The sequence below is a fragment of the Zingiber officinale genome, chromosome 6B (genome assembly GCF_018446385.1).
Source record: "Zingiber officinale cultivar Zhangliang chromosome 6B, Zo_v1.1, whole genome shotgun sequence".
In the NCBI taxonomy this organism is placed as follows: Eukaryota; Viridiplantae; Streptophyta; class Magnoliopsida; order Zingiberales; family Zingiberaceae; genus Zingiber; species Zingiber officinale.
Window position 1 is genome coordinate 80,800,645 of NC_055996.1, and position 72,089 is coordinate 80,872,733.

The 72,089-nt window shown below is 37.7% G+C and overlaps 3 protein-coding genes across 4 annotated transcripts; 2 read left to right on the top strand and 1 right to left on the bottom strand.

The window, feature by feature from the left end:
- Nucleotides 1–3,365: 3,365 nt before the first annotated feature.
- Nucleotides 3,366–8,798, top strand: LOC121991157 (endoribonuclease Dicer homolog 3b-like). Its single transcript, XM_042545176.1, has 13 exons — nucleotides 3,366–3,514; nucleotides 3,963–4,228; nucleotides 4,423–4,697; nucleotides 4,787–5,336; nucleotides 5,506–5,714; nucleotides 5,791–6,000; nucleotides 6,646–7,152; nucleotides 7,247–7,504; nucleotides 7,671–7,820; nucleotides 8,022–8,114; nucleotides 8,175–8,265; nucleotides 8,386–8,506; nucleotides 8,597–8,798. Exons 1-13 carry the CDS (start codon nucleotides 3,366–3,368, stop codon nucleotides 8,796–8,798), a joined length of 3,081 nt encoding a protein of 1,026 aa, XP_042401110.1.
- Nucleotides 8,799–12,036: 3,238 nt separating this feature from the next.
- On the bottom strand, nucleotides 12,037–29,797 carry LOC121992831 (DNA ligase 1-like). Of its 2 annotated transcripts, XM_042547428.1 has the most exons (18): nucleotides 29,124–29,797; nucleotides 28,893–29,009; nucleotides 27,931–28,032; nucleotides 27,744–27,860; nucleotides 22,628–22,858; nucleotides 22,454–22,548; nucleotides 20,808–20,895; nucleotides 19,624–19,755; nucleotides 16,934–17,046; nucleotides 16,260–16,361; nucleotides 15,917–15,978; nucleotides 15,661–15,732; nucleotides 15,504–15,577; nucleotides 15,373–15,429; nucleotides 13,816–13,893; nucleotides 13,605–13,682; nucleotides 13,443–13,513; nucleotides 12,037–12,398 (listed from the first exon to the last, which is right to left on the bottom strand). In XM_042547428.1, exons 1-17 carry the CDS (start codon nucleotides 29,760–29,762, stop codon nucleotides 13,448–13,450), a joined length of 2,223 nt encoding a protein of 740 aa, XP_042403362.1. In that variant the 5' UTR covers nucleotides 29,763–29,797; the 3' UTR covers nucleotides 12,037–12,398; nucleotides 13,443–13,447. The 2 variants fall into 2 exon arrangements, with proteins under 2 accessions (XP_042403362.1, XP_042403363.1); XM_042547429.1 differs by lacking the exons at nucleotides 12,037–12,398; nucleotides 13,443–13,513 and having other exon boundaries at nucleotides 13,607–13,746.
- Nucleotides 29,798–63,157: 33,360 nt separating this feature from the next.
- On the top strand, nucleotides 63,158–66,409 carry LOC121992832 (ABC transporter G family member 11-like). The gene is made up of 10 exons (XM_042547430.1): nucleotides 63,158–63,677; nucleotides 63,830–64,119; nucleotides 64,187–64,358; nucleotides 64,458–64,580; nucleotides 64,667–64,795; nucleotides 64,876–65,070; nucleotides 65,239–65,325; nucleotides 65,411–65,683; nucleotides 65,758–65,865; nucleotides 65,933–66,409. Exons 1-10 carry the CDS (start codon nucleotides 63,258–63,260, stop codon nucleotides 66,272–66,274), a joined length of 2,139 nt encoding a protein of 712 aa, XP_042403364.1. The 5' UTR covers nucleotides 63,158–63,257; the 3' UTR covers nucleotides 66,275–66,409.
- The last annotated feature ends 5,680 nt before the right edge of the window (nucleotides 66,410–72,089 follow it).

Below are 72,089 nucleotides of genomic sequence, written 5' to 3' on the forward strand. Positions count from 1 at the left end.
TATATTATCCAAACATGTTGTTCACAATATATTGTCCAAACATCGAGACTCAAGCTCGACTCCACTTGAGCTTAGTCAAATTAATCAACCTTGACCTAGGGACAATTCCACCAACAATCTCCCAACAATTGTAAGGTGTGATGGAGAGACTGCAAGTCAATTGCACTCTTGGATAAAAGATATCCTAAATGGGCTTTACCTAATTGGTCATACTAGAAAATAGGGACATCATAAGGTACGCGCTTAAAGCTTTCCTTCGAACCTATTGGACTTTTGATCATCAAGTGTCTGGTCAACTGTAATCTACTTAGACTTTTTGTATCTTATTAAATATCTAGTTAAACTTAACCTACTTAACTTTTCGCTCAACTAACTTAAAATATCGATGAAACATCAAAACTCTAACTCGAGTCAATTAAAATTTGGTCAACCCGATCAACCTTGACTAAAGATTCATTGTATCAATCATTTTTCCCTTTTGATATTTGATAATGTAGGTCCCTTGGCGACCAGCTAAAGGGGAGTGAATAGCCCTGCAAAGAAAAATGAACCTTCCTCGAACTTTATAATTTTATTAAACTAACACTTGCATAAAATAAGTTTAAGAAGTAAACTAAGAGTAGAGGCACGAAGGGGTTACTTGGTTACAATCGGGAAAATTGTTAATCCAAGAAAATTGAAAGCTCGGTAAACAGTCTCCTTCAGACGAAGAAGCCTCTTACAACGTTGATGGCTCATAAACAAGTAGTAGAACAAACTAGAAGTGTTTACAAGTGTTGTTTTGAATCATTGGAACCAGAGCTATATTTATAGCCTTGGTTGGGATGCCTGGAAGAGTTTCAAGCGCCTCTAGGAGATAAAACTTTATCCCCATCACAATGCAACGTAACGCGCCACGTCGCGTTTCAGATAAAATTTAGTTCTGGGTGCCCTGACCAGAAAGTCAACTTCCAGTTGACTTTTTAGTCTGGGTCTTCCGCTCCGGTTCCATTCGTATTGGTCCAGGTCTTCCACTCTGTCTCCACTCGCTTGAGTGATCTCGGCCATCCGGAATAGGGCTCATCCGAACCCAACTTCCGGCCTTCGAGCAGTCTTTCGCTCCAGCTTCTTGTCCCTCAGAAACGTCATGCGCCTCCTTCTCTTCCGCTCGCGTACTCTTCCGTAACGCCTCGTCCCTCGAACGCACTGAACCCGTCAGCTCTCTCCCATACCGTCATTCTCGCTAGCTGCATCTTTCGCTCAAATTCCTGTGCTCCTAAGTTTCTGCACACTTAGACACATAGATTAAATACCAACAGGACCTAACCTAACTTGGCTGATCATATCAAAATTATCTTGGGATACTAACAAATAATATATTTAAGTTAGACTAAATCATTGACCCAACATCCTACATCTCATGCCAATGAACATTTCCTAACTTAAACCCTTCACTAAAGTATTGCTTAGTGTATATAGTATCACATATAGCCTAAGTGAAAGATGAAGGATTAAGTCTTCATGAGGTGGGCTAATATGAGATTAACAATACCTACAATAATTGTCATTAAAGAATTAAATGCTAATTAGGTAATTTAATATTTGATATATAAAGGAGGATTTAAGCTAAATGGATGCTTATGGTACCTGGCAAGGATAAACCTTGGTATATAAAGAAAAAGCTTAATTTGATTTATGCATCTTAAACCTTGGAATCTAGTTTTTTTTTCCTCCTCTCTTTCCATTAAAAATAAACTTTGGTTGTTGTCCGATCCCTACATAAGGTCATCCGCTGTGCTCGCAAGAAGTGTATTTAATAAGAAAGAGAATTTTCTTTAAATTATATATATAATATTTTATTAGAAGAAAATATTCATATATCTTATATGTAAGAAAAGGCTTAAATGCAAATGTAACAGGCCAGGTGGCAATAAAATATTACCAGTTTGATGATATTTGATTGCTTAGGTAACTAAAAATTATTTATTGTGAGATTATTTATTCATCGAACATATGGCAATGAATAATTGTTACTAAGAATATAAATTAAAAAATAATACATAATTGCATTGCAATATATATCTAAATTGTCTCTTCTTTTTTTCATTGTATATCTAAATTGTTTTAGTATTATTCAAAATATATTTAAAAAATAGATACAATTTGATGAATCGTTAGTATAAAAGTAATATTTATTTGTATTAAAAAAATTAAGCAGAAAAAAAAAAGCAAAAATTAGTTTTTGTGTTGTTCAGAAAGACTTCGCATTTCTCAAATTAATTTCTCGAATCTATAAATTAAATTTCTTCATTGATTTCTTAAAAGGCTCATCAAGCCCTCGTAGACATGGCCCAACAGTTTCAGATGTAACATGGATTTTTAGAGTATATTGTTGGATTCTTTGTTGGGACATGTACTGACACAGAATTTAATGAAAAAATTTAGACTGAACACTAGTGTGCCGAAGTACTCGTGCATAGAAAAAATTTAGAAGTTTGTTTTCACGAGCAATAGATTCAACATTAGACGATCTTTTAGGGATGACGAAGATAACGGAGTTGACTGTCGATGATTTACTATTGTATTTCTATGATATTTATCATGAAAACTCTGACGATATGTATTTCTATGATTTACTGCCAACCCCCTTCGGCTAACTGCAAATGTAAGAGTTTCTTTCTAACCGCAAATTACATCGATCGAGACTGAGAATTTCTTCTGGCGTCTGGATATTGATCTCCTTTCCTTTAGAAGAAAATAGTCATCCGAAGACGAATTGCAATTCCACAAAGACAAGGCTCGATAGTCCTGGTGCATCATCCAAAGTAATCCCAGTCCAAGGCGTTCGAGGAAAGAACAGACATGAAAACAGCTCGAGATTCGGCGGCGCGGGAGGTGCTGCATGAGCTCGAGAAGCAAGAATTCTGCATCCTCAAATAATATATAAAGCTTAAAGCTAAACTATCATGTAAACTATTCTCTCCTCTTCGGAGGCATAAATCAACGTCATATTTACAAATATTATACAAAAATAATTTAAAATTCAAAATAATATCCAAGGATATAGTCACACAAGAGGGATCAAATTTTTGATCTCGCTATCTACATCGCAACTTTCCTTCAGGCGACGAAACAATGAGCTATAGCTAGGTGTTTCATTGTGGCATTTCCTCTTGGCTCTAGCGATCGATTGCAGCACCATTGTCCTCTCCTGAAGCGGTGGCAACAATAACCGGATGAGAAGAATTGCTATTGCTTGTGTTGGATGGAATAATAGTAGGAAAGCAGCTTGTTATTGTTAGTTGAAATTAAAAGAAGCAGTTGATGTTGATCGAGGCCAACGGGCTCCGGTGACGGCCCTGGCTAGCTCCAGCGGCTGCTGTTCGATGGCTAGAGCTGTTGCTCTTGCTGATTTGTTGGTGTTGCCGAGTTGGAAGAAGGCTTGCTGCAGAGTTTCAGGAGAAAGGCAAGTTGCTGGTTCTGGGAGAAGATATGCTGATGCTGGTGTTGGGAGGGGAAGAGAAAGAAGGGATAGGTGTCGGGTGGCGAAAGCGGCGCTCGGAAGAAGAACGGCGCGTGGAAGAGGGCCGGCGCGTGGAAGCCTGCGTGGCGAGCGGCGGTGGAGACAAAAAACACCATGGGACGAAAGAAAAGAAAGAGAAAAGGATTTTAAGCGATTGATTATTTATATCGATACAGAATGTTAACAAATTTTAAATTTCATAGTTTTTTTAAATTTTTTTACTTTTTGTTCCTTATAAGGAACACTACTTAACATAAGTTACCTTCTAAGCTTGCTTTTACTGGGATAGATAACAATGACAAAAGTGTATGTGCGGGTGATTCATGATTTGTATGCAATTCTGAGAAAATTTCCCTCCACCTCCAACTCCTACCTTTCAGCGCACAAGTAAACCAGCCCGTTGTTGTTAGAACGGATTAATTTCATCTTTTGATCCATTCTTTTTTCTTCTTTTCTTTAGGTTCTTCATCCCGAAATCAATTTTTCAGTTATTCGAGAAAGATGGTTTACACGGGTGTTCTCTGGCATTGCCACCGAATGCTGCATTTCAAAAAATAGTAGGTCCTAGGACCTGCAGTTCGAACTTAGCAAAACACCTTGTGGGTTTAGATGCTTGCAAGAAGAAGCTGCATGAATTAGGAGCGTTGAGTGATCGTCTTCTTCCTTTTCATAAAGATTCTCAGGAGACCAAATTTGCTGGTTCTAATGAATCCACTACTCGAGCAGGTAGGGGTCAGTAGGAGCTCCTCTCGGATCAGTTATCATAACTAGGAGGGTTAGTAAATAATTGTTAATAGAAAACTTGCTAATCATACAAGTTCCCTAAGCACACATGGTTCTTCATAGTTCAGACATCCAATAATCATGCTACTTGTAGCATTCACGAAACTCTACTGATTATTTTCATTGTGTATTTGAAGGGACAACTAAAAGGAAGGAGCTTCATGGGATGGAAAGGGTCCGTGCATTACATGGAACTTGGGCTCATGAACCTGATGGTATCACATTGAATGCGTATAGGATACATTTTGTTTGTGACCAAGGAAAAGAAAGTTACTCAGATTTTGTCATGTTACTCAATTCATCACTTGATGACGACATAGCAAGTGAAGAAATAAAGCTCTACTTGACCCCTAACAAAATTGTCAGCTCAGTTATTTCTCCTTGTGGGAAGATCGACTTAACTGCAGAAGAGGTCCTATAATAAACAATTTTAGTGAAATTAGGAATAATTATTTGTAGTTTTAATTACTACAGTTCTCTTATATCATTAGTTCCTTTCAGATTGAAAAATCCAAATTATTCCAAGAAGTTTTCTTCAATGGAATGTTTGGTAGGCTTTTTACTGGATCAAAGGGATCAGGACTTAAAAGAGAATTCTTATTTGGAGAGCAAAAAATGGCTTGGAGCTCTTCGAAAATGTACCTACTTTTGCCACTGGAACCTTCATCAGGTGTAACAGATACTGGTAGGAGTATAGATTGGATGGTTATTAACGAGTCCATATCTGTCGCTGAGTACTTGAAAAAGATATATTCAGTAGATGATAAATCTGGAAATGCAACCAGATGTTCTCCAGTTGCATGTGAAACAACATGCGTGAATTCCCAGTTCATAAAATTGGCCAACAATGCTCTTCCTGTTAGGTGCCTCAAAGATTCAGTGGTCTTTTCTATTCATGATGGAAGAATCTACTCTGTTCTGGATGTGATAAATGATGTTTCGACAGATGATCCATTTGATCAGATACATGCAACGAAGCACACACAACCATTGTTACTACTGAAACAAAGTCATAACCCAGACAACCTACTTTCAAGATCAAGATTTAAAGGTTTGTATATTTGCAAGTAATATCTATCTTCAGAATGTTTATATGATGTATGCCTCTAGCACACTAAAGAATTATCAGATGTTGGATTCCAAGAAGAATTTGAGTTTTGATTAATTCTTAAATAGTATTTCATTCTGTAGTTATGTAACAACTTAAAATTTTGCTACAGGTGATTGCAGTGGGGAAAAGATAGCAGAGAAAGAACAAGTACATGCCCGCATGCCTCCAGAACTTCTAGTTCACATAAATGTATCAACTGATATCTTGAAGTCATTTTATTTGCTACCATCAATTATGCATCGATTGGAGTCGTTAATGTTGGCCTGTCAGCTTCGAGATGAAATTGCTTTCCACCAAATTCAAATACCGATCTCACTGGTTTGTGTTTTCAGTGTATTTTTTTTTTTTTCCTTTTGCTTGGTCTGCAATATTCTATATTGTCTGTCTTGTTTAGATTTTGGAAGCAATAACCACTGAAAGATGTTGTGAGAGTTTCTCTTTGGAGCGTTTGGAGCCTCTAGGGTACTCATTGCTCAAATATGCATTGAGTTGCTATCTGTTTTTAAAATATCCTACAAAGCATGAAGGCAATCTAACTGCCTGCAGATCACAAACAATTCGTAACTCAACACTTCATAGGTTGGGAACAAGTCGTTCCTTACAGGTATATTGTCTTTCCACCTTTTCTTTTTCAGTTGCTCAAACAAATTTTTTCACAATATCAAATTTCCTCTGGTGGAAAGACAATCATGGAACGCTGACTACAGAACAACGAGTGCTTCTAGATTTACTCTAATGGTCGGTGGGAATTTCCGTGAGATCGCACCGGTCACTTCCAAAATTAATCTGTTCAAAAAATTGAATATTTAAAATTACCAAAAAAATAGTAATTTGATCATCTCATTCCTTTGCGTGGTTTTGATGCACTAATATAGATGTACCATGGCTACACTATGAATAGTGCAGCGATCAAGCTGTTGATACTATGGTCGACCACCTTAAATGTATCTTGCTGCACAACTAAATATAAATACAAGTTGGATAATCTGCCGGACCCCTCTGCACTTCTCAAATTTACTCTAATAACCAATGGAAAACTTCCGTAAGATTGAGTTGATCCTTCAGAATTAATCGGTATGAAAAAAGTAGAAAACAGGAGGTGAGGAAGATCCTCAATTATATATAAAATTTAGTTCAAAAATCTAAATTATTACTTTTGGCAAGAATATGTTGTTGTATAGCTTTGTCTGACCTCAATCTGTAATTCAAAATGATTATCTTCTGATTCTTTTATGATGACAATCTGCAGGGTTACATACGAGATAATGCATTTGATCCGTTACTTTGGCTAGCTCCTGGACAGATCTCCATCCACCCTTTACCGTGCGTTTGTGGGGTGGACACTTACAATGTGCCTATTGAAAGGAAATATACGACTGAAGAGGTATCTGTTGTGGTGGGAGTACCTTGTGATAGAGGTCACAGGTGGATGCGCTCCAAGACAATTGCAGATTGTGTTGAAGCTCTAGTCGGAGCATACTATGCTGGTGGTGGTTTAACTGCAGCACTTTCATTAATAAAGTGGCTGGGAATTGATATCACAATCGACAAGGTGTTAGTTAAAGAAGCCAAGATTAGTGCCTCTCATTCGATCCATCATTTGAAAGTTAACAAAATAGAATTGCTGGAGTCAGAACTAAACTATATCTTTTCTTCCAAGGGACTACTACTAGAAGCCATCACACATCCATCATATCAAGAGTTAAGACTTGACTTTTCATCAAAAAAAGAGTTAGGACTTGGCTACAGTTACCAGGTTCTAGGCTAGAAATAGCTCTTCAATTTATCTTTTAAATTTGGATTTATTTGTTATCGATGTTGCTTTCTAAATATTTGATTGTTCATTTCAGAGACTTGAATTTCTAGGTGACTCAGTGCTGGATTTGCTAATAACAAGGCATTACTTTCTGAGCCACAAGGATGTTGGTCCTGGAGTATTTAGTAATGAAAATTTTGCACAAATTGCTACGAGAAATAATTTTGACAAATATCTTCAGCATGGTTCCAGGATACTATCAGAGAAAATTAAAGAATATGTTACCGCAATTGCAAATCATCAATGCGGTAAAGATAAGCAGATGCCTAATGGTCTTCCCAAGGCTCCGAAGGTTCCTAATGCTTGTGGTCTCTTGTCATCTGTTTCCAGTTTGCGCATAACTTGTTCACTTCTCGACATGTGAACTTCACTGAAAGCTTCAGAGTTCTATGGTTTACAGCTTTCAGTGTTTTTGGTTATATGAAGCTTGTGCTTATGCTTGTTTTTTCTCTGGTCAGGTTCTGGCAGATATTCTTGAGAGTATAGCAGGGGCAATATTAATAGACACCAATTTCAATCTCCATGCTGTTTGCAAGATTTTTGAACCACTGCTTTCCCCAATTATAACTACGTCACAAGCAGCTTTATGCTTGTTGAAGCAACTGAAGGTCAGAGGTTAGCTTTCTGAATATTGCTTCATGTAAACATTTTTCTTCAGTTCATAAAAACTCACCCTAGACAATTTCTTCTGCCGAATAGATTTCTTTCACTAATTTTCATTTGTGATTTCATGTCTAGGGAAAAGAGAATTTGCTGCATATTTATCATAATACTTTGTTTGGAATTTTAAACTGTTCTTTTCGTCACAGGCAGAAGATATCTCTCATGATCAATGTACACCCAAAAGGGACAAAGAGCCATCTATCTCTACTACTACTGACTCCCTTCAGCTAACTGCAAATGTAAGAGTTTCTTTCTAACCGCAAATTACATCGATCACGACTGAGAAATTTTTCTAGCAGTCGAGATCATCTGGACATTGTTGCCCTTTAAAAGGAAATAGCCATCCGAAGACAAATTGCAAATCCACAAAGGCGAAGCTTGATAGTCCTGGTGCATCATCCATTTCCCTCAAATTTTCTTTCGTAAATGCTGTTGCTCTTTATGATCTTTCAGCTAATTCTTCCTAAAGCACTTTCTGAAATGATATCTGTTTTGGCCTCTGTTCTAAAGACCTTCCAATTACTGTTCCAATTCGGACGGAGAAAGGGGGTCCTCGCACTGCTCTTTTCAATCTCTGCAAGATACATAGGTGCCCGAAGCCCCATTTCAAATTAAAAGAAGAAAAATTCAGGTCATTTGGATGAGTCACGACCTTGTATATCATGCTCACATCTGAAAGAAATCCCATTAGCTAATTAGCTCAGTTGCCTTACTCTTGCAGGACTCCAATCATACTCAATGGGGTGCAAACACCCAACTTTAACCTCTTTAGAGCAATTGTGACTCTGCACATTCCTAACTCTAAAGTAATCACAGTCCAAGGCCAGGAAAAAACAAACAAGAAAACAGCTCAAGATTCAGCAGCGCGGGAGGTGCTGCTTGAGCTTGAGAAGCAAGAAATCTGCATCCTCAAGGAGTTATGACCTCGTTGCTGAGAAAATGTGGTGTGCTTGAGCCGAAGCCTTATAATGTAAGTACTATATTTATTATCTCGTAAATTTAGTATCAATACTAACGCACTCCTTTCAAAGTGTGGAGTCGAACTTTAAATATAAATGTTGTATCTAATATTTTGTTAATTAATATCAGTTCTAGTGTAACTCCTTATAAAGCGCGAAGCTAATATTTTATAATATAATTAGTTTCTTACTTTATTAGTTAGAATAATTACTTAGGTGATTTAATTTATCATGGATCTTAAATAAGAAACAAATAAGATAGAAATCAACTATGAATAAAAAGAGCAAACCGCATGAAACAATCAAGAGAATTAATTCTATTTTCTATGACATCTACTTTCATAAATTAAATCTACAAACGTAATTGTAGCGAGACAAACAAAAATAACTCACCTCGATACGAGTTTCCAGATGAATGCTTATTAAATCCCACGAGCATCTTTAAGCTTAATCACAACTCAACCTACAACATACGAAACCAACAATTCCTTAAACAGGTAATACCTCAAGGAAATGTAGGGCACCGAATAGCGCCAGGAGAAATCTGAATTCGATTTGCTGGAAGGAATAAAAAAAGGGTTACCCTTTTGCTTTATGCGTTAGCAGCAACCGCAAGCACAATCTCATGGTTGCAAAGCGACGACAGTAGAGACAATCGGCGGCGGAAGAAACAACCGGCAACGACAGCGACGAAAAGAAACGGAAGGCGGCGAATCGACGATCAGGTAGCGAGGGCAAGGATTAAGATCACGTGTTAGAGAGATGTCGTGAGTGGGAAGCAATGAGATTTGAGGCTTAGGGTTTGAAATAATGAAGAGGAGGACTCGAGGAGGAGGGTATGTAGCTTTTAATCAAACCTTTGTAATTAGTCCATAAATTTTAAACTTTTACAATGCAGTCCTTGAAAATTTACTACTCTGCCAAATTCACCTTCTTCCTCGTCGGCGCCGCCCTTGCGCCGCCTCTCCTACTTCCACCTCTGGATCATCTCCTTATCATATGTCTTTTACAACCGGATCAGGCGTGTCATCGTCCTCCAAAGTCCAACGGACATTTGGTGCAACAATTACCTCTACAACAATGATGACCCCTCCACCTTCTGAAACCACACTCGGAAGGTGATCATAAAGAAGAACGGAGAGCAGTGACCGACTCGGCGCCTCCGGAGAAGGTGGCGGTGGGACGTCGGGGCAATGGAATGAATGTTCGACCGCGCGGAGATGTTGATCAAGATGCATTACGGCTGCCTGATCGCGCAGCGCTAGGAGTCGGAGCAACGCCGGTTCTTGGACTGCCGCCAGCAGCCGCCTTCCTAGGAATTAATTAATTAAACCTCCATTTATTTGCTTGCTATTAATTTGTTATTTATACACACACAATAACAAAGGAACACTTCAAATCCAACAAATATATAAAGCTTTAAGCGAAACTAATCGTGTAAAGAATTCTCTGCTCTTTTGCAGGCATCTACTATATCTGGAAATTTTGCTGTCATGCAGAGCAAATTACACGAGACTTTATCTCTGCCTTTTTGGCATTGTGTTTATATGAATATAATATTAGACACTAATAATTTATTGCTGAAAATTTTTAGAGAATTTAGTTGAATTTAAAAAATTATATAGAATTTAAATTTAATTTGCAATTAAGTTGACCTGAGCAGGTGATCTCAGACTACCCATAAAAATTGATTTTTATCCAAGCGTCCGAACAAAGAGGTTGGTCAGACGAGGCAGACAGACCTGGCAGGAGAGGTCGGTTGGACGAGGCAGACAGGCCTGGCAGGAGAGGCCGGTCGGATAAGGCTGACAGGCCGAGCAAGAGAGGTCGGTTGGGTTGAGCAGACAGGGCTGTCAGAGAGGTCGGCCGAGTCGAACAGACAGACCGGTCGAAGCAGACAGGTCAGTCGGGTCAAGCAGACTGGCCGATCGGGCGAGCTGATCGAGGTCTGCGAGTCGCAGTTTCCTTGAAACAGATTCGCCCACCTCCGGTTGTACTTCGAGGCTTACAAGGGTCATCTGTTTCTCAGGATACAACAACCGACCATGAATCAGACCAAGCATTGGTGGTCACGGCGAGCTAAACAGTATCCGAATGTTACCACGAGCTCTCCGCCAAGCAGGAGTTGCACAACATAGGAGAAGGAAGGAAAACGGAGAGCGTTTGCTTGCTTGCTGTGTGTCCTCTGGCTATGATCGGAGCCTCCTTATATAGGAGCTCGGATCAATGAGCAGAGTTAATGATCTTAATGGTAATTATTAGCCGAACACGACAGAGGAGAAGGAAGGAAAACGGAGAGCGTTTGCTTGCTTGTTATTAGCCGAGCAATGAAACAACCACCGTTTCAACGCATGATTACTCGGCCGATTTTATTCTGTATTAATCTCGAATTTAATGTATCCGTTTCGCAACAGCAAAAACTCTACATGAGCAACACACAAGTCAACTTGGTTCCATACAATCCAAGTCCTAGATTTGCACCCCTACGCATCCACATGCGAAAGAGAACCTCTCCCCATGCATTTGTTCACATTCTCAATATATATGAATCAATATAAATCAACAAAAATATTTTGAAACTTCCAATGTGAGATTAAAATTTCATTCATAATGAAACATCTTTCCTCTTCCATTTCTTCTCCATTCACTTGTTCAACATATAAAACATGTGTAAGCTACGGAATTTACATGTATATACACACTAATATGTGTAAGCATGTTTCCTGATCCATTTTCTCTGGGAGATTTATTACAATAGAACGGATATCAATTCCTACGTATGCTCTCTAGAAAAATTCTTTCCACATATATAAATTAATCTTATAATTTATCTTCTTTTACCTAATATCTTTGCTACTATTTATTGATCCATTGTCTATGCATCATTTGATTGATTGTCAAATAATCACCAAGATTTTCTGCTGGTTAAAATTTCACAAAGCACAAGCCAAAAAAAATGCTAATTAAAAACAAAATTTTCTAAGAGAATCAGTAGACAAACACAACTGAGAGCACCACCAAGACATTCGAATTTACATCACAGTGAAAACTCTTTTTTAAAAAAAAAATACTAGTGCAGAAAATTGTGATGCTTGCACTTAACTCAGACGAGCAAAACTGTAAAACGTAAATCCATAGCAACATCATAGTTCTAGTTGTAGTCATGTGTTCCATTAGGTAAGGCAATAAGAACAACCTGACATTCATATAAATGCCAATGATACTTTTTGATAACTATCACAAAATTGTAAATTTGTTTATACAATCATAAGAATTTAAAAATAAAACTAGATTTGAAGCATAAAAGAACCAGTTTACATAATCCCTAAAAGTTACTACTTGAATTTGAACCATGTGAAGTAACACAGTTACAAAAATTCATCTTGGTTCACAATGTTTGACAATGTTGCCGAGCAGACATAGGTAATTACAAAATTGATACATGAATTAGAACAAGCACACAAGCTCAGTTTCTGATAAATAATAAATGTCAATCTGAAGACAACTTAAGGACTCCGGAATCCAGTTAGGATTGCATAAGGTGAAAACCAGTAAACAAGGATCCTGAAAATGGGCACAAAACCAAAGCATGAGAAGTGCTCAACCACAAACAAGAGTCAGAGTATTATATAGCAGTTTATTGGGTCTTGTTTAATGAGAGAATACAAAATAAGTGCAAGCAAAAAAGGATTAAGCACTGCATTCATATTTCAGTTTGTTCCTTCATTCAACAATGACAAAAATCTGGAATTACAAATCAATGATTGCAGCTAGCAGTCAAAACAAGCAGGCCTGAGAAAACAGGTGCACCAAGTTTATCACATAACAAATAAACTAAAGTAATTTAATTTTGACATTGATTAGTTAAAAAATAAATGGCTAGATAAAAAAGAGCTTTTGGAGTCAAAATGATAAAATGAGAATATATCGTTAATACTTTAATAGGTTAATCAATGGATGGTCACGATGAAGAGGATCTTCCGAAGTCTTGTGTGATCTAAATATGTAATTTATAAGAATTATGGTATGACTCACCATACCTATAGATTAGAGTCTGAGTTGTTAAGAAGTAAAACATACAAAAAGTTTGTATAGTAGAAACACGAAAATGCTTAGATTGATGGGCGAAGTTACTAAAAAAAATAAAATAGAAAACATTATTCTTCAAGAGAATTCCATACTTAGAAATTTAAGTTATTAGAGTGTGCAAGGTGGTAGAGGGAGGACAGATCAAATATATGCCAATGTTAAAAAAAAAAAAAAGGATTTCAATTGATTTGTATATTGATAGCGAGATAGCTTGCATAGGATCAATGGAGGAATAAGATTCATGTAGTTGGCCCTAAATAGTTGGGACAAACATAGCTTGATGACAATGATGATGAAAATTTCCTACAATGAGTCACTTAGGTAAAATGAAGAGCAAGCTTGGCTTCAGTTGCAAGAAATCCTTTAGAATGTGCTTCAGAGCAACAAAAATTTCTAGTCTACTGGTGACCAAGAAATCCCAAATCCTTAAACAGTATATCAACACAGGATAGGGACATTGCAAAAGAAGCATAAATAAATCAACCAATCTAGTAAGATTATGTAAAAAACATAATATACCTAGATCAATCATCATCATCATCTTGATTGTTTGAATGGTTGATCTTCTGTGCACGATACATATCAGCCACCTATAGAATTATGATCCAACAGTTCCAAAGAGATAAGAAAAAACAGCAGATTCCTTTATTAATGACTAGGTATACTAGTAACTGTCTTTACCTGATCAGATGTTGTTGCTTCTTCAGGGGTTTTGTCATCACGCACACGTAGCAGACGAGGAAATCGTAGTGAAATTCCCTTTAGAAAGATGTCACGTGGAAGTTAAAGAGAGTGGTTCCGAATGTAGATTTGCCATCAGGGGCTACAAATTGATGATATAATAACAAATTTATTCAACACACTTCTATATAGATTTCACTGTCAAACTTACTTTATTTGCATCAACAGCACCATTAGCAGCACGATGAACAGGACTGATGCTCAAGTCAGCAGCCTTAACCTCCCAAACCTTGATTGAATCCCACAATTAATAATTAACTTCCAATAATTGGTTTTCAAAAAATGTCAAATTAATTTGTTCAAAAAAATTGATACAGGTGGCAGTCAAGAAACTAAGACAATTCTTTTCTTAATTATTTCATCTATGATAATGTCTTACAATTAATTTTCTACCCATTGCAAAAAACCAGCTTTGAGATCAATCATGCTAATGGCACCAAGTTAACTGATCATAACTAATTTAACAAGTGAAGACAAAACAGTATGCATTTTTAATGGCCAAGTTGCACCAGGATTAGTGAGGAAGTTAGAATGACTTTTCTACCATATTATTAGTCATTTATATGGATTTACTAGAGTGATTTCAAATGGTACAATAGCAAATAGAAGTATTGATACTATATCTGTATTAGAGCTAGTGGAACATATCCATGATAAAATTTGTCCACCTGTTAAACTCCAGTATTTAATATGGAGCCTATTTTCCTAATTAAGTTTTGATTCTTCCGAATCAAGATCACATTGTTTTACCTGGTTAACCCCTCAATATCTTTAGAGAAATAGACTTGATGAGAAGATGAATAACTTAAGTTCACATTATTCTATTCCAAATAGAAAGAATTAACAAAAAGAAGAAGAAATATCTTGAGTAAAAAAAAGTTAAGTGCGAAATTGAAGATTTTAAACCAATTTTTTTTTCATAAGCACAATATATTTGTTACAGTGGCAAGTTTTAGAATGTCTACACTTTGCATTTAGCTAATTCTTAGATGTGACATATCTAAACTATTTTTATAGAAGTTCATTTTATCTAAGATCTTAAAAAAAAAAATCAAATTCTACAGTTATGAATAGAATTAATGTTAAAAAAAAATTCATGATCATAACTGGATACGCATTAGCATTTGTGATGCATATGCACGGATGCACCCCATAATTAATGAATGCAATAAAGGATGCTAGCCTTAATGCTTTGTTTACCTAAAGGAATGGACGATGGATGGACGAAACAAACTTAGGGGCATGGAAAGAGAATAAAGGGAAAGAAATCTCCTCCTCTGCATGCTTGTTTACCTTGATTGAGGAAGGTGGGTACATGTGGTGTAATTTTTGTAATTGAAAAAAAGGTACCTGCGTCATTTTTTTTTTAGTATATGGCGTAATTTTGTGAGTTAAAAAGGGTACATGCATCAAATTTTTTTGATATATGGTTAATTTTGTGAATAAAAAGGGATACATGCGTCATTTTTTTTCCATCCGCTACTTTCCGCCTGATTTTGAGGTGATCGATTTTGGCTTCAAAACTATCCGCTAATGGATTGTGTTTCTCTTCCCTCTTAAAATTTTAATGAAGTAAACGATGAAAACTTTCAGAAATTTTTCCTTAGTTTTACTTTCCGCTCTCCCAAGTAAACAAAGCATAAGTGATGGAAAAGAAAAGGTATTACATCTTACTACTACTACTACAGAATCTCAATAGTATTGTTACCTCTGATGGCTCAAACCATACATCTGGATTCATTGTATCTGAATAGCGATAATATGGCTGGAATTATCTTGGTATTAGATATCTGATAGCCATCAAGTTTTCATGTAAAATAGGTTACTTATATGAATCACCTTGGGCTTTGGAATGATTTTACTGCGAAGACTTGTTGATCTTTCTTCAAGCTGTGATTCAGAGAAACCAGTACCTTGGAAATACCAACAGAAGTTTGATAAAGTATACCAAATATTTAATTTTTCTAAAGCTTTACATCTAGAGTTGCTGGTTTACCTATATTGCAAATGCTTTGATATTCCTCATTATGTTCATCATAGCAAGCAAGAAGGAACGAACCATAAACACCTGCAAAACCATTATGCCATGAAAACAAAAACTGAGGGAATAAGTCATCAAGTTATAGAAAGAGATGAAAGAAACATAAATAAATGTCACAGGAGGGAGAAACAATGCTACACATAGATTACTCAGCTTACAGGCTTATACTTCAAAAATCCACTTTGTTTGATCAAACTTAGTGTGCATTTACCTGTACGCTTTCCCCTACCATGGAATGCAGCAATAGGTACCAAGTCAAGGGAATCACCAATGCTGCAAAATTAAGAGATCCAAATTTAATAATTCTTGCGCAGAGTTCAAAGTAGGATATGTTGATCTAGTCGATCTCAAATATTTTTTGGGCTAATATGATTTGATAATGGCGATGAGATTATTTTTTAGTAGTACATGAAAAGAACAGGTTTGCAATTTTCTATTGCTTTGTCTTCATTAACCCTTTAAAATAGTTTTTATCCCCATACTTCCAATTAGGCAAACAGAAGAATCAACTATGAATTACAAATGTAGGTTAGATGAAAAGAAACTTTCGTCACCTTTCCATGTAGTCTTTCTTCAACTTTAACCAATTATTTGATCGCTTCGAAGGCTCATAGGTAGCATCCTTATCCAGCGTCTTTATAATCAGACCTTCACAACTACACAAGTAAAAATAATTATTAAAATAATGGATACCACGTCTCTGCTGAAACAAGAAAAGTAACATCTTAAAAGCACCAAACTTTTTAGTACCCCATATAAGCCCAAAGAACAATTAATTATGTCAAGTGGCCAAATTATACAGGAAGACCTTAATTCTAATGAAAAAAACATAAGCACCATATTATCAAAATACTTAAATATTTCTGTATGTTACATCGTTATCATCACCATCAATTGTGTTTGTACCATCTATATTTATATACTATGAAAAATAAAAGATATCACTTTGCATTTATATTGAATTTCCATGTGTTCAAGCTCTACAACTTCATCCTCTCCTATAATTCCATGACTCATTTATTTTAAAGAACAAGTTTTTTAAAGCTTCAAAACATACTCAAGTGTGTTGGCTCATGAAAATTATAAGATTATCATGAAAAATAAGGAAGAAATTCCAAATGACGAAATATATATATAGCAGCCATGCCAACAGAATTTTCTGTGTGTATATCCAGGCTCAAGAAATCACTTAATATGAACAGAATTGGTACTGGTTGGTCATATTTACCTGGAATTGACAGCAGTGTCAAGAAATTTCTGAATTTCCTCCAGGTCATTCGATGTTATTGCAGTTGCAAACTGAAATATCCCAGGAACTTCCTCAAAGCAACTATAAAGATACTGCAAAACAGAGCCCGTAATCAAATATGTATACCAACCAACCAAATTAGGATCCTAGTGTGATAGCATAAGACAGTGTGTCATAGATAGTGTGGGTTTAAGATGTAGTAGTAATAATTAGAGTTCAATTTTCTCGATAAACCAATCACTCAGCAATAGCACATTAAACAGGACTACTGGAGAATGTGGACTATGGATTGTCACAAAAATATAGGAACTAGGAAGCATATATCAAATTGGTGTTTAATGTATTTGGCCAAGAGCATAAGTATCTTATGAAGCTCCTGGAGTACTTGATAGTCAGACCTCTCAAGCAATTCACCCCACAGCCAACAGTGAAGAGCCAACTTTGGACTTGTTCATACTTCATACTCTTACAGGCCTAAAATTAAGTACAGGACTGATTCTGGCTTGTCTCCAAAGCATTTGTCAGGATCAGAGATGAAACCACCCTATAAACTTGAAAAGGCATCAAATCTCTTCATTGATCAAGCAGGGGTTCAACTATCATCAGATGAAGACATTTCAGTATTATGTTCCAGATTATTTAGAACATTGGTTATCAAAATACTACAAGAGTTAACACTTTCAAAAGCATGTTAAAACAACTCAAAATTTTCCACAATTTATCTGCAGCTTTTGCTTTATTCATTCTTCAGTGGATCCTTGGGGGTAATTCCCACTGTCATGCAAATAAAACCCTAAGTTGAAGGCATTATTCAAAGAACATACTGTGCAGATTCATTGATTAAATAATACATTGCGCTTTGACAGATTTAGTAAATACTGTGTAACTTATTAGCTTATACAGTTGGTTAGGATCTATTGGATCCAGGGATTAAGATATGAATATCATTTTGTTTGGATAGGCATGGGTGAGACTTACCTTTCCACCCACACACTAAAACCAATACGAAGCCTGCACAGGTGAAGATTACTAGTTTCACAAATGTCGGTCCCTGTGTTGCTCCATAGCATTCATCTATAGAGCTTGTATCAGCAATACATGCATTTGTTTAAGCTCATAGGACCTGTGAAGCCAACATGCAGAATAGGCTCCTCTTACCTTCCTCTTCGTCTTCTTTTTCCTCATCCAAAAGCTGGAATATTGAAAGCAAAGGCTACCAAAAGTGGACAAAAGAGTATGAATGTGATGTCTAACAAAACTAGCAAAATGTGGGTCACAAGCAGAGGCTTCATACAAGGCTATACATGAAGAGAGAAGTGGGACTTGACAAACTGTGCAGATCAGCCACAACTAGAAAGCCCAAAAGTTTGCAAGTGGGAATCCAGATCCATGTTGTCAAAGCCTCCTACTTAATATATTAGAAAATTAATACAATATATTATAATAAGAATATATTATTAGGTAAAATAGTATATAAGATAAGAAACTTAAAATCACTAGCAAGTTGTGCGTGTAATCAAGGTTTAAAATCAAACTGTGCTTGAGTTTTGGTCTTTAATTGAAATTCAATATCATACTGAAGTTCCGATGTATGATACCACAGTGACTAATTGGATGTTAGAGGAAAGAGATGAAGAAGATAACACAACTATATACTTAACCCTTTGTGTTCCTTCTGAAATAGTACTTTTTAATATCTTATATAGACATAAGCTACAAAAAATATACCAATATTATCTCAATTCAAGACGTGTTGTAGCATGCTAAGGGTGTCATCAGCATAACATGATACTTATCGATATACACACTGATACAAAATTTCAAACCATGCTTGTAATAACTATTTAAGGTAGGCTACATAGATTTATCACCTCATTGAGATTATGCATGACTTTCACTAATATAATTAAATAGACTACACAAGATTATAACTAGTACAATTGAATTATATATAGATATATATATAAAGATATTACGCTGCGAGCATTTTTTTAAAGCTTAGGGTTTAGCCATTTAGGGTTTTGGCTTTAGAGTTTAGGGTATAGTATTAAATCTTAAAAAAAATAAAAACAAAAAAATTACATCAAGTGCTCACTGAGTGTCCGGCATAGCATTCCTCTCAATATATATATAATTCAGTATTGAATTCAGAACTAATATAATTTACAACTTGCTTCAACAATATATTAAGTCAAGTCATAATGGAACTGATATATTTGTATTCTTGCAGGTATCATGTCAACAGGGGTGAGGATCCAAAAGTAGATTGGCATGGATTGGCAATATCTTTTCAAGTTCTCTTTCGGTGATAGTGTAATATCAACTCATTTCACAATGGAACAAATATATTCACAATACGCTGTCAAGAGGAGTGACTAGTGAGGCTGATCTAAAATTAGGTCAACATGGTCCAAACCTTTTTTGGGTTGCATTAATATTTAATATTCTGGTCAGAAGCAAACCAAGATTGAAATGGAAATTTCAAACCTTGATTGGATCATATAGTTACTTTCAAAAAAAAATAAAAAAGACTAGCCATCCTTATTAGCATATAATGTGAAATAAAATCATAAATTTTCTGCTAGTGGAAGCTAAGCTAATGTCGATTCCAAAGAAAATACAGATAAAATATTAAGATATAGCAGGACCACCACGTGCAAATAGTATACCTCTCTACGAATTTTCAGCTGATCTTGAAGAAGAGGTTGGCCATCAATATACAGAATGTCAAAGGCATATGTGCAAACTGCTACTTTTATGTCACTTAGGATCACTCCTTTCCGAGCTCGAGTACTCAATATCTAAGAGAAGAAATTAGCAGCTTATTAAAAAAAAATAATCATTGCGAAATACATATTATTATCAATATGCAAATATTGCAAGTTGCATAATGCCAGCATACAAATATTGCCTTTGTAAATGATTTCGTAGTGAAAGAATGAGGAAAGCCATCAACCAATATCAATAAATTCCAGCAGATAAGTCTAAATGCAATGGAAGAGAAAAGGACACAACAGAAAACACATTATTCACAGAGAAAATTAGTACAAACGAAAGATACCTATTGAGAGTGATGCAAGATAAGCATCATCACTTTGATTTAGAAACAAGTACTTAAACAACCCTATGTCTTGAATGTTGATTTGAACACTTTTGCACTCGACCTAGGGACCATGGAACACTTTTGCACTCAGCCTAGGGATCCCATGGTCCATCAAATAATCAACAAATAGCCAGATGGAACTAGTACCAGCTCATCTACCAACTTTCAGCTCAATCTCAAAATTTTAGTCTTCCTCTGCCCCTATACTGCTCTCAACTCTCATCAATTCATCTAACTACAGAATCTCTAAAGAGCCTTTGAACATATCCATATTAAAAGCATAAAATAAAATTCAATAAATACATTGGTTCTCACTGGTAAGTTACACTTTTTTTGTTTGTTTACACACATTGTACTCTCAACACAGCACAATTAAACAACGATTGTGGAAGGACATTATGAAACAGTGTCAGTGAATATATTGTGGTGGACATTTCGTCACCACTGGTTAAGTAACTACGAACCCAACTAGCTTACCACATGACATTAATACCGAATTTGTGCTGTAAACATACGCCCTAGCACTTGAAAACAAAAAAACACAGTTTGGTTTCTAAAACAACAGGTAATGTGGCCTAACATTTAGATATCAAATAGTAAACCATCTTAGAATGGTGAGCAGAGTGAAAATGAAAAAGCAAGAAGGAAAATGAAAAAGGGGAAAAAAAAGATTAATGATTAGAACATAGCGTGGATTAGATGAAGAACGAGGAACTCAATCAAATAAATAAGATTAAAAAAATTACTTGCCTGGAAAGGTAATATCTTTTGTTTCTCACGGTCATATGCAACAATTTCACAGTCTAGCACAAAGGATTTCACATTAGCCTTCTTGAATCTGCAGTTGCATAAACCTTTTTCTTGTCAACCAAAAAATAATCAAATTAAAACAAGTGACAAGCCATGTAAACTCTACAGTGAACATTAGGAAATTTAAGCATATTTTATTCTTCTCTCCAAAAAGACCGTGAATATATACAGCTCTTTTCTGTATATCTCAGTTTAGCTGTTTTAGCTACCATTAGCTTCCTTTAATAAAAAAACAAGCACACTTAAAATTAATCCTGCAGCCTCAAACATTGTTTTGGGCTTCTTAAATTATGCTTTTCGCAATATTCATCTTGATTTGTCTCTAATCTCTCTGGAGGTACTTCCTCGCTTGGATAGAAATTAGTTACCACTCGGAGTGCCATCTTAAAACCTGTTGGAAACTATAGTTTTATTACATTTGAATATTGGTGAAATGCAAGGGGTTATTGGTTTGGCTTTTCCATTGTCTTTGAACCTAGCAAAATAAAAAATTTCCACTTTCAGAGTCCTCTGATAATCAGCGTTACAATGAATTTCAACCAAACAAGGTGAGTTTTCAAATTATAACTGATGCGCCACAAGATAAATCCATGAGCCTTAGTTGGTAATCTCATAGAAGGTCGTGTACCACAATTGGAGATCTTGTGAGAGAAAAGAAAGCATATGAGAATAAAATATCATATTGGTCCTTCAGTGAATCTAGCAATGGGATGGAAGTCCTTTTATAAGCTTGGAAATCTTGAGAGAGAAATGAGAAACTATGAGAATAAATCACATATTGTTCCTACAGTAAATCCAGATATCGGATGGCAGCTTTTTTATAGGCTTTCATAGTAATCCAAACTAATTAAGTTTTGGATAAAACAGTGTGTACTAAAAATAGTAAAGTGGACATAAAAAAACTTGAATTTTTAGCATACTGAAAATCCGCATGCTAGCTTAGAATAGTGGTGATCACAAGAGGGAAGTGTTTGCATTCTGGAATGTCATTGGCAAATGGAGCTGAGCAACTAGCAACAAGAAGGCCACAAAAACAAGGAGTTACGAAATTGAGTGGCTTCAGGATTGAAATGAGGTTATGCTTTATTACCACCAGACGTGGCACGAGATGTCAACGATCTTACAAAGGGTTGCATACATAGTCGACAATCTTGCAAAAGAGTAGAGCATATGACAAAAGAAAATTATATTATTCCTTGAATCTATATAACAACAGCATGGATGCGTCTTTTATAGGATTTCACAAAGTCACACTGTACTAAGTGAAGAAGAAAATAAAATATAACTGTACTTTATATTCCCCCAAATAATTTAAAACCCCTGAATCAATGTAATTTTTATCTGTATCAACAACTCAGACATTCCAACTTGACTAGACAAAGAAGCCCTAGAGTATCAAAAGACTAAACTTGTCCTTTTCAACCACTTACATCCCTTACTCTTACAGAAATCCAGGTGAGTAGTTCAGAGTTAATCTTAGTGCAATTTTTAAAGAGAAAAAAAAATTAGGTTATATAAACATAGTTACCAGTTACCACAATGAATATGCATTTACAAATATGGCTGGCTAAAAAGGCATGAAATACCTTGACACTGAGCTAACAACATCTGGGTACTTCCCAGTATTTCTTTCTGCATTCCGACTATATATCTCAACTGATCCATCCTCCATATAATGTATCTGCAAAAACTAATCATTTCAGGGAAAAGGAAAAAACACAACAAACATGTTGTATATCACAACAAAGGTCATATAGTACCTGGGCACGTTCACCATCATATTTGTATTCACAGGTAAATTCTGTTCCTTGAAATTTATCAAGTATCTCAGACACTGCCTTTGTTGGCTTAGCTAACATAGGCCCCACAGGAACACCTAGAGAAAATTTGCATGCCTCTTGAAGTTTCCACACTCCCACAGAAAGAAGCTCGGGAACAATTTTATCATAGATTGGGAGTACTGAATAGACTTGTTTGACAATTCTCCCAGCCTAAACTTTACAGGTCCAATGAATCAGGGCATAATAACCAATAAAACATAAATCAGCGTAGCTCGAAAGAAAAACTACATAAGTCTTTACCAGCAGTTAGAAAAATTATCAAGCATGATCAACAAAGATTATCATAGTATCTCATAAAAGGCAACAAAGAAAACATGGATATAGCCAATGTGATTGTGGCATCATATAGTGAAAGAAGAAATAAATTAAGATCAAGCAAAAAAAGCTATATTTTCTTGTAACAAATCAAATTCTTCATTTAGCATACTGAAAATCTGTATGCTAGCTTAGAAGAGAATATTAGATCAATTTGTACTATTAAATCCTTGAGAGGTGTTTCCCAAAACATAGACTAACAGGTTCTAGGATCTCAAGGAGCAAATATAACACATTTGCAGTGCATGATACTGAGGTACAGAAACATAAGAGTAGTGAGTTGCCCCTCCATCTCATTAACCCAAGGACCATCAACTCTGAACCATGGACTGAAATGTCGTTTCGTGCCACGTGGCACGGACAGTTTTTACCGTTCCACCACCCGGCACCTTAAGCTTCCCCGTCTCGATGCGTCGCAGGCAGCGCTGGAGGAGTCGTGGGACACCTCCGGCGCCGCCGCAAGCGTCCTGCGATGACTTCGGCGTCGAAGGCATCGCGCTCCCACAATGGTGCCGAAAGCATCGCGCTCCCGCGACGGTGCCAAAAGCATGCGTCGCACTCCCGTGACAGTGCCGAAGGCATCGCGGGGTGCCTTCGGAAGGGTCGTCGGCGCCAGAACATCCCAGCGACGCCTTCGGCGCCCCCAGACCCCCCCCCCCCCCCCCCCACCGCGATCCGCCCCTGCATGATATTTTGACGCAATGGAAAATTAAAATTTTCATTTCATTAATTTAAACCATTCCCATGTGTGATATTTTAAATAGGTTTTTATAAACGCCAATTAAATTATCTCAATAAAATATATAAAAATATATTTAAAATTTAAATTTTTTAAATAAATTTAATTTAATTAATATTCTGAAAATTATTTTTAAATATTTTAAATTTCATTTGAAAATTCTGTAAAAAATCTTTAAAAATTATAAAAAAATCTATAAAAATAAATTTATATTCTGATTATTTTTTTATTATTTTATAGTTTTTTTACTATTTTATTGTTTAATTGATGTTTTTTTTTTACTATTTAAAATTTATATTATTTACCTAAGTAGAATGTTGTAAGAATCAATCTTCCATCACACCACTCTTTTTGATATTAGCAAAGTAGTATATTATGATGTATCAATTTTAATTCAAGATTAATTTTTTCTTTAAAGAAAATTATATTTAATTATTTTTTCTAACCATATTACATTGTCCAATAATTGAGAATTTATACAAAATCAATATACAATTTATTTTTAAATTATACATCATAAATATATTTATCTAATAATTAATATATATAAATAAAAAATACCGAAACCGTATCAGCACGGCACAATACGATACCAAAACCGTATCGTTCCGGTCTGAGACCGAAACCTCCCACGGGTCGAGATTTTAAACCTTGCTCAAACAATGTAGAACGAGGAATGAGGAAGGGAAAACTATATTAGATTTTGCGATAGCATATGATCTTATATTAGCTAATACGTTTTTTAAGAAAAGAGAAGAACACTTAGTCACATTTAAAAGTGGGAATAATAAATCGCAAATTGAATTTCTTATGGTTAGGAATAAGGATAGAAAGATTTGTAAAAATTGCAAAGTCATCCCTGGAGAAAGCTTAACTACCCAACATAGGGTAGTAGTGTTGGATATACGCCTCAAACATAGTATCAATAGAAAGAAAATATATACAATTCCTAGAATTAAGTGGTGGAAGTTAAAGGATGGGAAACAAAATATATTTAAGGAGAAGGTAAAAGTACAAGCATTAGGTGAAATATACGATGACTCTAATACAACATGGGATAAGATGGTATCAAAGTTGAAAATAGTAGCTAAGAGTGTACTCGGTGAGTCAAAGGGACATGCATCACTAAGTAAAGAATCTTGGTGGTGGAATGAGAAAGTACAAGAGAAAGTGAAGGAAAAACGAATAGCTTATAAGGAATTATATATTTGTAAGAACGAGGAAAACTTAAAAAAATATACAATAGCCAGGAAAGAAGCTAAGAAAGTAGTGAGTGAAGCAAAAAAATGAAACTTTTGAACAGTTATATCAAAAATTGGATACAAAAGAAGGGGAAAGAGATATTTATAGAATAGCTAAAGTGAGAGAAAGGAAAACAAGAGATCTTAGCCAAATAAAATGTATTAAAGATGAATGTAATAGGGTATTAGTAAATGATGGAGAAATAAAAGAGCGGTGGAAGAGGTATTTTCATCAACTTTTTAATGAAGGTTTATGTGACTAACTTAACTTAGGTAATTTAATTAGGTCAAATGAGCATAGAAATTTTAATTTTTATCGTAGAATTCAAACTTCAGAAGTAAAACAAACTTTAAATGAGATGCACAATGGAAAAGCCGTTGGACCAGATGATATTCTGATAGAGGTATGGAAGTGCTTAGGGAAACAAGGTATTGAATGGCTTACAAAATTATTTAACATGATATTGAAAACAAAAAGAATGCCTGATTAATGGAGGATAAGTACTCTAGTTCCCTTATATAAGAACAGGGGAGACATACAAAATTGTGCAAACTATAGGGGTATTAAACTAATGAGTCATACTATGAAACTTTGGGAAAAAGTAATAGAAAAAAGATTAAGGTTCATGCCTGGAAGGTCGATAATAGAAGTTATACATCTTCTTAGACAATTAATTGAAAAATATCGGGAGCAAAAACAAGATCTACACATGATATTCATTGACTTAGAAAAAACTTATGATAGAGTCCCAAAGAGAAATTATATGGAGAATTTTAGAAAAGAGAGGTGTTAGCGTAACATATATTGAACTAATTAAGGATATGTATTGTTGGAATAAAAAGATTTCTTCATTTCCAATAAAGATAGGGTTACATCAAGGATCAACCCTAAGTCCCTATCTTTTTACACTAATTATGGACGAACTCACTGCGCACATTCAAGACACAGTACCGTGGTGCATGTTGTTTGCAGATGATATTATTTTGGTAGATGAGACACGTGAAGGAGTAAATGCTAAGCTAGAATCTTGGAGGGAAACACTAGAAGGGAAAGGTTTTAAGCTTAGTAGATTAAAGACAGAATATATGAAATTTAAATTTAGCAATATTAGAAGTAATGAAACAATTATTAAGCTAGGAGAGAACGAGTTGCCCGGAACCAAGAGATTTAAATATTTAGGATCATTTTTACAAAATGATGGAGGGATTGAGAGAGACGTCTTACATAGAATACAAGCAGGATGGGTGAAATGGAGGGGAGCGTCGGGTGTTTTATGTGACCGTAAAGTACCTCTTAAACTTAAAGGTAAGTTCTATAAAATCGCTGTTAGACCTGCTATGTTATATGGAGCTGAATGTTGAACTATGACTCGAGCACATGAGCATAAGATGAGAGTTGCAGAGATGAGGATGTTAAGGTGGATATGTGGACATACGAAGATGGACAAAATAAGGAATGAGAGCATTAGAGAGAAAGTCGGAGTTGCATCTATTGAGGACAAACTTCGAGAGACACGTTTAAGATGGTACGGACATGTACTTAGACGACCAATAAATGCTCCAGTTAGGCGATGTGAAATTATGATAAACATGCATATCAAACGAGGAAGACAAAAAAAGACTTGGTTAGCAACAATAAAACAAGATAAAATTTATTTAAATATAGATGATGATATAATAGGAGATAGAGCTCAATGGCGTAAAAGGATTCATACAGCCGACCCCACCTAGTGGGAAAATGCTTGGTTGTTGTTGTTGTTGTCGTCTAAACAATGTAGAAACTAGAAAAGAAAGAGTCAGTAAGACAAATCCAGGCAGTTAATGAGAGTAACCACATGGCATTCACCTCCACCCAAAACCTATAACACCATAGTTGTGATCCACCACCTAGAGCCCTTCCAACTACCCACATCCCAAGACCAATGACCCAACTTGTCCCCAAGCTCATTGCTGAAAAGCAAGGGTCAGCTTTGAAACTTGTGATGGATGAAGACGACCACCAACCCAAAATCAATAGCCAAATAGGGATGATTGCTCCTTTATAACATCAACCACAGATCATCATCTCTCTTACAATTCAGGACCAAAAAGAGCACACAGCCAAAACTATGGACCAAATTTCCTGCTTGTATACGTTGTTTGGCATTCAAGTGGCAAAGTCATACAATCTATATCAATTAGCATTGTAAAAGAGCATGACATTGAGTTCTAATGTGTTGCAGATATGTTACCAGATTATGAGAATCATTTTTATCATAACATTCAGTTGTCATAGTTGACATGCATGAGTTAGCAACAATGTTATCCTTAAATGTATGATTTATAATAATAATGATCATATATAATGTTTAAATATGAAGAAAACAGTTTCATGATGATCACGATGATGCTTTATGATTTAAGCAAATGATCGATTAGCTTTGAAGTTGCATTTGGTATTTGTGTTAGATTATTAATCTAGCTATTAAAGCTCCAAATTAATGAGCTTGAATTTCTATGGACTTTCTCCAGTTTGTATCCTTTTCTGATGATTTATACAGCCATGTAATATAGTTATAATACATTTTAGGACTTGGTGACAGCATCAGCAACTGATCCATAGTGTTGTGATCAACTAGGGAAAATAGCAGAGTCCAACTCATTAATATTGATAAAAGGAAGCATATTCCAAATAATTTACAAGTTGGATTTTGGAAGAACTTAGAAGGCAAAGATAACTCCAAACATATTAATACCTAACCTCTTCAAAATCAGGTTGAGCTTGTGAATGTTGATTTTGATTTGTTTCAGAGAACACAGAAGCTTGTGCAAGAGCTACTAGGACAGTTTTCTCTGCCAACCCAATTCGCATCTTAGACTGCATTTGATTTCAAGTAACTTTAGAGGCTAGAATTGAAAACTACAAATGGATGAAGCTGAATATTTACCTGGAGAAGACGAACTAAATACTGAGGTTCACAATCAGTTGCTGCAACAAGAAGTCCTTTGATGTGATTCCTTTTCTTGTCTTGGCTATCTTTTCCAGACTCCTGTAAAGATAATAAAAATAGTGGCCTTTAGCACAATTCCTAGTGGTAAAACTAAATGGACCGTTTATTCAGCAACAAGAAAGCTATACAATGACAGCACAAGCACCAGATTTTTTTTCTTTTACCTTTTGAAGGGAACCATGCTATGATAGCGCATAATGAGATATTACACATGTTTCTGCTTTCCAACAATATATTCAAGTATGAATGCACTATCAGATGTTTGTTAGCATTTGAGCAAGAGCCGAGGACCAAAAAATATTGTATTTTCAGGAAAAAAGAAAGGAAAAAGAAGTGGTTCGAGAATCATATGCCAAACTTATGTGCCTGTATAAAAGCCTCAAAAATTTGAAGTGATAAATTCTCATCATATCTTAGAAGGGACTATAAAAAAACATTAGTTATGAATCAGCCAAAAAACAAGCAAGCTGTCTCAGTGTTCATCAGCTCCCAATGCATGTAGCATATGCATAGATATCCAGTTCCATATATGCATGTGCAGTGCAGCACATACAACCCTTCTTCGAACCTTGTTATTTAAAATGAAGCTTCCCCATCTATCTTCATTTAGTCTGATGGAAAACACATAACCCTGCATATCATCTTCCAATTTATCCTCAGATAATATTAAAGTTAACCCCAGTACATATACGGATACACCAAGAAATATCTGGGAAAATTGTTGTTTTTGTCTCAATGAATCAGTATCGGCATAGCATACTTGCTCTAACGACCAAAGATTAAGATTGAAATCAAATTTGTGCCTACCAGAAGATATTTAAAAACTATCTTTTTCAGAATTACCAACAGATATTGGCCTTCGTATACCAGATTATTGAAGGGAAAAGAAAATATCACACCTTTGCAATAGCACGGAATGTGTTGAACACCTTAGATATCGTCAAAGGTTGAGGCTTGAACATCACTTTCTGAGACGATCGGCTAGCTTTGGCCACAAGACCCAAGTCACCCAGTTCCTATCACCGCAACTTGCAACTCAGTTCCAAACAGCAGAACTCCTTAAATAAACAAAAAAAAAAGGAAAAGAAAGGAAAGAAGTCACGAATATGAATTGACATTCTAGTTAAAACCTTGAGTTGTTTCTTCACTTGCTCCTCCTTCCTCCCATAAGCCTCTGCGAGTGCCTTTATGAGAGAAGCGTCGCCGATCCCGAGCTCAATACCCTCATGAGGCGCTGCAATCTTATTAGCTGAAAGGTAAACGGTGGCAAGAAGATCCCCAGGCGTGGTGGCAATGACGGCCCGAAACACGTTGCATAGGATCTCCGTCATGGCGATCCTTCCGGACTCGTTCGAGATCAGCTCGAGGGCACGCGCGAGGAACAAGAAGGGCACGGGCTCGCCGTTCTTCCAGGACGTGGCCTTCTTGGGGTTGAAGTCGGCGCACTTCCTCTTCAACTCCACGGTGAAATTGCTGCCATCGACAGGAGGATCCTCATTGAGGTTTTTCGCATCGTCGCCTAAGATTCTAGGTTTCTTAGAAGGAGTCAGGGTTTGGTCACTGGAGGCAGGGGTAGGGTTCTTGGCCTTGGCGGCGGCGCGGGCGTTGCCCATGAGGACGTCGGTGACGGTGCGGCGGCCGGACATGGCAGTTCGGCAGTGAAGGAGCGGGATTTGTGCGGGTTCTGAGAAAGGGAGAAGCGAGGGAAGAAGACGCGGAAACGGAGAGAGTCCGAGGGGAAGGCGAAACGGGGCGCGCAGCCACTGCATCGAGTGCGAGAACGGTTCGGGGCTGCAAATTTATCGGGACCACTCTTATTTAGCGCCTATAGTTTAAAGGCAAGGGCTAACAAATAAATTCTACAAGATTAAATATACGGTATTTTACTTATATCATTAATACTTTGGTTTAAATTATTGTGTATAATTTTAATTATATTATTATCAAATAATACATAATTAAAATTATAAAAAAAATAAAATATTATATTATTTTTATTTTTATAATTTTACCTTTTTTTTACTTTACATAGTTTTTTTTTATTTTACGTTATTTTTTTATTTGTTTTTACTTTCCACTTTACGTTTAAATTTTTTTTACTTTTTTTTTTTTTTTTCTGTTTATTTTTTTAACTTTATGTGGCTTTACTTTACGTTTATTTCTACTTTTTACTTTACGTTTCGATTTTTTATGACTTTACGTCTCATTTTTTTTTTCTATTTTTTGTTATTTTTTTTCCTTTACGTTTTTTTATTTAGTTTTTATAATTAAAAATTAAATTTTTGCTTTTTAAAAAATTGAGGTATTTTCCCCAAAGTATAAATATAAGGATATTTTTAGTAAAAAAAATATCGTTAATTTGGAATTAAGAAAAGTCTTATTTTTCTGAGGTTTTCTAATTTCAGGTTGTATGCTTCTTTTACTGATATATCAGATATAAATCATTACTTAAAAATCATTAATTATTTAAACCAAATAAGATTTTCATTAATAACCTTGGATAGATAACCCCAACCAAACGTACTCTTAGAGATTTCTCATGTGACATATTTAATTTTCATTATATTCAAATCACCTCCTGTTTCCCTCCCCATATTCGAAATTAGTTGATAGATTTTAAAAAATTTAAATTACTTTGAATCAAAATTAATCTACTCTTATAAAACTCCCTAATATATTTATACTCCCGGATCTAAATTGGATAGCGTAAATTAAGAACGGTAAATTTTTAAACTTACAAAGGATCAATACTACTAATGAATTATCCAGATTCTCTTGATTTAAAAATATCACATTTTTAAATAATATAGAATCATCCACCATAATCACTTCAAATTTTGTTATTGTAGTTATTGTTGTTATAGTATAGATCCATCCACCAGTTTTGAAAACTTACTAGTGGACCTTTATAACTCAAAATCACTTTAAATTAAAATCAATATGCTTCTAAAAGTCTCTTTAATATATTCATGTCATCATATCAGAATTGGATAGCATAAACTAAGAACGGTAATTTTTAAACTTACAAATACTCTATAAAATTTGACATTAGCTCATTATAAGATTTAGGATAATGATACTTACTAACTAATACTACAAATGGTTCATAAAATTCTTTGATTTATAAAAAATATTAAATTTTTGAATGGTGTAGGTCAATAAATTAGTTTTGTTCAAAATTGACTAATGAATTTAAAGAATTATGTATCACTTCAAACTAAAACTAATATATTCCATGAATTCTCTTTAATATATTTATATTTTCATGTCTGAATTTGATAGCATAAATTAAGAATAATAAAATTTTAAATAAGTAGAATAAAAATATAGAGAAATCTCATGATTATTTTATGAAAAAATTATCAAATTTAGGTATGTGAGTATAAATACATTAAAAATGCTTTAGGCAGTGGCGTACATAGCCCCATGGGAACAGTGGAGCCGCCCCTTGAGATTAAAAAAAAACTAGGAGTTGGATGGCCACGAGTAGTTGTCGGAATTCTTGTAGACGTCGTCGATTTACTACAAGCTTTGAGATCACGTACACTTCCATCGTTTAACTATTATTTGTATATATATTGGTATTGCATGTGTTCATTAATTGGGTATTACCTAGTGTTGGAGTCAAATTTCAATGAGTATATAATATTTTATTATATATCTAACTTCTCCCATATAAAAGGATCGATGCACTAGGCTTGCCTTTATCTATCCTAGAACCGATAATATTAGACCACCTAGCATAAATGATATTATCTTTGCTCTAATATATGCATGTATATTTTTTTTTGAAATTAATCGTGATAATTTTATGATAAACGTGCAGCTTGGAAGGAAGACGAGGATAGAGCTAGGATTTCAATTCTTCGCCTGCTCTCTCTCTCGTCTTTTTGATTGGATAAACAATTTTAGTGAATTACAAATTTCTTCGACCAATCAAGTAAAGTTGTTGGAAGTAGTATCAAATATAAGTTTCTTCAATTGGATTTGTTGTATATTATCCTACAAAAGTAAAAATGATTGTGCTCATCTTAAGTGTTAGTTCCTTATAAGTCGTCCTTATATTATATATATAAAGGAAGGTAGTGATTAAGACATGCGAGAAATTTTTTACCCTAGAACCTGAGTCATCTTATAGCCAATTAGGCACGTAAGGATAATTTGATTTGTACTATAAATAATAATAAATAAGGTAACATCGAATTTGGAGCGACCTGCTCAGCTCCACAGAAGTTTTCTATAGACCACTAAGATAAATTAGGAAGCATTTATGACAAGCGGTCTCCACATAAATTTTTTACCCTAGAACCTGAGTCATCTTATAGCCAATTAGGCACGTAAGGATAATTTGATTTGTACTATAAACAATAATAAATAAGGTAACACCGAACTTGAAGCGACCTGCTCAGCTCCACAAAAGTTTTCTATCGACTGCTAAGATAAATTGGGAAGCATTTATGACAAGCGGTCTAGAAGCTCAAATCCCGTGATTGTGCTCTCCATTTGATGGAAAAATCTCTATAAATGTATCATAATTGAGGATCGAACTACGAGTGCCTAGGTGACAGCTTAGTGTCCTTCCACTTCATAGCTTGTCCCCAATCATCTTATAGTCAACTGGATACCCTATGGGGACAATTGGATCTGTATTATATGATAATCTCAGTTAACCTCATTGATTATGTCCTCCCATTTGGAAGAAAATTTTCTACAAATACGTCGTAGCTGGTGTTCGAACCACGGGTATTTGAGTGATAACCTGGATATCCTACCGCGACACCATGGTCACGGGGACCCTAAATATCCTACCATAGTACCATAGTCCCGGAGATAATTGGATCTGTATTATAAATAATAATCCCAATTAACCTCATTGATTATCTCTGGTAGTGGCGGATCCAAGAATTCAAATATGAAGGGGCAATCACGATGAACAAGGGGCCTCCATCTCTATCGATGGAACCCCATAATACTAGGGGTTCCACCACCGGCAAGGGGGGCGACCGCCGATGCCGCCCCCCGCCCCCCCCCCTGGATCCGCCCCTGAATTCTCTGGGGTGACCGGTCAAGTCCCACGGAAGTTTCCCACCGGCCACCAGGATAAATCGGGAAGTGCACACAGCGGCCAGCCCAGAAGCCCCCGCTGGATCCGTCCCTGATCTCTGGGGTGACCGGTCAAGTCCCACGAAAATTTCCCACCGGCCACCAGGATAAATCGAAAAGTGCACACGACGGCCAGCCCAGAAGTCCAATATCCTTTAGTTACGCCCCCTATTTGGAGGAAAATTTTTTATAAATACATCATAGCTGAGATTCGAATCATGGGGTATCTGGATAACAATCTAAATATCTTATCATGATACCATAGTCCCAAGAATTGAATCTGTATTATAGCTAATTATGTAAGAGGTTTGTATTTTCATTATCTTCCTATCTATTTGTGTTGTTGCTTTAGCAAGGTATATCTCAAGCTTGTCAAAGTTCTAATGCTTTTATTTTTATTTTATTTTATTTTGTTGTATTTCTTATTTTTCTTCGGCGAAAATGAATCTTGGACCAGATGGCTAGATGACGAGGGGTAAAAATATTATTTGGAGATGATCTTCCTCGCACCAACCAATCAGTGCACAGTAGCTTTGGATAGTAATGACGAGGGATAAAAATGAATGCTAACAAGGTAACGCAATCAGGCCCCATGCCTTCCGCTTGGCACTACTCCTATCACATCCCAGTCGTCAAACCATGGAGGTTCTAATTTTTCCAGGAAACAACAGTTGTGGCGCAACCGACTTATCTCCTACTCAACCTTATATTATTCTATCTATCATAAAACACATGAAGTGTGGTGTTGCCTTGTCATTCTAAATCGTTGGATTCTCTTTGGGAATGAAAGTTCAATCCACTACTAAAACGTGGGCCTTTTGACGATGGAATTTCTTATCATTAAAGGGTCAAAAGTGATTAACAACGATATATCGTCGTTAAAAGCTTTTAACCACGGTATTAACTAACTTAGTTAGTGATAGTAACGATAAATTTAGATATCGTCAACAATGATAGTAACGACGATATATATAATTGTCATTAATAATAACAACAATAATTGTATATACTATAATTTAACATCGTTTAATTATTTAACAACGTTTTAGCATACCGTCGGTAATGACAATGACGGTTTAGTATACCGTCGTTAATGGCAATGACGGTATTACTTATCGGACTTGTCAAAATGTATATATTTTTTTATAAATTCATTAATCAATGCTAATAAAAATTAAAACATAATATATTAAAATATCATTCAATAATTCATGATAATTATTTCTACATCATTAAACTTGATATCACTAATTATTATCCAATAAAATTAACATCCACTTAGTATTCATTTATCTAAAGTCTTCATATATAAAATGTTACATTCTCAAAAGCTTCAAAAACAGAATCTATTTCCCTTCCACACTCCAATACCTATAATAAATATATAAAAAAAAATAAGTATCACAATAAAAACTTTAAAAGAACTTAGAAATCTTCATATACAAACTACTAAAAATATCAAACTTATTGTAAATGGTAGAAACAAGTACAAAATTCATTTGGAAATGATGTTAAGGAACCACTAGTGAGAGAGGCTATGGTAATTCAACAAAAATCTGATTGTCCATATGTAGCAATAGACATGGCAATTCCAAAATTGGAACGCAATGATGTTCTTGTGAAATCCAATAGTAAGGTACAAAAAACTTTTAACTTTGTTATCCATCAGTGATTAACTTACCCAATCTACCTCAAAGAACAGTTAATATTACTTGCTCTATAAAAACAATTGGTGATAGGGTAGATGTAAAGCAAGAAAAATATGCGGCACGTGTAGATCAGCAATCCAACATAGGCTATGGCATGCATGTGAGTTGGACAAAGTTTCTTAAAAAAAAAAAAAATCAGAGAGCTTCATTCTATTTGGAAAAGCGTTATTTCCTTACATGTAAACGAGTTTACATATTCCATAACATTACAACAAAGTACAAAAAGTATTTTAAAGAATACTTGTCAATCACTAAGATGAATCTTTATTCTATTATTCCTCATCAATTGATTGCGTGCCTATCAATCTTCATTCAAGTATTCCTCACCAATTACTTGTGTGCCTATGAATCATTTATAACTTAAAATTAACAAAATTACTCATTCTCATTATCAAGTAATAAACAAGAAATAATAATAAAAAAAACTAATTCAACCTTCAATAGTATCTAAAGTTGATACAATCACTTGCACGTTAGGTGGTAAATTCTTCAACATCAACTTCTTAAAAGTTTTAAATTCAGATTCCATATTATTTATTTTCTCACGTAGTGTGACATTCTCGTGATAAAGTTCTTACTTTGACGCAATAGGTCCTCTCACATCTTTAGGCCTCACTCCTCCTCTATGGCCAAAAACATGATCATGTCGTTGAGGTCCAAAACATTTCTCGACATGTTGAACATTTGACAAGGAAGAATTTTCTTGAACGACCTCACAAATCTCATCCTTCTATAAGTTAAAAGATTTTGAAATCTATAATGAATCCTTCTATAAGTTAAAAGATTTTGAAATCTATGATGAATCAAATATCATGTGAAGAAATGAATTAAAATATTATATACTCACATATTTTTCCACTGCATCAAAATCAACTATATGATCTCTCCTTTTTCGTATCTCAAAAAACATTGATGCAAAATCTGAAGGTTGTCCGTCTTTTCCTCCCTATAAATATTAAATAAGACAAAATTTTATATCTAAATTAATACAAAATCTTTATAATACATGACTTACCATTTAATATGTCAATTGCCTAAAAGACTTACTTCATTTCTATGTGGCATCGATTTTAAGGATATGTTAGTGTATTTGTTTTACTCATTTTCTGTAAATATATTAATATTAGTATAATTTTAAAAAAAATAGACATTTAAACTAAAAAAGTAATTTATAACATAAAAAAGATGGGATAAGAATAACATGAAAACTTTCACTTCAAAAATATTCCCAAGGGTTACCTCACGATATAGCTCAATATCATCATTTTTGAACTTATCCTGAAATTTTTTTGGTAAGTATATATATAATAATATCATATAATAAAAAAATTGATTAGTATTAAATATTTTAAACACATGTTGAAATAATATGACATAACTAGTCTGTTAAAAGGACATAAGATATTTCATATAATAACCATGTTTTACATGGTTATTGTTTTATCGTGTGAAGATTCAAAACACAAAAATATTGTTACAAGGAACATCAGGTTATCCTAGGTTCATACAATTCATAAATAAATTTGTATCATTTGTTAACTATGATATGATTTGAGTCCAATCAATAAACTATGATATGGTTAAAGTCTATTAATGACTCAGATGTCATGGATACAATTCCATCTACAGTATATAGATAATTCCACATATTTGAAATTATATGTCAATATATATCATGATATGATGCATCTAAATCTTATTTGTAGAAAGTATAAAGCACACATCTATACGGAAAGAGGCACAGGTCACAATGGCGGAGCTAGGATTTATTATCTACTTGGGCTAAAAAATTTTTAACTGAAAATAAAATAATATATTCATTAGACATGAACAAAAAACAATTAAAAATTAACATCAAAATTGTTGGTTGCAAAAATTTTGATCGGTAATGTATTTTCTGATAGAAATTTAATTTCATCACTAATTTAGCGATGAAATTTAATAGCTATCGCTAAACATAACGACATAATTAAATTTTCATCATTAATTTCCTTAATATTTTTAAAAAATAGATATTCAAAGAAACCTATAATATTATCACACAAAAATATTCCAAAAAATATCTTTTACAAGACAAATAGAATAATTATAACATGTATCTTTTATTTCAACTCAAATCCATACAAAAACTCATTTATCAACCAAACAGATAAGAAAATGATAAATATCAACCAAACAAATAAGAAAATAATGAGTACTAAAAATATATCAGAATATAAATTATCAAAAGATTTATAAAGGTCTAAAGTTGAGTAGAATCACATAACTTATGGAACTAGACAAGTACATCGAATAGGTAATTAAAACTCTAGAGTTGAAATCACATCAAATTCTAGACAAAAGGTAACCATGTTCCAATATAATAAGCTACATCAATAAGGATGTCATCGTAGTATTTTTAGGTTGAATCATGCAAAATGCGGGTCAATCACTAGCAAATCCAAAATATCAAGAATACCTTGATGTATTGAGCTCAATAGCATGAAATGATAAACTAACCTCACCTCATTAATCCAAAATATAATGAGTCTAGGTTGAGTGGCCAAAATCAAGTAATGTAAATTCCTTTGATATTTCTTCTTGAGTTCTGCAAAAGAAAATTATATTTGAAATAGATAGAAAATCAAAATCTAACAAAAGACTAATATACATTCAAATAACTCTCAAACATGATATGCCACATGCCAATGTAAATGTAACCAAGTATAACATCTCAAGTCTCAACTAAACATTTAAAACATCTGAAAAAAAATAGTGAATAAAGAGTAAATATACTTACAGAAAAATTCTACAGTTTTCTCCTTCGACAAATTATTTGATGTCCTAAGTAGTTTGATCCATGATAGTGTAGGAAGAAGTTTCTAATAGTATCACCCAAAGTTCCCCTATTGACTTTGGAATACCAATATACCATGGACAAGGATGGTAAAAGACTAGGCTTTAGAGGTGATCTAATGATATAATCTAACTTCATTTTTGAAATACTTTGATACTCCTAAAAATGACAACAAAAAGTAAGTCAATAACTAGGTTACAATAACTTAATTTGAGAAAACAACACTCATAAAAGATTCTTGCAAAGTAAACAAGACGACAAGTTGAACAAGTTATGACATATAAAATGACACAGTGGTCGACCCGAAGTTTGCAAAATTTCAATATGTAGAAACTTGGTTAAAGTTGAATAGTGAATAATGTAAAAGCAAACAATTTTATCTCAAACTTTCAATTTCACCTAGTAAATGCATACCTTCAATACCAAACTAAGTTTTGTGTTCTAGTGTGCAATATGCATACCTTCAATACCAAACTCCAAAGATACAAAGATGATCCATACACATGCTATTGAAGTTGTGGTATACAATTCTTCAAAGTATAATATTCATCAATTATAGAATCTGAATCAATATTTAAAGAAAACTCTCTTTCAATGTAGATAATCATAGAATCTGTCAGAAAATCCTCTCCCATTCTATTACGGACAATTGTTTTAACATGCTTCATAGCTGAAAATGCACCCTTTGTAGTTGCCGTAGAAATAGACAAAGTTAAAACTAAATGGATCAAATTATCAATCAAATTATAGTATTGCAATTTTTTTTGTTTCAAATAACCCTTGACATAATTCTGAGATAGTGGACATTTTTCTAAAAATTTCATGACAAACTACATCGAGCTCATAATGTTGTACTTGACACCTCAAATTATACATTTCTTGTTCAGTGAAGTTCTCAGGATAATACTTCTCAGCAGGCATACAATCTTATCAATGTTGAACCACTTAAAATTATCTTTTGGATACAAAGCAGAGCTAAGCATAAGAAGTTCTACTATCTCATCGCTAAATCTAGAGTTTAACTCTTCCAACTGAAAATCTATTGCAACATTAAATATATCATAATGAAAGTGATGCTCAACTGTGATGGTATCATTTTACTGGCATGAACGACTAGAATGCTTATAACGAGCACTCATCTCCGGTATATCAACATCCAATCTAGTGAAAAATGATTTGACATATGAAAAAAGAATATCAAAACCATCATTTCTCAATGTCAGAAGTGTTGATACAGTCTGACCTGGCTGTTGTTTTGATGTTGACACGGATTTAAGTTTGTATCAGATGTTAATTAAACTCGGTTTGATTAATGATCAAGGTTGATCAAGTGGAAGGGAAAAGTCCAAGTTGGAAACTTGGCACGCGAAGTCGGAGAGGGCTTGGTAGCTCGTTCTCCGGACTAGGTCGGAGAGGGCTCGGTAGCTCGTTCTCTGGACCGGACGAAGTCGGAGAGGGCTCGGTAGCTCGTTCTCCGGACTAGGTCAGAGAGGGCTCGGTAGCTCGTTCTCTGGACCTGACGAAGTCGGAGAGGGCTCGGTAGCTCGTTCTCCGGACTAGGTCAGAGAGGGCTCGGTAGCTCGTTCTCTGGACCAGACGAAGTCGGAGAGGGCTCGGCAGCTCGTTCTCCGGACTAGGTCAGAGAGGGCTCGGGAGCTTGTTCTCTGGACCGAATTAGGTCAGAGAGGGCTCGGTAGCTCGTTCTCGGACCAATCCTAGTATCACATAGGCGTTGGATCGGTCAACAGACCGATCTAGTGATACTTTGGATGACTGATCGGTCCGCAGACCGATCTAGTGAGACTAAATTTCCTGATCGGTCTGGTGACCGATCAGGAAACACTCAGTAGCACACTGAGTGTAATCTGATCGGTCTGTAGACCGATCAGGAGAAAATGTCGCAGAAGAAAAAGGTGTTGGATCAGTCTATGGACCGATCCACATCCAATCTGATCGGTCGCCACGACCGATCAGACCAGCCTCAGACCGATCAGGCTGTTGTCTAATTGGTCCAAGGGTCTGTGATCGGTCTGCTGACCGATCCACAGTTAAGTTCATTGTGCATGCGCTTTCTCTGATATTTTCTGATTCGCACTTCTTTTTGCCCATCTCTGTTTAACCTTCTGCTGTGAGTCTTTTGGAGATACAGGTTGCAGGTATCATACCAGTGCTTAGTTTCAAATTAAGCCTCATCAAAGGAATGAGACAAAGGATCTTTCCACTGCTTTCTCTGCGTCAAATGCATTTGAAGCAGCAACGGCTACAGGTTGCGATTGGCTGTGTTTCTGGCAGTGATCAGGCAGCGATTGGCTTAACTCCTGGTGATTGGTTCGAGCTCAGAGGCATCAGTGAAGACCGTGGTTCTATTGGTGTGAGCTCAGAGAATCAAAAGAGGAAGAGAAGCGATTGGTGACGCCGTAGCTTGCAACAGGGATTCGGTGCAGGTTGGCAGCGATCCGGTGCAGGCTGATCGAATGCAGAGACATAAGAAGCAGTGTATGCTGGAAAGAAGAAGTTAACGAGAAGCAAATAAAAAGCTGTGTGTTTCGGTTGAGAGCTTGCTGTGTTCTTGGACTCTGTCTTCATCATCTTTGTGGCTGTGAGCTTACTTCGATTTTCTTTGAGCCACTATGATCTGTAAGTCTTGTGTGCTTCATTTTAAATCTGTTCGAAGACTTTGTGGAGAGGTTTCTCCACCGAAAAGGAGAGCTTCATTAGCCGGAGTCATCCGGGGTGTGATCTACCGAAGATCAAGGACTCGTCCACCTTACCGACACGCCGAGGAGTAGGGGCAAGTTATCCCCGAACCTCGTAAATCCGTGTGTTAGTGTGCTTGTTTCCTCTTTGTTTTAGTTTCCTAATTCCGCTGTGCTAACAAGTTTCTTTGTAGAAATTTGTGTTTAAGTTTTTAAGAGGCTATTCACCCCCCCCTCTAGCCATCTAAGATCCCAACAAGAAGAAGTGCTTTAGTTGTAGAGACCAAATCCATTACATTTATGATATCAAGAGATTTTTGTTGCAAGGTATGACAAAGTAAATCTGTGATCCCTATAATTTTATGCATCAAATACAAAATAAAAATGAAATGAAAAGACTTCATCACTATTAAGGAATCACTAGCTTCCCCACGCATCGAAGTAGAGAAACCATCAGTGATAATGCTTTCAAGCACATTAATAGTGACATTATACTTATCTATTAAGTCACAAATAGACTCAAAATGGGAGCTCCAACGAGTAGTTCCAGCTTGATGCAAAGTACCAATCTGATTAGCTCCTCGCCAGTCTCACGTTCACTAGCAATAACAGAACGTGCAATTTCATTAACTTGAGCAGATTGTAACTCGACATTGCGTTTGGAAAAAGATGTAACAAGATTAACAATAGTCATCATATTCAAAAAGAAAAGCCATATAGAGATCTCATTTTTAGCAGCTGCAACTAATGCTAACCAGAGTCAGTGGACAAAATAATATACATAATATGCATAGGGGCAATCTTTAAGAAATAAAGTTTGCAATCCATTAAAAGCACCACTCATGTTACTAGCATCGTCATACCCTTGATCTCGCATATTATGTATTTCTAGATTATATCTAGTGAGAATATCACATATTTCTTTCTTAAGTGTTATAGCTGTGGTGTCATGAACATGCACAATTTGGAAAAAATGCTCTGGCAAAAAAACATGAACATCAACAAATCTCAAAATTATAGTCATTTGTTCTTTGTTAGATACATCCTTTGCTTCATCCACCAAAAATACAAAACTTAGAATCTCCAATTTCATCATGAATTTTATGTCTAACTCTGTTACCAACAATATGCAAAATTTCTTTTTAAACTTCTGGTGAGGTATACTTTGCATTTTCTGGAGCTTTCTCTAAGATAACATCACCTATATTAGCATTTCATTCCCAAAAGTTTTAGCATCTCAATAAAATTACCACAATTCTAGGAATTTTAAGATTCGTCATGACCTCTCAATCCACATGCTTGGAAACTAAGCCAACAGATAGTTTTAATTGTTGCTGCAAGTCTTAATCGATTCTTTTGTATCTATTCAGAAAATTCTCGATTCATAACTTTATCTATATGTTGAGTTACATTCATCACATCAACAACATATTTTATAAACTTCCCATGTGAGACAAAAAGGCACACTTGACTCCATCATTAACGCGTTTCCAACTTTTAAACCCTACAACTGTAAATGCATATTGTTGCGCTTCACTTAATTTAAAAAGATAACATAGAAAATAAAATGCTACATCCTTTGAAGAAGAGTACTCTAATCATGGAAATTTTTTAAACCATATATATTGAAATCGACGATGTTGATTTCTTGATTCAGACCGTGAGTACTCTTGCAATTTAGGTTGATATGGACCCATTTTAATATAAACTCACCTAATTTCATCATGATAATTATCAGGATGTCACCACATTGGAATACGCCTAGGATCTCGTTCGAGTGAAGTTTCATCAAACTCAACTCTTTGAGATTTAGAAAGGAGGTTCGAACTCTTCATTAAAAATGGATGTATTAGTCTCGGTCCTCTCGAATGATGAAGGATTATCAATTCTTGGCTTAAAGAATGATAGAATATTGTTTCCCCTTTTTCTCTCTTGATTTGACATTAAAATATACTAACACAAACAAATTTTGACATGATCAACTTAAAATCTCTTAAATCTTAAAGAACGATTTCTAATACAATTTCTAGTATAAATCTAATTTGACATTAAAATATCCTAAAACAAATTTTGACATGATCAACTTAGAATCTCATAAATCTTAAGAATGATTTCTAATACAATTTCTAGTATAAATCTCACATTCTCCTACATAGATTCAACAATAATAATAGTAGCTAAAAATACAACATTATTTGTTGAATTAAAAAAGTACTATAGATATTTATGATTGTGTTATTCAATATTCAACATAAGAACAATTTAAATCAGCAAAATTTTAAAGTAGAAAACAATTAAGAAATCAACTAGTTTAAAATCTACATAAGAACAATATTAGTAAAAAATAATTAGAAATCTATGATAGAAAATAACCCTCTTAGTATAAAAAAAATCCAAATTTGGAAGGATGAGGGTGTTGCGATTTGATGTCACAAAAGAATAATCTGATCAAGAAGCAATTGGTGACTTCTCCCTTATCAAGCTTGAATTCTCCGTATAGCTTCACAAATCACAAAGAGTTGCTCGTTCTTCTCAACTGCAAGGTATCTGTTTAACAAATTCAAAGACATACTTAGATGATTAGGTTTTTTCTGTTCATGAAGGAAAAAAAAGAAATTCCCAACTAGAATAAGAAAGCATATATGTAATAAATACAAAACAACATTAATTATAGAGAAGCTCTAAAACAATAACAAAATTTGATTTTTTTTCTTCAAGAAAATTTCTACCCGATTGTCCCTGACTTTGAGTTTGGAGTAGGCAGGCCTTCTCACTTTTGGCCAGTGGTAGCTAAAGCGGTGAAGTTGTTGGCGTTGGCGAAGAGGGAAACGGTGGAAAACTCAAAGGCGGAGAAGAGGGAGCTCCGTTCTCGACGAAGGGGGAGATGACTTCTTTGAGGATGGTGTAGCCCAAGCAATTGAGAGAGGACTAAGGAATGGAGTAGTTGAGTTGGAGAAGAAATCGGCGGGGAAGACAAAAGAGAAAGAAGAAATTGGTAGATGAGAAATTGGCGAGGAAGATAATCGGGTGGATGTGAAAAAGAGGACTTAGGGATTTTATATTTTTCTAAATTTCTTCCTCTTTCCAACGGATTTGGATGCCACCCAGCTGCCCACTTTAAAAAAATGGGACCCAAGGTTAAATTATCAGAGAAAATTAAATTTTAAATGGGAATTAATAGAAAAGATTCCCGGGCTACAACCCGGGTAACGTGCTGCCTGGCTCCGCTCTTGATAGGTCAAGTCTCCTGTAGCAATGCATCAAATCCATAACTATATAATAGGAACATACAGACATAATGACATTGACACATTCAAAGAGTGCTTCTCCTAAGAAATTTATAGGAAGTATTAAAGATTGGTAAGATACTGTAACATCAGCCCACATGTGATTTTTAGCACCTTCACCAATTTTATTCCACGCAAGAACTCGAACTGGACATATGTTTCCATCTTATGATTTTTAGCATTTTCATCCTCTAGCTTTTCTCCATGATGATACCAAAATCTATAATTTTGAAGTATTACATAAACAATCAAATACATTTTAAAAGATTCCCTAGGCCTAAAATGTGCATTTACACATTTAACACACGGACACCGAATTTCATTTGTTGCCCTTGTTCTCTCAAAAGCATAGTCCAAAAATTTTTCAATCCCCTATCCATATGCTTCACCAAGTCGATCATTAATAAGATCCATTCATTTCTTATCAGGTGTCATTCTATATTTAAAAAGGTGGATAAATTTAGCTACAAATCAGATTCTAAGGATCCCTATTGTAGAAAACAAAGAGGAAATATAAGTAATCAGATTCTAAGGATCCCTGTCAAAGAAAATGAAGAGAAAATACAAATAATCAGATTCTAAGGTTCTCTAACATATAAAACGAAGAGAAAATACAAGTAATTAGATTCTAAGATCCCTGTGGTAGAAAACGAAGAGACAATACAAGTAATCATTTTAAGGATCCTTGCCATTAAAAATGAAAAGAAAATAGAAGAGAAAATAGAAGAGAAAATAGAAAGGAAGAAAGCAAAATATCTCACCTTAAATAGAAGTTTGGAGATTGTCGTCGGGCTGCCGATCTCTTGAGTTTCTTTGCCACAGTGTAACTGCAGGGAGAAGTCGTCGTTGCATGCTCAAAGCCCTAGAGGTGGAAGGGGACACAGAACTACAGGGAAGGTGAGAAAAGTCACTGCAGGAATAGGGTTTCCCTACTGCCAGCCGAACTTGCTGATCTCTTGAGCTTGACAACAATAACAGAACCCAAGGAAGATGCAGAGTCGCGCATGCCCCTGCTTCCCGACGGACCTGCTGATATCTTGAGCTCAACTGCAACGAAAGAATGCGAGGAAGATGAAGAATTGTTCATGCCCTTACTGCCACTGGACCTGCGCGTCGTTGCTGCCCGCCGGACTTGCGCGCCCCTGCTGCTCGCCGGACTTGCATGCCCCTGCTACCCACTTGACTTGCGTGCCCCTGCTGCTCGCTGGACTTGCGCACCCTTGCTACCCGTCGGACTTGCACGCCCCTACTGGCCATCAGACCTGTTGATCTCTCGAGCTCAATAACAATGGTAGAATGCGAGGAAGATGAAGAGTTGTGCGTGCAAATAAGCAGAAGGGATTTGGGGGCTTAGATGCTTACAGGGGAAAAAAATGAGTCATGGGGGTTGGACGCATGGGATTGAGTGAGCATTTAATGCTATAATTTTACTTAGATTTGAGTCAAAAGTTATCTCAACCGTTGGATTAGAAGATAGTTTGGTATCTTTGATTTGATTTGAGTCAAAAGATTTGGACATCTCAATCATTGAATCAGGAAATGGTTTTGTGTCTTCAATTTAATTTAAGTCTCACTTTTCGAAGCCTTTGAATTTTTTGCTATTTTTAGTAATTTTATATTTTATATTTTTGGTACATTTATGTTGCTTCTGATATTCGTATGTGAATCAACGGAACTAATATTATCCACTGCGTTAGTTTTTATTATCATTTTTTCTTAACTAGTTAGAATGTTGTAATAACGATGAGAGGAAATCTCGTTGTTAAAGATCTTGCAATAACGACGGGAGGAAATCCTGCCGTTAAAGGCATGATATTAACGACCAAAATAATAAATACGGTCGTTAATCACAAAGTATCAACGATATGAATAAATACCATCGTTAATGCATACACATCAACGACGGGCACTAAATCCCGTCATTGTTGAACCACCAATAATGATGGCATTTGATATCGTCGTTAATATTTGTCGTTAAAAACAGCTTTTCTAGTAGTGATTGCTTTCTTGATTGATAAAATCAAACTAGCAAGAACGAGGAACAAGAGGTGGTAATTCACACAGTGTAGAGATCACAACTTCAAATTAAAGCTCTAAAACTAAACAAAACAAACTCTAATCATACTCCGTTGAATTGATTGCCTTGTTGCAACCTTCATCTCCTTCCTCTTTATTAACGAGTGACTCATATCTAAGCGAGGTGAATGTGACGGATGTTATGGAAAAAATCTATTTTAATTTTTTGTAACAGAATTCCGTTACACTTTTTTATAACAGAATTCTATTATGATTTTTTTATAATAAAATTTTGTTAAAATTTTTCATAACAGAATTTTGTTATGATTTTTTTGGGTCCATTTTGATATATTGGAGTTTGAGCACTATTTATAGAGATCATTGTAAACCTATTGTAAAATCATGAGAATAGTGTAGATTCTCTTGTGTAGAGAAAATTCTAATAAAGTTTCTACCTTTTTTGGAGTATGCACGCCACTGAACCACCGTAACTCTTCTCTCTTCTTCTTCTTCCTCTACTTCTACTTCTTCTTCCTCTTGTTTGCTCTTTCTTGTGTGTCTTTTATTGGTGCAATATTCCCTGGGTCAAGATTGACCTGGTTGACTGAGTTTGAATTGGGTCAAGCTCGAGTCTTGATGTTTGGGTTTCGATGTTTGACAATACATGAAGATAACACATGGAGATTGCAGGTGCAATTGTTCATGTAGGGAGTTTGTGAAGGAAAGTAAAGTAGGTCAAGGTTGACTGGATACTTGACTGGAAAGACCTAGTGAGTGAAGCTAGGCAGAAGGAAAATCCTGGTGAGTGAAGCCAGGTGAAAGACCTAGTGAGTGAAGCTAGGCAGTTGGAAATCTTGGTGAGTGAAGGCAGGTGGAAGACCTAATGAGTGAAGCTAGGCATATGAAAAGTCCTGGTGAGTGAAGCCAGACAGAAGGGAAGTCCTAGTGAGTGAAGCTAGACAGAAAGGAAGCCCAAGTAGGTCAAAGGGATTGACCGGATACTTGGCACGAGGAAATCCAGATGGATCAAGGCTGATCGGACATCTGGTATTGGGAAGTCCAAGTAGGTCAAAAGATTGACTGGATACTTGGCACGAGAAAATCCAGATGGGTCAAGGTTGACCAGATATATGGTGGAAGTCCAAATGGGTCAAAGGGATTGACCGGACACTTGGTGAGGGAGTCCTAGCAGGTCAAGGGTAACCGGATGCTAGGCATGATGGACCAATAGGTCATGGTTGACCAGATGTTGGTTTAGGAGGCTTTAAACTTGATTTTGGGCGAAATCATGAGCTGGATCGATCAGCCGATCGATTGGTTCATGCCCAATCGATCGGCTGATCGATTGGGCGAGTCTTCGCGACAAGCCTCCTCCCAATTGGATCGATTGGGAGAAGTGCGCGATCGCACAGAACAGCTCTGAATCGATCAGCCGATCGATCCAGAGCCTCCAATCGATCAGTGAATCGATTGGGAGCTGCGATTTCGTGCGATAAGCCTTGGATCGATCGGCCGATCGATCCAGGTAATTCCAGAGAGCACAGAGGCACTCTGGATCGATCAGTCGATCGATCCAAAGTCTCCCTAATCGATTGGGAGTAATCCAATCGATTGGGATTCGACCGTTGGCGTCGTATTTAGCCATGGGCGAGCGATTCTCTCAGCAGAACTCCCACGGCTCCGATTCTTTCTCTACGCAGATCTTCATAGCAGTTCTCCACAGCTCTCACGCCAGATCTTGAAGGTTCTTGGAGGCTTGTGCTGGTGCACGTCCAAGTCAAGAGGCGAGGAAGAAGCTAGGGTTAGGGTTACTTGTGCATATCTTGTAAGCTTTTGCTTGTATTGTATCTCCCTTCCCTTTCTTCTTGTACTGTGAGCTTGTAGGGCTTCTCCGCCTTCGATAGTTACTGTAAAGGAGTGTTTTATTAGTGGAGGGTGCGTGAGTGTGTGGATCCTTGGACTAGTCACCTCTTTTTGAGGTGGATACCAAGTAAATCTACGAGTTAGCGTTGTGTGGTTGTTTTTTTGTAGTTTCCGCTGCATTTCATCACAAGAATCAAGCAACGGCGAGCACGAGATCGCGTCGAGCTATTCACCCCCCTCTAGCTACATATTTGGTCAACATCTTTGTCTCATTTCTCTGCGCAATCTCTTTCTCTCTTTCTCTTATTCCCCATTAGAGGTTGAACGGTGTTACTCCCCTCTTTGCACAATAATTGGTATTAGAGCGATATTTTGATGGATTTCTTCAACATGTTGGGAACGTCTTCTATGAAGTTTGATATGGTAAAGTTTGACGGAATCATAAACTTTATATTATGACAAAAGAGGGTTAATGATTTGTTGATGCAATAAGACATAGTGAAGGGGCTAGGAGAAAGGAAATCGAAAATCATAAAGAGATCAAATTGATTACAACTTGTTGGCCCAGGTAGGCCGGAAGGAGGGGAGGTGAACTGGCTGTTAAGAAAAACCTTCCTCGACTTTTAATTCAGATAAAAAAAATGAACAACTAAAAAAACGAGGCCAAAAGAGTTACTTGATTACAACTAACGAGGTTGTTAATCAAAGGCAAGTAAACGCACTAAAGATCTCCTTCTTTGAAGGCGGAGAAGCCTCTTACACTAGTTGGAAGCTCAGAAAGTAGCTAGAAAATAAATACAGAAGTTGTTACCTTTTTCCTAGGTACAGGGGTCTTTTTATAGACTTTGAAAAATCTTATCTGTGGCTTAAAGGCGCCTTCCAAGTGGCTGGAAGGTGCCTCCAGTGAGGCGCCAAAGGATAAAGCTTTATCCTTTGGTAACGGCTAAAATCATCCTAATTGAAGGTGCCTTCCATAGGGCTAGAAGGCACCTTCATACTGTTCATCAAAGGCGCCTTCCAACCATGGAAGGCACCTTCCACAATGAAGGTGCTGAGGCACGCGGAGGTGCCTCGGAGGCGCCTTCAACTCCCTTTGAAGGTGAATTTAGCAACATTTTCAGCCTTCTCTTGCTCTCTTGCTGCTCCTAAAGGGCACTGGAATTCCGTTCTGTTTTAATTTCCCGGTACAAAAAAAAATTGTACAAGAACGGAACTCTTCCTAGCAACCCGCATGTTCGATCAAAGATGTGTTTGATTAATTAAGCAAGTTCTTGAATGATCAAAGCATACCTTGATCGAAATACAAGATCGCAGGCCTCTTGTGTTGGTATTCAAAATCGATACGCAAAATTGATACAAAGAAAAATGAAACTAGATACGCAGTGGAATTAAAGAACTAGTTGTACCTTTTCTTTGTAACTAAAGACCTCTTGATCTTTTGTCATATTCCTCTCCTCTTCTTGGACGTCGTGTGGGCGACGATCTACCAAGAATAAAACCACCCTCCTTCTCTTCTCTTCCAAAACCGTTGGCCACAAAAGGAGTTTCTAGGATGGGCTACCTTCTAATCTTCTTCTTCCTCTCCTTCCTCTTCTTCCTTGCGTTCCTCTTCTTCCTTTTCTTCAAGCCGTCGGCCACCAAGAAGAAGAAGAAGTGCCACCGGCCCTAGCTAGGAGAGGAAAGGGGGTGACCCTTGCAAGGTGAGAAAGGGGTGGCCCTTGGTGGAGGTGGCGCCGACCCTAGGTGGGGTTGAAGGTGGCGCCGACCACAAGGAGAAGAAGAGGTGGAGGTGGCGCCGGCCCTAGGTGGAAGAGGGGGTGCCGACCAAAAGGAGAGAAGAAGATTGTGAAGAATTAGAAAGTTAGGTTTTAGGGGCCACATCCTACTCTTTTTTATAGACTTACCGTCGGTTATAAGGAAAGAAAAATTAACAAAATTTTGTCTAGAAAAAATCTAAACAAACTATGTTAAACCAAACCAAGTTAAGTTAAACCAAACCAAGTTAAACCAAACCCGGTTATGGATGGGTAGATGCGAGGCTTTATATATATCGAGGCTACAACAGGGACCTAGAGGAGGAATTAGTTTAGGTCTCCCGATGGGCTTGGGTTTCCCGTGTTCACCCCGAACACCCAACTCAAGTCCATCAATAATAACTCATACCACTAAAGAGTTATTATTGAATTACTGCACCAATCCCATATTACAATATGGGCTGCTTCTTATTATGAGTGCGTTAAACTCCCTGTGTTTAAGATATCGTATGTCCGTTAATTAAATGAGTTACTGACAACTCAATTAATTAACATCTAATTCCAAGAGTAGTACCACTCAACTTTATTATCATGCCAGACTAAGTCCACCTGCAGGGTTTACATGATAATCCTTATGAGCTCCTCAAGGGGGCATCATCAACCTAAATAATTAGGACATAATTTCCTTCTATAATCAACAACACACCATATAAATAATATTATCTCACAACTCATCGGGTCTATTGATTTAACGAATAAATCTCACCCATTGATAAGTTAAAGAAATAAATACTAAGTATACGTGTTTGTTATTATATAGGGATTAAGAGGACACACATCCATAATAACAAAAGTTCTGTTCTTTTATATAGTCAGTATAAATCGAACAACCTCAAATGGTCCTGCTCAATACACACATAGTGTACCCGTGTAATTTTATAGTCAAGACAGACTAATAACAAATTACACTACAACCATTCCAATAATTTGTCCTAATCCATCTTGGTTGTGAGCTACTATTTATAATTTATAAGGAACCGATAACATGATCTTCTGTGTGACACCACACACGATGTTATCTACAATATAAATTAAATGGACAACTGCATTGACATATATATATAAATATAAAATGCAGATATTTAACCAAAGTGATTCTCATTTCAAAATATTTCAAAACAGATGTTCATACAAAAGTTAGGCTTATAGTATACATCCCAACAATCTTCCAATTATACTAAAAGACTATGCTGCCATAAATGCTGCCATACATCTGATTCCCATCCATTCAACATGCCTATCAAAAGCTCCCGCCGGAAGGGCCTTAGTGAAAGAATCTGTCAGGTTATCTGCTGATGTAATCTTAGTGATAACAACCTCTCCTCATTTTACGATGTCTCGTATCAGGTGGTACTTGCGCTCAATGTGTTTACTTACCTTATGGGCTCATGGTTCCTTCGAGTTTGCTACTGCACCACTGTTGTCACAATAAATTGTGATAACTTTGGGTAAACCAGGAATCACATCTAAGTCCATCAAGAAGTTTCTGAGTCATACAACTTCTTTGGCTGCCTCAGAGGCTGCCACATACTCAACTTCCATGGTGGAGTCTGAAACGTATTTCTGCTTAACACTCCTCCATGCTATGACTCCACCTCCCAAAGTAAATACATACCCCGAGGTTGACTTACTACTATCCCTATCTGATTGGAAGTCCGCATCCGTGTAACCCATAGGGAGCATATCATCTGCCTGGTAAACCAGCATATAATCCCTAGTCCTTCTCAGGTACTTTAACATATGCTTTACGGCAGTCCAATGTCCTGGTCCTGTGTTACTTTGATATCTGCTAACCATGACCATGACAAAACAGATATCTGGTCTCGTACACAGCATTGCATATATTAGGCTTCCTACAACCGAAGCATAAGGAACTGCTTTCATTTCCCCTATCTCTTTTGATGTCTTAGGACACATCTCTTTAGATAAAGGTACTCCATGTCGAAAAGGTAGAAAACCTTTCTTGGAGTTTTGCATGCTAAAACGAGCTAGGATAGTATCGATGTACGAAGCTTGGGATAAACACAACATCCTTTTCTTGAGATCCCTTATTACTTTAATCCCAAGAATATGTCTACATTCTCCCAACTCCTTCATATCAAACTGCTTGGACAACCATACCCTTACGTCTGACAACACTTTGACATTATTGCTAATGAGCAAAATGTCATCTACATATAGTACAAGAAATATCACCCCGTTTTCATCACTTTTCTTGTATACACAAGACTCATCCGGACACTGAATGAATCCATAAGACTGGATCACTTCATCAAACCGGATGTTCCAAGATCGTGAAGCTTGCTTCAGTCCATAAATGGACCGATTGAGCTTACATACAAGATGCTCTTTTCCCTTTGCAATGAATCCCTTTGGTTGCTTCATATTGATGCTTTCTTCAAGACTTCCATTAAGGAAAGTTGTCTTGACATCCATTTGCTAAACCTCATAATCCATATGAGCAGTAATAGATAAAAGAATCCGGATAGACTTAAACATGGCTACCGACGAAAAAGTTTCCTCATAATCGATTCCCTCTTTCTGAGTATACCCCTTCGCAACAAGCCTAGCTTTAAAGGTTTCCGCCTTCCCATCTGTTCCTATTTTCCTTTTATAGACTCATTTATATCCAATGACTTTCACACCATTTGGTGGTTCTACAAGCTCCCAGACCTAATTAGAATGCATAGATTCTATTTCAGAGTTCATTGCATTTTGTCAAGATGCTGCATCTTTATCTTGGAGTGCTTCATCATATGTCCAGGGATCAACTTCATGTTCACTAGGGATCAAGTCCGAAGACTCTCCCAAAAACATGAATCTTTCAGGTTGCTTAACAACCCTCCCACTACGATGAGACACTACCTGTAATTGTGCATCATTAATGACACGTATTGTAGTTAATTGTGGTATCTCATCTTGTATCGTTGGTACTAAAATAGACGTGTCTTCTCTTATTTCCTCAAGAACAATTTTACTCATGGGCTTATGATTCATCACATAGTCCTCTTTTAAAAATCAAGCATTGGTGCTAAAAAAGACCTTCTGATTTTTAAGACTATAAAACAAACCACCTTTCGTTCCTCTAAGATATCCCACGAACAAGCGAACTTCTGTACGTGATTACAACTTATCAGCGTCTCCTTTCAACACATGTGCTGGACTACCCCAAATCCGAATGTGTTTCAAACTAGGCTTACGCCCGTTCCACAATTCTATGGGAGTAGAGGGTACTGACTTAGAAGGTACCAAGTTCAGAATGTACGCAGCTGTTTCCAGAGCATACCCCCAAAATAAATTTGGTAATTCTGAATAACTCATCATTGATCTAACCATTTCCATAAGAGTCATATTCCTTCTTTCCGTCACACCATTTTGTTGGGGTGTACCAGGTGCAGACAATTGGGATTAAATCACGACCTCTGATAAGTAACTCCTAAACTCTCCTAAGAGGTACTCTTCACCACGATCAGACCGTAGTGTCTTAATACTTTTACCATGACGTTTCTCCACATTAGTCTTGTACTCTTTGAACTTATCAAAGCACTCAGACTTACAGCGCATCAAGTAAATATACCCATATCTCAAATAGTCATATATAAAAGAGACAAAATATTCAAAACCACCTCTTGCTTGGATAGTCATAGGCCCACACAAATCAGAATGAACCAATTCCAACACTTTTTTGGCTCTATACCCCTTTGCCTTAAAAGACCTCTTGGTCATTTTTCCTTCCAAGAAAGACTCGCAGGTCGGAAAGTTTTCCACTACCAATGAACCCAAAGGTTCATCAATTATTAACCTTTGAATCCTACTCAAGTTAATGTGACCCAACTTTAGATGCCAAAGATATGTTTGGTTCATTTTCGAAGGTTGCTTTCTCTTATTAGAATTAAAAGATGTGTTATTAATTTCCATTTGTTGCATCGTGGGAGTTATTAGATTAAGAGTATACAAATTGTCAACCAATGTACTAGAACAGATAACCACCCTATTTTTCTTGACAACCACTTTGTCATCAAAAGAAACAAAATATCCATCCTTAAATAATTTAGAAACTGAAATCAAGTTCTTTCTAAAACATGGTACGTAAAGACAATTTCTTAAAATCAATGTTTTATTCCTATCAAAAGATAAATAAACATCTCCCACTGCAACAGCCGCCACTCTCGTAGCATTGCCCATGTAGACGGTGATTTTCCCTTCATGTAGTTGTCGGGTCTCCTGGAACCCTTGCAATGAATTGCAGACATGATCAGTGGCTCCCGTATCTACACACCAGGTATCGGTAGATAACATCGCTAAACATGTTTCAACAACTAATGAATAAGATACACCTTTATTGTTCTCTTACCTGGCAGCCCGATTTTGGTGTCCGAAGAGTTCCTTGAGATTGAGCATCATGTCGTAGGCAGTGGGTAGGGCCCGATGCTGATGTTGCAACACATTTGACATAGAAGCCAAAATGTAACACCGCGCCATCTCATCTGCCTTGACCCATTTCCTATGTCTCTCTATCTCCTCTTCACTAGAATCCTTATCAGGCACGCTAGGACAGACCTCAAGAAGTACGAATTTGTATTCTTCATCAGTTAAGACAATGCCCAAGTTTTGTTTCCAATCAATATAATTTGGATCAGTAAGTTTGTTTTCTTTTAAAATAACAGCAAGAGGATTGAAAGCCATTTTAAAATCCTAAGAATCATAAAATAAAATATTTGGTCAAAACTTTAGAATTTAAAATAATATTGATTCCTCAAACAATATAATTTAAATTCACCAACACCTCAAAACACCGTGAATTTCGTATGCCACGATAGTGTGGACGTATACTAATTCAAACATTTGTAAGAGGAGGTTTTACCCATTAATTTTATTATCTTGTCAACCTAACTTTATGACAAATAAAATTAATAGTTGGTTCATCTTCAATCACACAAATAATAGTAGTGACTCCGATAGGGAGGATACTATTAAATGCGCCTAAGTATATACCATTACTTGATATTTAGTCCATTAATTAAGATTGTGCCCCTTCAGATGGAGAATATCACACATACCTAATTAATTTCTTATAACCATCCATAGAGGAAGTTTGATCTAGTGATCTGCAAACAAACTCATCTGATATGGAGGAAGGCACTCAAAGCCAACACGCAAATTTGAATGCATCATTTACAAACCAGTAATGGAGACTGTGAGATTTATTTAAATAATCTCTCTCTTAGTTATTTAAATTGAGGAATTTTAACATGCACACACATCACAGCACACATCACAACACATAAAACAACATATAAAGGCAATAAATATGAAAATAAAATTTTCAACTATTATGGTCTCATCTAACGCTGTCCTCCAATATGCCACCAATGGATCGCTGTCCTCCAATATGCCGCTAATGGATTAAGTCGTCGCGTCTATCTCACTTCCTTCTCCGCCGCGCCTATGATCCTCAAAATAGCACCACGCATAGCAAGGATACAAGCCACAAAAAAAGAAATAAAATTTACATTTATCAATCCTAAATTCCACAAATTTGCATATAATTTAGATCGAACAGAATGTAAAACAACAATAATAATAATACGACAACCGACCATATTTAATTATTACAATCATGCACACACAATCACCTAGACATGCCCGAGGGTTCAAATCACACACAAGCACACAAAAAGCCATAATAGTTGGATCTAGAATGCCCACAACCACAGAGTTAATATATCTAGCACATCCTACTATTATCCGGCCTAAACTTATGTATGAGCAGTACATAATTTAACCGAAAACCAATCATACAGAATCAGAAAACATGCTCTGATACCACTTGAAGGGCGATGGAATTATGTTCTATTTTAATTTTCCTGTATAAAAAAAATTGAACAAAAATAGAACTCTTTCTAGCAACCCGCATATTCGATCAAAGATGTGCTCGATCAATCAAGCAAGTTCTTGAATGATCAAAGCACACCTTGATCGAAATACAAGATCGCTGGCCTCTTGTGTTGGTATTCAAAATCGATACGCAAAATCGATACAAAGAAAAATGAAACTAGATACGTAGCGGAATTAAAGAACTAGTTGTACCTTTTCTTTGTAGCTAAAGACCTCTTGATCTTTTGCCGTATTCCTCTCTTCTTCTTGGATGTCATGTGGGCGACGATCTATCAAAAATAAAACCACCCTCCTTCTCTTCTCTTCCAAAACCGTCGGCCACAAAAAGAAGTCTCTAGGATGGGGTACCTTCTAATCTTCTTCTTCTTCTTCCTCTTCTTCCTTTTCTTCAAGCCGCTGGCCACCAAGAAGTAGAAGTGCCGCCGACCCTAGCTAGAAGAGGAAAGGGGGCGACCCTTGCAAGGTGAGAAAGGGGCATCCCTTGGTGGAGGTGGCGCCAGCCCTAGGTGGGGTTGAAGGTGGCGCCAGCCACAAGGAGAAGAAGAGGTGGATGTGGCGTCAACCCTAGGTGGAAGAGGGGACGCCGACCACAAGGAGAGCAGAAGATTGTGGAGAATTAGAAAGTTAGGTTTTAGGGCCCACATCCTACTCCTTTTTATAGACTTGTCGTCGGTTACAAGGAAAGAAAAATTAACAAAATTTTGTTTAGAAAAAATCTAAACAAACTATGTTAAACCAAACCAAGTTAAGTTAAACTAAACTAAGTTAAGTTAGACCAAACCAAGTTAAGTTAAACCAAACCAAGTTAAGTTAAACCAAACCAAATTAAACCAAACCCGGTTATGGATGGGTGGATGCGAGGCTTTATATATAGATGCTACAATAGGGACCTAGAGGAGGAATTAGTTTAGGTCTCCCGATGGGCTTGAGTTTCCCGTGTTCGCCCCGAACACCCAACTCAAGTCCATCAATAATAACTCATACCACTAAAGGGTTATTATTGAATTACCGCACCAATCCCATATTACAATATGGGCTGCTTCTTATTATGAGTGCGTTAAACTCCCTGTGTTTAAGATATCGTATGTCCGTTAATTAAATGAGTTACTGACAACTCAATTAATTAACATCTAATTCTAAGAGTAGTACCACTCAACTTTATTATCATGCTGGACTAAGTCCACCTGTAGGGTTTACATGATAATCCTTATGAGCTCCTCTAGGGGGCATCATCAACCTAAATAATTAGGACATAATTTCCTTCTATAGTCAACAATACACCATATAAATAATATTATCTCACAACTCATCGGGCCTATTGATTTAACGAATAAATCTCACCCATTGATAAGTTAAAGAAATAAATACTAAGTATACGTGCTTGTTATTATATAGGGATTAAGAGGATGCACATCCATAATAACAGAGGTTCTATTCTTTTATGTGGTCAGTATAAATTGAACAACCTCAAATGATCATGCTCAATACACACATAGTGTACTAGTGTAATTTGTAGGGACCGATGTGCCCGCTAGAGGGGGGTGAATAGCGGTTCGTCGCGCACTTGCGTCGTTTGCTTCATCTTGATGGTTGGCAGCGGAATACAACTCGAAGACAAACTATACAATGCTAACACCTAGGGTTTACTTGGTATCCACTTCAAGAAGAAGTGACGAATCCAAGGATCCACACACTCGAGCACTCCTCACTAGTAAACAACTCCTTCTCGGTCGCAGCCGGAGGCGGAGAAGCCTTATACAAACACACACAACACTACAACACTCACACAAGAAGAAGATACAAAAATACAACTGAAATACACTCTTCTTCTTACTTACTTGTTGATTGTTGTTGCCTCTTGAACCTTGGGGATGCACTCCAAGAGCCTTCAAGAACTGGCGGAGAAGCTCAGAGAAAATCATCGGGAAATCACAGAGAAATTGCAGGAGAAGTTCGCAAAGAACTGAGGAGAAAACGCTCCGCCAAGGCTTTAAACAGTGCTCCCAATCGATCCAATCCATCCCCAATCGATTGCCACGTTAGCACCCAGCAATCCCAGCCGTCCATCGCCTACAACTTGCGCAACGGTCACTTCCCAATCGATCGACCGATCGATTGGGACTGCTTGAATCGATCGACCGATCGATTCAGAGCCTTTTTGTGCTCTCGCGTCCGCGCGAGAGCTTCTGCTGCCCAATCGATCGACCGATAGATTGACATCTCCCAATCGATCGCTCGATTGATTGGAAAGGCCTCTGTGCTCATGAATAATGCTCCCAATCGATCGACCAATCGATTGGGGCCATCCCACACTCGCAACACAGTCCAATCGATTGGACCTTGTTCAATCGATCGCCCAATCGATTGACCAGCCTGGACTTAACTCAAACTCAAGTCCAAAATCTCCAACCTAACTCCTGGTCAACCGTGACCTGTTGGGTCTCCATGCCTAGCATTTGGCCATACCCGACCAACCTCGAACTAGCCTTCTAGCCTCCTCCATTAGCCTTGCGTCCCTCAGATATCTCCCCATCCTTCACGCCTTGCCTTCAAGAGTTTCCTTCGGCCTCATCCTAGTTGTCAAGTTCTCCTTGCCAAGTCACACTAGGACTTACTTTGTCAAGACCACATGCTTGGACTTACAACCTTTGCCAAGATCACACTTGGACTTTCCAATTACCTGGCTCCTCACCAGGACTTTCTCCTTTGCCAAGATCACACTTGGACTTTCCTATTGTCTGACTCCTCACCAGGACTTTCTCCTTTGCCAAGATCACACTTAGACTTTCCAAATGCTTAACATCCAGTTAGGACTTTCCATCACTGCCTAAACTCTAGTTAGGACTTCACCACTACCTAACTTCCAGTTAGGACTTCCAGACGCCTAACCGCAAGTTAGGACTTACCCAATCAAGTCTCCTGTCATCCCTGACCTATTTGACTTATCTTCTTATCAACCTGGTCAACCCTTTGACCATCTCCACAACCGGATGATTGCCCTAGCAATCTCCATACATTGTCAATCTCCTTATATCGTCAAACATCAAAACTCAAATCCCGACTCAAGCTTGACTCAACTCAAGTTTAGTCAAATTGGTCAAACATGACCTAGGGAAATTGCCCCAACATAATTTTATAGTTAAGACAGACTAATACCAAATTACACTATAACCATTCCAATGGTTTGTCCCAATCTATCTTGGTTGTGAGCTACTATTTATAATTTATAAGGAACCGATAACATGATCTTTTGTGTGACACCACACACCATGTTTGTAACGACCCGACCCTCTTTGGCCTCTTGGGCGGCCCTTATGTCGTCGGCCCATTTGGCGACCTCTCATGTCGTCGACCGACGACCCTTTGGCCGTGCAGTTACTTACTAGGACTTTCCACTCATGGCAGTGGATTTTTACCTCCCCCAGGATTCGAACTCCAAACCTCCAGGCTAAAGTATTAGAGTTTATGAATCCTGGTAACCAAGTGAGATCATCTCACTTGGTTACCAGGATTCATAAACTCTAATACTTTAGCCTGGAGGTTTAGAGTTCGAATCCTGGGGGAGGCAAAAATCCATTGCCAGGGGTGGAAAGTGCTAGAGAGTAACGACACGGCCGACGGTCGATGGTCGACGACCTGAGGGTCGCCAAATGGGCCACCAAATGGGTCGGGTCGTTACAATAAAAAGGCGCCGTTTTATTGTAACGACCCGGCCCTTTGGCCTCTTGGGCGACCCTTGTGGCCCATGTCGTCGGCCCATTTGGCGACCTCTCATGTCGTCGACGACCTTTGGGCCGTTACTCACTAGGACTTTCCACCGGCCGATTTTGCCTCCCAGATTGAACTCTGACCTCCAGCTTAAGAGTTTACGAATCCTGCAACCAAGCAAGATCATCTCATTGGTTACCGTGATTCATAAACTCTAGTACTTAAACCCGGAGGTCTAGAGTTCAACTGGGAGGCAAAATTCACCGTGTGTGGAAAGTCCTGAGTAACGACGGGTCGCTCGACGACATAAGGGCCGCCAGTTGGGCCGCCACAAGGGCCGCCCAAGAGGCCAAAGGGCCGGGTCGTAACGACCCGACCCATTTGGCGACCCTCGGGTCGTCGACCGTCGGTCGTGTCGTTACTCACTAGGACTTTTCACCCCTGGCCAGTGGAATTTTAGTACTTAAGCCTGGAGGTCTAGAGTTCGAATCTTGGGGGAGGCAAAAATCCACTGGCCAGGGGTGGAAAGTCCTAGTGAGTAACGGCACGACCGACGGTCGACGACCCGAGGGTTGCCAAATGGGCCGCCAAATGGGTCGGGTCGTTACAATAAAAATGCGCCTTTTTATTGTAACGACCTGACCCATTTGGCGGCCCATTTGGCGACCATCGACCGTCGGCCGTGTCGTTACTCACTAGAACTTTTCACCCCTGGCAGTGGATTTTTGCCTCTCCCAAGATTCGAACTCTAAGGCTAAAGTATTAGAATTTATGAATCCTGGTAACCAAGTGAGATCATCTCACTTGGTTACCAGGATTCATAAATTCTAATACTTAAGCCTGGAGGTTTAGAGTTCGAATCCTGGGGGAGGCAAAAATCCACTGCCAGGGGTGGAAAGTCCTAGTGAGTAACGGCACGGCCAAAGGGTTGTCGGTCGACGACATGAGAGGTCGCCAAATGGGCCGACGACATAAGGGTCGCCAGTTGGGCCGCCACAAGGGCCGCCCAAGAGGCCAAAAGGGCCGGGTCGTTACAATAAAAGGCGCCTTTTTATTGTAACGACCCGACCCATTTGGTGGCCCATTTGGCGACCCTCGGGTCGTCGACCGTCGGCCGTGTCGTTACTCTCTAGCACTTTCCACCCCTGACAGTGGATTTTTGCCTCCCCCAGGATTCGAACTCTAAACCTCCAGGCTTAAGTATTAGAGTTTATGAATCCTGGTAACCAAGTGAGATCAGTGGAAAGTGCTAGAGAGTAACGACACGGCCGACGGTCGATGACCCGAGGGTCGCCAAATGGGTCGGGTTGTTACAATGTTATCTATAATATAAATTAAATTGACAACTGCATTGACATATATATAAATATAAAATGTAGACATTTGACCAAAGTGATTCTCATTTCAAAATATTTCAAAACAGATGTTCATACAAAAGTTAGGCTTATAGTATACATCCCAACAGCTTCAATCGCCTGGGTGATGTTGGTCAACCGAAATAGGGTTCACCCGAACCCAATTTCCAACTTTCTCCTTTAGTAGGCTTTCACTCCGGCTTCTGGTCCCTCGGACCGTCGCACGTGTCCTTCTCGTCCGCCGGTGTACTCTTCCGCGGCACCTGATCCCTTAGACGCACCGAGCCGTCGGCTCTCTCCCGTGCCAACTTTCTTGCTAGTTGCGTCTTCCGCTCGACTTCCTGTGCTCCTAAGATCCTGCGCACTTAGACATAGGGTTAAACACCAACAGGACCTAACCTGACTTGATTGATCACATCAAAACTACCACGGGGTACCAATAAATATAACTAATTATGACATCATATTCATTAGACAATCGAAAGATCCTTTAGTTGCTGGGTACGTAAATGCAGACTATGCATAAAATTTAGATGACAGGAGATCTATAAGATATGTGTTCACTGTGGTGGGATGACCTATCTATTGGAAGTATATAATACAATCTCTTATTGCATTGCCTACTATAGAGTCGGAGTACATGGCTGCAGCTGAAGCAATAAAGGAAGCTTTATGGCTTATAGAGTTGGTTAGAGAACTAAACGTTCAGTAAGATGGAGTCAAGTTATTATGTGATAGTCAAAGTGCTATCTATCTGACAAACAATCAAGTGTATCATGTGAGAACCAAGTACATTGATGTGAGGTTTCACAAGATTAGGGAGTTGATTGCTTCTAGAGAAATTCAACTTGAGAAAGTTTGCACTACGGATAATGCTGCAAACATGTTGACGAAGCCAATGACCACAAAAAAAAGTTAAGCATTACTTGAACTTGATTCATGTCTCTAAAAGGAAAAAGTCCAGACCCAGAGATTCAAGTGGAGTTTTGTTCAAATACTTATATTTTCGAAGGGGTGAATATTCACCAAGGTAAAGATTGTTGACGAGTGTCTCATATTTGAGTGAAGGTCAATGAGAGGTATGTCACGGAAGAAAAATCTATTATGATTTTTCATAATAGAATTTTGTTGTAGTTTTTCATAATATAATTTTATTGTGATTTTTTTAATAGAATTTTGTTATGGATTTTCATAATAAAATTCTATTACGATTTTCGAGTCTATTTTGGTATGTTGAGATTTGAGCATTATTTATAAGCATTATTATAAACATATTTGTAGAATCATGAGAATAATGTAGATTCTCTTGTATAAAGAGAATTCTAATAAATCTTAGGTCGTTTTATGGAGTAGGCATATAGCTGAACCATGGTAACTCTTATTCCTTCTTCTTTTTCTTCTTCCTCATGTTTGCTCTTTCTTGTACGTCTTTGTCTCGTTGCTTTGCGTGATCTCTTTCTCTCTTCTTCTTCTTCTGTATTAGAAGTTGAGAGGTGTTGCTCCGCTCTTTGCGTAACACTCTTACTCCTCTTCGAGACCCATCACACAGCTTGAGGAAGAGAAAGAGCAAGAAGGACATTGTCGGACCTTTTTCATGTTCTATGATATGCTTCGCCCCTACTTGAAAATCCTGGCTAACTGTTTATAGGAGTATATTGATTTTGATTTGAAATGATTCTCTCTAATATATCAATTATTTTTTAATGAAATATGTAATTTGAATATTATAAAAAATTAGGTACCTAAATAAAAAATCACAAACATGCATGGTAAAGTAAAATACTAAATCAGAAAAAAATTGGGTGTACACGGAGTGTGTAGGATAAGAAGGGCAGGATACCAAAACTCTCTCTCTATAAAAGAAAATGATAGTTTGCACATCCGTTTGGTACATATTCCTGGGTGACCCTCATATGTTCAGGCACTCAGGTGCACCTCGGACGTCCTAATTTTCAAAAATGAATTGAGATAGCTAGAGGTCCATTTGGATGCCAGACTTGTTAGAGTCGTCTAGGGCTGTGCAATAAATAAATAAATATATATATATATATATATATATATATATATATATATATATATATATATATATATATATATCATTTTTTTATAAATTTTTAAAATTTTCTTTTTCCACTATATATATATATATATATATATATATATATATATATATATATATATATATATCATTTTTTATAAATTTTTAAAATTTTCTTTTTCCACTATATATATATATATATCATTTTTTATAAATTTTTAAAATTTTCTTTTCCCACTTAATAGTAGCAGTAAAACAAAACAGTGGATAGTAACGGTAAAACAGAACTTAATAATAGCAAATAATACCAGCATTAACAGTGAATAAAGTAGCAGTATCAATAAATAATAACAGTAGAATATATATATATATAACAGACCGAATATAATAATTTCTTTTCAATTTGATTTGTGTCTTCAGGTCCCAAAAGAACCAAGCAATTAATAACAAGGAAGAAAATACTAATAATGATTTGAAGAGTCTGATAAAGAAATAAAGATGAGAGAAGAAAAAAAAGGGGGACAAATGTATGGTTTGAGTTAATTTCCCAAGATGAAGACATACTCCTACTATGATTAAGAATATTCTCCCAAGAACAATAGAAAATAGAAATAGAAATAGTTCTACTCCGTGGCTTAGGTTTCAGAATTTAATGTGTTCTTTGCAACTACTAGCTAATTACGTGGTCCAGTACTGCGTATGAACAATAATAAGGAGAGATTTGAGCTTGCCGGCCACGCCATTAATTGCACCACAACAACCAGCTGCCGCAATTAATGAATGCACATCCACGACCCATGCATCAATCCGCGGTTTAACAGCAGACAAATCGTTGTTGCTTGCTCAAGCCGGTATTTATAACTCCTCTGTTATGGTGATGGTTAGGCACGCGATTTTGATCTCCAAGTCGTACCTTTTTTCGGCTGCCGACTAGCTAGTTTATGAGTGCAAGAGCAAGCTCAGTGAATCCAGAGATGAAGGCGGCGGCGGAGGTGATGATGGAGATCGAGGCGAACAAGCCGGCGGGGAACGGGCTGGTGGTGGGAAGGGGGCTGAGTCCGCTGAGCGAGACGCTGTGGAAGGAGAAGGCGAACGTGGAGCTGATCGGCGACGTGTCGGCGAGGCTTACGTGGAAGGACCTGACGGTGACGGTGACGGTGGCGGGTGGCGAGACGCACCGCGTGCTGGAGGGTCTCACCGGCTTCGCCGAGCCCTGGGCGCTGACGGCGCTCATGGGCCCCTCGGGCTCCGGCAAGTCGACGCTGCTCGACGCCCTCGCCGGCCGCCTCGCCGCCAACGCCTTCCTCTCCGGCGCCATCCTCCTCAACGGTCGGAAGGCCAAGCTCTCCTTCGGGGCCGCTGTACGTTGAAATCAACAACCTTTAATTTAATCCAAATACGCGACGCGGTTTCCTCTGCTTCGATCTTTTCTGCAAAGATCCAAAGAACAACGATACGAGCTTACTATGAACGACTATAACCAATTCGAGCAATTAATACTTTCCCATTACAGGCATACGTGACTCAGGATGACACCTTGATCGGAACTTTGACGGTGAGGGAGATGATCTCCTACTCCGCACGTCTCCGGCTGCCGGACAAGATGCCGAGGGACGAGAAGCGAGCTCTGGTGGAAGGGACCATCATGGAGATGGGCCTCCAGGACTGCGCAGACACTGTGATCGGAAATTGGCATCTCCGGGGGATCAGCGGCGGCGAGAAGAGGAGGGTCAGCATCGGCCTCGAGATCCTCATGAGGCCGAGGCTGCTCTTCCTGGACGAGCCAACCAGTGGCCTCGACAGGTAACAGTCAGAGCTCCGCTCCCACCATGGACGAGAGATGAACTTCATCACGCCATTGATTTTGCAGCGCTTCAGCCTTCTTCGTGACGCAAACGCTGCGAGGTTTGTCGAGAGACGGCAGGACGGTGATCGCCTCGATTCACCAGCCCAGCAGCGAGGTCTTCGAGCTGTTCGATCGCCTTTATTTGCTCTCCGGCGGCAAAACTGTCTACTTTGGGCAGACTTCGGAGGCATGTGAGGTACGGTCAATCTCCCTGCACATCTTCATGTTTGTTCATGAAAGAGATCAAGAGATCCAGCACACATATATAACATCAATCTACTGAATTACATGGTAGTTCTTTGCTCAAGCTGGATTTCCCTGCCCACCTCTAAGGAATCCATCAGACCATTTCTTAAGGTGCATAAACTCGGATTTCGACAAAGTGAAAGCTACCCTAAAGGGATCTCTAAAGACAAGAGTAAGTTACCCTGACAAACTTCCTTTCTCGTTTTCAAATTGCTATAGAGAAAACAAACTCTTCATGTTTGTGATGCAATTGTTCAGGTGGAAAGGAGTGATGATCCGCTTGATAGAATGACAACATCAGAAGCGATACGAACATTGATCGAGTTCTACAATCACTCTCAGCATCATTACTCTGCAATACAGAAAGTGGATGAGATTTCAAGAGTGGTATGTGCTTGTTTTACATTGAAAGAAGTTGCACGAACTTCGTCCTGCAACAGGAACTGAAATTGTAGCAAATGTTGCAGAGAGGAACGGTGTTGGATTCAGGAGGCAGTCAGGCTAGCTTCTTGATGCAAGCTTTTACCTTGACGAAGCGATCGTTTGTGAACATGTCGAGAGACTTTGGTTACTACTGGCTAAGGCTGCTGATCTACATTGTTGTGACCATCTGCATTGGAACCATCTATTTGAATGTTGGAACTGGATACACCTCTATACTGGTACAACTGTAACACCTTTATCTGCTTTAATTTCATTTCTTTCCTAGAATTGATTGTATATAACAGAGTCCATACTTACAACTGTAACACCTTGTTTTAGATCTATATTCAAACTGTTTTCAGTTAATTAACATGAGCTTAAGCATTTCAACATTTATCTTACTGCAGGCTCGGGGGGCATGTGCTTCATTCGTCTTCGGCTTCGTGACATTTATGTCTATTGGTGGATTCCCATCCTTTGTGGAAGATATGAAGGTCTATTTGAAGGCTAACCTAGTTGTTAACATAGCAATGGCAACATTTAAACTCAACTAGCTGCTCTTTTCTCATCCTCATGCAGGTTTTTCAGAGAGAAAGGCTCAATGGCCATTATGGTGTCCTAGCATTTGTCATCAGCAACACCCTGTCTGCAATGCCTTTCTTGATCATGATAACTTTAGTCTCAGGAACTCTTTGCTATTTCATGGTACGCCTTCACCCAGGCTTCACACACTACTTATTTTTCGTGTTGGCTCTCTACGCGAGTGTCACCGTGGTCGAGAGCTTGATGATGGCCATTGCTAGTGTAGTCCCTAACTTTCTAATGGGAATCATCATAGGTGCCGGAATTCAGGTACTAAAACACATGAAAGCTTAACTGCATTCTGAAACTTGAAACTGTTTGTCTTACAATTCGATGATAAACAGGGAATATTCATGCTTGTTTCTGGCTACTTTAGACTTCCTAATGACATCCCAAAGCCCTTTTGGAGGTACCCAATGACATATATCAGTTTCCATTACTGGGCATTGCAGGTATGATACACGAGTAATTGATTCTCATAATACTTTTTTTTTTTCTGAGAGTAATGCCTTATTGCAGGGTCAGTATCAAAATGACTTGAGAGGTCTAGTATTTGACGGCCAGACACCCGACCTACCGAAGATTCCAGGCGAATACATACTCGAGCACATCTTTCAGATCGACGTCAATCGATCAAAATGGCTGGATCTTTCAGCCCTCTTCAGCATGATAGTAATATACAGGATCTTTTTCTTCTTGATGATCAAGATCAGTGAGGATGTGACCCCATGGATAAGAGGATACATCGCGAGAAGAAGGCTACAGAAGAAGCAGAGTTCTTCCACTGATCTTGCGACTCGGATACCGTCTCTTAGGGGCTATGTGGTTGCAATAGAGCCCAATTCAACCAGCAGTGGTTAAGGAAACTAGAGATTAAGATATTTGTTTCATGATCTCTATAGATGGAATTGCCGGTGTTACTTTCTGTTCTTGAGAATACATAGAAAAGTTTGTCTTTATAAGGATGATATTTGATAATTCATAACTCATTCGGTACTCAGATTCTAACATATGCCCTGACCGACCGTCGTAAAATGTCAGAATTGCTATGTCTAGATCAATCTTCAATTGTGACCATATGGGAGTGATACGGGATGTTACGAGCGGATTCAGATATGACGTGATAGTCAAAATTAAAGTTAAAGTCAAAATTAGATGATGATCAAAGTCAAGGAGAGATGACAATCAGTTTATTACTCTCAACATGACTATTGCGGCTCGCCCAGTGCTAAGGCCTTCAGTAAGAGAACGACTGACCAAAGAGCCGGTCGGATCCAAGGGACCTAGTGATCCATTCATGTGCTAAGACACCTATTATATATCCAATAAGCCAATAGCCTATCGGGTTTAAGGAATGGTCGACCTATCAAAAATATTGCCGGTCATAAGTCAGGCTGGATTCAAAGGATCCATCTTCCTATTCTCATAGTACAAGCCTTCCAGCGTATGGTCGGTCGACCCTTAAACCGGTTAGACTTAGGGAGCTTATCACTCCACTCATTACCAAGATACATAGAGCAAATCCGACCAACCTTACATGTTGGAATGAGTCTACGGATCCATCTCCCCGCATCTGCAAGGGACGCTCGGCCCTAAAACTAGTCAAACTTAGGGGGCACAATACCAATATGTACACATAACCTGAACGACCCTACGACCGAACGAGCGTACAAGATAGCTCTCCACTGTTATCGTTGGACTCTCAGTATACAATTGGTCGACCAAACAGTCGATTAAGCCTATGGGTCTTCTCATATGTCAACCCTTCTATATATAGCTAGTCAGTAACAACGCCGGTCAGGTTTACATAGCTCAACACATATGTTTCTCATATGTACAGAAGATAAATGTATAAGACAATTCTTATTTTAGACTTGGCCGAACTTCCAGATCTCAGATTATCACTTCAAAGGCAAGTCTCCTATCATATGGACGATCGACTTAAAATACCGATCGGATCTCTCGGGATTCAGTTCCCCATCCTTAAGAGGTAAGTATCCCAACATATGGCCGGTTGGTCATATAGCCAGCTGAGTTTATGAAACTTGGCTCCTTGTTGCTTCAATATCAGATCCCCATCATTACATAGTATATAGCCAAGCGACTTAGGGGACAGACGATCTTATGGGAGTCAGTACCCTGCTGCTTATGTATTGATCTGCCAATATAATATATAATCGGTCGGCTAAAGATCCGGTCGGACTTTCTCAGGAGACCACATTATTAGAGAATTACAACAACCTATCAAAGAATCACAGCTATTCGTGAGGAAATATTCTGGTATCTTACATATACATACAATGTAACCTTCTTATGAGAGTGGCTGTTCAGCTTCTATCATTATTACGACGCTTACACGAGATCGTTCATACACATGTAACAGAAGATTCATCGGAGGGTAACTGTACATATTTCAGACTATACACCTTCCATTATCCTACATCTTCTGACACCGAATATTCCTTATCGCTTCATTATTACGAAGGTTATGAGAGATAATATAAAGGGTGGAGGTCCTCTCTGTTGACCGAGTATGCTCTCATAAGCACACATACACATTTTCTATAGAACTATTGTTCATGTTCTCCACTTTTTGCTTGGTCACCTTACTGACTTGAGCATCGGAGGGCCTGCGCCAGGGACCTCTTCCCTGATTCTCGCTCTAACATTCTGTGGGATCTCTCTTTGGTGTGCACAAAGAGGAGGAAGGCACTCGAGCCTCTTTTTACTCTAGTTCACAACCTTTTTTCCAGTTTGAGGTCTTCTCTAGGTCAACAATAGTGTCACCTGCCAGTGTGCCATCTCCACTGCTTTTAGACAGGATCAAATTTAGTGTCGTATGTGGAAACTTTCACCTGAATATGAAATATAGAGATGAAAGAAGCTGGATGAGTCACCATCGTCACCCTGTCTCAAGAGGATTTCGAGTTGTTGGTAGCCACTTGAGCACAAAGGTTAATGCAACATCAATAAGTCACTGCCGCCGGTACATTGCTGCACGACCCGACCAAGTCGAGGACAGGTCCTCACACTAAAAGAGGAATTCGAGTAAAAGGCCCAACTATGTTTCAGCCAGTTCCTCCTCCACCAATAGTTGGCTTCGTACAACCACCCATACAACCAATCAACTTACCGCTTGTGCCACCATCCCTGATAGCATATCACCGGACACTATTCTGCACTCCTACTGAGGAGATAGGCCGAGAAGAAATTCCCCAAGTATCATCCTTTCGAGATGCACCCGCGTGAGATTTGCACAAAAGCAAAACCCCGATGGGGCGATATCTCTCCTGGATGGATCAGTATGCCATTCTCGCAAGAGATATTGGAGGATAAACTGCCCAATCATTTCTGACCTTTGACGATAAGAGAATATGGAGGGACCACTGACCCAAAAGACCGTCTCCTCAAGTTTAAAAATGTTGTTATCCTCCATTAGTATACAGATAGGGTAAACTGCTGAATGTTCCTTACTATACTCTCAGGCTCGACATAGAGATGGTTCAATTGGTTTCTTGCCGAGTCCATCTGTTGCTTTAAGGATTTTCGCAAGGCTTTCCTTCATCATTTCGCTATCAGCCGCAAGTACCACAAAACTACATTAAGCTTATTTTCAATCAAGCAGGGGTCTAAGAAGATGCTCAAGATGTACATCAAAAAATTTAACTAAGTGACTATGGATGTCCCCTCGGCCACCCCTGAGATTCTAGTACGCACTTTCTCTCAAGGGCTCGTAGACAGCAAGTTCTTTCACTCCCTGATTAAGAAGCCTCTAAGGGAGTTCGATCATCTACTGGCCGGATGACTAAGTATATTAATGTAGAAGAAGCTCAATTCTCTTGGAAGAAGAAGGTCCCCACATCCACTCTGACGTCTACTCCCGAACATCAAGCTCTCCTCCCTCTTCCTCACAAGGGTCCCCAGGCGGGGCCCTAACCTCAACAGCGTGAGTCGTGGCTGCAAGCTGTTCAACATGTGGAAGCTGAGTGGAGAAGATTCCCAAAGCCCCTAGATGGGCTCCACCAAAATTCTATACATATCACCGATCAGAGACACACGACACTCAAGATTGTTATCATTACAATCTAGAGAAATGCCAGGCAGCTAACCAAGGGTTCCACCGTCGTTTGTCGTCTCCTAACCATCGACGTTATCAACAACCGAACATCCCAACCCGAAGAAATTACTAGGATGTTGAGTGGCGCTAAAGAACACTCCAGTAGTAGGACAACCAGGCCTAGACCCCTTCCCGAGCGCGGCAGGAGCATCCCCCGATGTGGCAAGAGGAAAACAACAATAATTCTGCTCAAGGGATATTGGGATGATCATCGGAGGTCCGATCGATGGAGACTCTAATCGGGGGAGGAAGTTGCATGCTCGTCAACTAGAGATCCAAGCAGTCAGCTACAGCCAGGAGCAGGTACAAGGGCCCGAGATTAGTTTCGGGCCCAAGGATTTAGAGGGAGTAGAAGTGCTCTATGTTGATACTTTAATAATCAACGCTGTTATAGTCAATTATAATATATATCATACTTTGTTGACACAAGCAGCTTACTCAACATCATCTTCAAGGAGACGCTTGATCAACTATAAATTGATAAGAGCGAGCCCCAGCCCATGATGACGCCACTATATGGCTTTACGGGCAACGAGGTTCGGTCGCTCGACCAAATTAAGTTAGTCATATCCTTAGGGGAGGAACCCCTAATAAAGACGTCTCGATCGACTTTTATTGTGATCGATGCTATAGATACCCCGTGGTAGTTTTGATGTGGTTAACTGAGTTAAGTTAGGTTCTGTTTGTGTTTGATCCTTGTGTCTAAGTGTGCAAGAGCTTAGAAACACAAGAAGTTGAGCGGAAAACACAACTAGCAAAAGAATGACATAGGAAAAGAGTTGACGAGTTCGGTGTATCCGAGGGATGAGGTGTTGCGAAAGACTACGCTGGTGGACGAGAATGACGTGCATGATGTTCGAGGGATGAGAAGCCAGGGAGGAAGTTTCCTCAAGGAGAAGGTCAAAGTTGGGTTCGGGTGAGCTCAACTCTGGTTAACCGGAGTATTACCTATGCGAACAAAATTAGTTTGGAGGCTGATCTACTTCATGGAAGGCACCTTCAATCGCTTGGAAGGCACCTTACATGAACAATGCAAAGGTGCCTTTAAGCTTGTTGAAGGCTCCTTCAATACCCGTTAGTTGAAGTTAAAGTTTTATCTTCGGTAGATAAAACTTAATCTATTAAAGGCATCTTGGACCCACTTGAAGACACCTCTGAGCCACTGATAGGTTTTTCTAGAGGCTATAAAAGACCCATGGAGATAGGAAATTAACAACAATTCAACTACTACTTCAATAATCAATTTCTAGTCTTTTTCTAACCTGTCAACATCTGTAAGAGGCTACTCTGCCTTCAACAAAGGAGATTTCTGGTGGAGTTTCTTCAACGCCTTAGATTAACAACCACTTAGGTTATAACCAAGTAAATCTAACCTTCTTACTATTTTCTTAGAAGTTATTGATTTTATGCAGTCTTATTTTGTTCAATTAATTATGCATAACTAATCAAATCTAAAGATCATGAAAGGTCTTATTTAATTTTTATAGGCAATTCACCCCCCTCTTGTCGATCGTACTAAGACCAACAATTGGTATAAGAGTCCAACCACTTTAGAAGGACTAACCGTTGACCAAAGCAAACAAGACGATGACCGAACTGAGTATCTACTTGCCAAAGTTCGAGGGGAAGTTCACCCTATGGAAAAAGCAAATGGAGGTATTTTCAAAACTGATTTTAAAATTTTACTAATAATTAAATACAATTTTATAACTCCCAAAGATCAACAAGGAGCTGAAAAAGAAGAATACCTATGGGCCAAAAAAGAATAAGCTGACTTTGTAGTTAATGGATGAGCTGAGTTCCACCTGCTGAGCATACTTCCACCCTAGGAAGTCAATCGAATTGGAGCTTATGAATCAACAAAGGAACTTTGGGAGAAGTTCCTAGAGCTACACAAAGGAACGCCCGAAGCAAAACTCACGAGACGAGACCTACTCCAGAACCAACTGATGAACCTTCGGCTGAAAGAAGGACAGTCAGTAGCGCAACCGTATGCCAAACTGAAGGAGCTAATTACTAAACTCACAAATCTTGAAGAAAAGGTAACAAATCGAGATTATCTAAGGTATGCATTGAATACTTTTCCGAGGACACCCGAATGATCCTCAATAATCGACTCCTACTATATTTCTAAAGATCTAGAGGTAAGTACATTAGATAATTTATTTTCAACTTTAGAACTTCATGAATCTAGACGTGTAGAATTAAAGAATGAGCCAAGTCATGCAATTGCCCTGAAAGCAAGAACAGATGATTTAGACTCTAAACCATCCATTGACAAAGACAAGGCAACCTTAATGGTAAGAAATTTTAGTAAATTTCTTAAAGCTAATAAATTTAATAAGTCGCAAGCAAGGAAATACCTTTGGAACAAAAGAAAAGTTTGATACTACAACTGCTAAGAAGATGGACACATCAAGGATGACTATCCAAAATTAAAAAGAAAGGAGAAAGACAAGAGCAAAAACTAATAAGATCGAAACACAAGACCTTGAAGGCGACATGAGACGAATCGACGTTATCAGAATCGAAGTTAGAAAAATACACTAGATTAACCCT

Coding starts and splice junctions, on each gene's coding strand:
- LOC121991157 (XM_042545176.1), top strand. CDS start 3,366: ATGGCTAGAGCTGTTGCTCTTGCTGATTTGTTGGTGTTGCCGAGTTGG. Junction 5,715..5,790: donor TTCAAATACCGATCTCACTG/GTTTGTGTTTTC, acceptor TGTCTTGTTTAG/ATTTTGGAAGCAATAACCAC. Junction 7,153..7,246: donor GACTTGGCTACAGTTACCAG/GTTCTAGGCTAG, acceptor TGTTCATTTCAG/AGACTTGAATTTCTAGGTGA.
- LOC121992832 (XM_042547430.1), top strand. CDS start 63,258: ATGAGTGCAAGAGCAAGCTCAGTGAATCCAGAGATGAAGGCGGCGGCG. Junction 64,359..64,457: donor AGACTTCGGAGGCATGTGAG/GTACGGTCAATC, acceptor ATTACATGGTAG/TTCTTTGCTCAAGCTGGATT. Junction 65,866..65,932: donor TCCATTACTGGGCATTGCAG/GTATGATACACG, acceptor GCCTTATTGCAG/GGTCAGTATCAAAATGACTT.
- LOC121992831 (XM_042547428.1), bottom strand. CDS start 29,762: ATGCAGTGGCTGCGCGCCCCGTTTCGCCTTCCCCTCGGACTCTCTCCG. Junction 15,979..16,259: donor AAGAAAGACTACATGGAAAG/GTGACGAAAGTT, acceptor TTAATTTTGCAG/CATTGGTGATTCCCTTGACT. Junction 13,894..15,372: donor TATGGTTTGAGCCATCAGAG/GTAACAATACTA, acceptor GATTCAATCAAG/GTTTGGGAGGTTAAGGCTGC.